Source organism: Papaver somniferum, chromosome 5, assembly GCF_003573695.1.
Source record: "Papaver somniferum cultivar HN1 chromosome 5, ASM357369v1, whole genome shotgun sequence".
Taxonomy (NCBI): domain Eukaryota; kingdom Viridiplantae; phylum Streptophyta; class Magnoliopsida; order Ranunculales; family Papaveraceae; genus Papaver; species Papaver somniferum.
The window spans coordinates 35,390,876-35,462,964 of record NC_039362.1 but is presented as its reverse complement, the minus strand read 5'-3'; the positions used below and the strand labels follow the sequence as shown (position 1 = coordinate 35,462,964).

The 72,089-nt window shown below is 37.6% G+C and overlaps 2 protein-coding genes across 4 annotated transcripts; one reads left to right on the top strand and one right to left on the bottom strand.

The window, feature by feature from the left end:
* Positions 1-23,193: 23,193 nt before the first annotated feature.
* Positions 23,194-28,686, top strand: LOC113281373. The gene is made up of 4 exons (XM_026530086.1): positions 23,194-24,491; positions 24,628-24,678; positions 24,785-24,857; positions 28,225-28,686. The coding sequence occupies exons 1-4, from the start codon at positions 23,542-23,544 to the stop codon at positions 28,444-28,446; spliced, it is 1,296 nt and encodes a 431-aa protein (XP_026385871.1). The 5' UTR covers positions 23,194-23,541; the 3' UTR covers positions 28,447-28,686.
* On the bottom strand, positions 28,030-32,692 carry LOC113281374 (protein bicaudal C homolog 1-A-like). Of its 3 annotated transcripts, none has more exons than XM_026530089.1 (2): positions 31,620-32,692; positions 28,030-28,048 (listed from the first exon to the last, which is right to left on the bottom strand). In XM_026530089.1, the coding sequence occupies exon 1, from the start codon at positions 32,482-32,484 to the stop codon at positions 31,621-31,623; it is 864 nt and encodes a 287-aa protein (XP_026385874.1). In that variant the 5' UTR covers positions 32,485-32,692; the 3' UTR covers positions 28,030-28,048; position 31,620. The 3 variants fall into 3 exon arrangements, with proteins under 3 accessions (XP_026385874.1, XP_026385873.1, XP_026385872.1); XM_026530088.1 differs by lacking the exon at positions 28,030-28,048 and adding an exon at positions 29,429-29,633; XM_026530087.1 differs by lacking the exon at positions 28,030-28,048 and adding an exon at positions 30,549-30,596.
* Positions 32,693-72,089: the final 39,397 nt, after the last annotated feature.

Here is a 72,089-nt window from a genome sequence, read left to right as displayed (position 1 = left end):
GTTATTTTCGAACTTTATTGCAGTACTTGTAATTATGAAGAAAAATCTCTTTTTCATATTCTTCTTTCGTGCAACCATATCAAGGAAGTTTGGAGACTACTTAATATCAACATTGATCAAGTCATCAACAATTGTCAGTGTGTTAAAGAATGAATAATCTCCTGGTTTTTCAATGTCAGAAATACATGTCTTGAAGAAATTGATACATGGAGAATACACTCATGGTGGGGTGCTGGATTATTTGGAAAGAAAGATGTGAATGCATTTTCCAGGACAAATCTCTTAACCCTACTAATACCATGCCTAGAATTAAATATCAACTTTTGAGCTTTAAAAAACCTATGCATGACATTAATAATATAGTATGTGACAATAGTATAAATAGTAGGAACACTACTACCAGTATGCAGATGATAACAGTGTTTCAAGAGTTTATTTTGATGCCTCTTTTGATTATCTAACCAATGATTGTGGCACTGACATGGTGCTTCATTATATTGCAGGTGAACTTACAGGAGTGAAGGGAACTTATGCAGCTGGAATAAAGGATCCAGAAACAGGAGAATGCATTGTTGTATTGGAGGCATTTAGTTGGATCAAAGCTTTAAACATCAAGAGGATTCAGGCCATTGCAGATGCAGAAAATGTTATCAATTCCTTATCATCAGAAACTTCTTTTGTTAGTTGGGAGAATATAAAACTTATTAGAGATATTAAAGTTGTTTTAGCTTCATTTGAATTTTGGTGAATTACTCACATCGGCAGAGATGACAAAAATACTGCAGATGCTATCTCTAAGAAAGTGAGAAGAGATCAAATTTCAGTTGAGGAAGTCAATAATGTCCAAAGCCGTATTGAAACTCTTTTAGGAAGAAATATTGAGGGTTCCACTTATTAATAAAATTTCTCATGTTATCTAAAAAAAAGAACGTTATTTTGGGCCTTTGTTTCACCCAAGAGGATATGTAATGTACAACCCGACGAGAGTGGCAAAACAATACAGATACGTACAAAAAATACCCGTGGAGCACAAGAAGTTTAATATCGATGAGAAAAAAAGCGAGTCATTGGATAATGATATTGAGATTGTTCACCACCTTTTACCATCATGTGAATACTGGGAAGAGAGAATGTACAAAAAACATGATATGGATGGTCATTTGAATACAGATGATGAGGAAACTACAGGTTACACATCATGGTACCTCAATGTTTCGCATAATCGAGTGATACGAGTTGATGAGAGGACCCAAATAGAGGACAAAGATACATCTCTCAAATACCTGGTGCGTATTGTTACTCAATTACAGTTTTGTTAATGGTTTTAACATGATTTGTTGAATGTTTGTTGTTAAAATTGAAACAGAGAAGACGAGTCGGGCACTTGATAACCCAAGCAAGGCTAGATATCAGGGAAGGGAAAAATGTTAAGGCCAATGAAAAGATGATTGATGAATTGAACAGTCTCGAAGATGTAGAAGCGGATGCAAAGTTAGGGGAAGCGGTGGTGGAGAAGACAAAGAAAAAGAGGACGAAAACCACCACAAAAAGGAAGTATCAAGGTTAATCGCCCAACCTGCTAAACGAGGACGAGGTGGTCGTGGACTTGGACGTGATCGTGGTGGGGATGTTGATGAATGAACGACTTCTTTGTTTTCCAAACATATGTCTTTAACTATGAATAATTATGGATTCAAAACTTATGTCTTAAACTTATTGTCGATTGGTTATGTTCCCTAGTTAATGAATGACTGAATCTGGTTTGTTTTGAAAATTGCTTGTATTTTCTTAGGACACGACAAAAGAACCAACTACAATTGGTGTGCCAAAATTATGGGAGTCTGGCAGTTTTTCTGTCACAATCGGTTTATGTGTACCAATATAAAATCCGATTCTGACAGTTCTCCAGGGGTCAAATTTCAGAATCGGGTTTTGAGGGTGCACCACATAAACCGATTTTGAAAACTTCAATCACCTGGTTTTTGAGTAACCGGAATCAGTTTATACAGATACTTTTAAAGTCCATTTTCTGAAAGAAAAAAAAATCCATAATTTTGACTACCTTCAGAATCGGCCCATGTGGTCATTCCATGTAATCCGATTCTAGTAAGGAAAATTGGCACTTTTTCTGTAACTTTTTTTTTGCCAAGAATCGGATTACATGTGAAGTTTTAAAACCCGATTGTGGTGAGGAAGATTTTATATGATTTTTTAATGCTAGAATCGGTCTATGTGGACATTTGTAAAATCCGATCGTTTTGAATTGATTTCGAAAAAAAAACCGTTGAGTCTTTATCTATATAACACAACCTTTTTGAGCCACTCCCACATCACACCCTGAGCCTAGAAAATGGAATGGGATCCAAAAGAAGATATGCAGCTTTGAAATCGTTCATCCCCGTCTTCCACGAACGTCCTAACAAACTGTATTCAATATTTTGGAAGAGAGTCAAAGAGTTCTATTTTGAGAGCACCACAAATCCGAAAACCGTAAATGGAGAGACTAGCTTTTCGATTCCAATACATAAAAAACTCAATGCGAGAGTATGTTAAAGTTAGCAAAATGGTGAACGACCATCATCCACAAGCTCCTCGTCTTGAAAAAGTGAGTAATTAGATATTTTTATACATATGTGATCGTTTAAGGTTTGCATACTAACATGTAATAATTCATTCAATTGCAGCTGGAACGATTCAACGGCCTATGGAGAATTTGTAACGGGATAAAGAAGTTCATTCATCACAAGGAATTCGTGGTGTTGTGCGTCGTGATCGGAGGTTCATTGACGATGTATTGATGTGCCACATTCAAGAATTCGCATACTGAATTGTCTTGTATATGTAATGTGCTAATTTCCAAAACTATGTAATGAATATTTTGTTTCTGAAAGTATGGCGTAATCAGATTATGTGGGTATCCCTAAAAACCGATTGTTGTAATCGGTTTATGTGAGCATTAACAAAAACCAATTTTGGGTTTTCTGCGTCAGTTGAAAAAACTTGACCCAGAATCGGTCTACTACTGCACTAACATAAACCGATCATGGGTCGAGATTCTTAAAAAAAATCAATTTTTTTCAAGTTTTGACGATGGATTAATGGCAGATGATTTCAGGGTTAACTTGATTAAACATCACTTAATCACCCAAATTGATATTAATTAACCAGGGATATTGCCATTAAGTAAAATAGTTGGATAAGGGGTTATCCATTTTACTTGGACTTTTTAAAATAAAATAAAATAAAACTCATTTCAAAATTTTATTTTATTTTTGTCTCGTAGTCGTAGGCCGCAAATAATCGCACTAGACCCCAAACTAACCGGGTTAATTAATCGAAAGTATTCTAGTCATTAACATAATTAGTATGATAATGAATATGATGACCCGATTTTATCATCTTGTGAGTCATCAAAACCAAAACCTTGCACCATTTTATATTGTTGCACCACGGTGACACAACACGGACATACACCCGAAGCAACATATATGCGCCATGCCACATCAGCTCCTCGTAGCTGTGGCGCGTAAGTACGTTAGAGCAACTATAATTAATCATACGAGGCAGACAAACCTGGCCATAAAATTCCACGCTTGCATGGGACGTGCGTGGGTCTTTTTGTGGTCCCCATCTCCCTGACTGCGCATGCGAAAAATACAAAAGCCCTTTTCTCTCTCATTTGCCTGCTTATTCCCATGAACTTCTCTTTCTCTCGACTGAGACTCTGATCCGGATAGAGAGAGATGGGAACTAATAGTAATACTTGCAGTGGTGGAAGGTGGTGGTGGATTTTGTGTGGACCCAAAACCCTAACAACAGCGTACTATATAATCTGCTGGTATACACTACGGTACTACTTTTCTATAGGAAACATCATTATGCCATCTTCCTACTCATTTCTCCGTTTTGTTTATGTTTTCTTTTGTAAAGAGGTAAAGTCCATTGACAATGCTATCAATCAAGAGTCATAGGCCTTGTTTCGAGACACACATCCTAGGGTAAAAGAATGTTGTCAAAGTTTAATCCAAGAAAAATTCTGAAAGAACTAAGCATACTGAAAAAATCATATAAGGCTCGTGACATGATTTCGCAGAATTATCTTTGTTTGGGTCAATTAAGGGGTTATATTTTTGTTTTGGGTCTTTAGGGGGAGACCAGGGCCGGTCCTGACATACATGTGGCCCCATGCAAAATAAAATATTGTGGCCCAAATAAAAGAGTCAAAATATTTTTAGAAAGGTCGAGCGCAGTCTTTTTCAACTAAGAAAAAATAGAATTAAAGAAAAATAATAATTACACAACTGGCTAAGAAGCAAGGCTTAAAAAATGATTGCAGATTCCTATCGAAATAAAAAATAATATGCTTAATTCTGCCCCGATAGTATATTACTAATTTATTATTAATTTTTCAAACCAAATGTGATTACCAAAATAGAATATTTACTTATATTAGTTTGTCGAAACAATATATTTATACATATATTTATTTATTTTCGATAATTATTAAGATATTCGTTTAAAAAACTGTTGGAAAAAAATTGGGTTTCACAAAGGATGAATGACACAGAGAAGAAAGTGTTGCACTCCAAAACTTTCAAGGCTTGTATAAATTTCTTTTAGACAAATATTTCTACCCTCCCAATGACAATTGGCGATTACAACAGGTATGCGAAATATTGCCTTCAGGATACAATGAAAGCCCTGCAACGAAAACTGAATTCAAGGTTTGTACCCCTTGATTCAATCAAGAACACACAAAGAGATTTCTGATTTCTGATGATCCTTTTTGAAATAAAGAAAACAGATTGATTTTTCTTATATGTTAAACGAAACTGGGAGAAGCTATTTATAAAGGGTTTTGCACCTATTGGGAATAGGTTTTTTATTCGCCAACAGGTTTCTTTTCACGAAACGTCAGGTTCCTTCATCAACAGACATCAATGGTGTCTTTTGGATTCGAAATTTTCGAACAGGCTTTTATCGGCCAAATAAAACCTTCAGTTCAAAAAATTCTTCCGGGGGCGTTGCCCCCTTGAAACCCCCACCAGGGGCGGTCTCCCATGGACCCCCCACGACCTGACCTGTCAGGTCGACCACAGCCTGGGGGGCGATGCCCCCCAGGACCCCCCTTTGGTTAGCGGAGTTGAAAATATTCCAACATTCTCCCTATGCTTAACTCTAAGCATATTCTGCCCCGATAGTACATTACTAGTTTATTATTAATTTTGCAAACCAAATGTGATTACCAAAATAGAACATTTACTTATATTAGTTTGTCGAAACAATATATTTGTACAATTAATGGATAAATTGTTCATTATCCATGATCTCCAAGTATTTTTAGTTGGCTAATCTGTTTTTGGATTCTCATTTAAATGTATAATCACATGAAAATATGCTTATCATTCATTTTGGTTCACATGATACTAATGTAAGGAAAAAAAATTTGTGGCCCTTTTGTTTTTGTGGCCCCAAGCAACATGAGCGACCTTACTCTAATTACAAGAAAAGGATTTTCTTGAACATTAACAAATTTACTCTCCACTTTTCACCAGTTACGAACAAAGAAGTTAAAAATAGTGATATTAATGTTAGAGGCACTAAGATACTAGATTTTCGCGAGAAAAATATCATAGACAAAAATTATTCTCTAGGCCAGTTACGAACAAAGATGTTGGTGCAGGTTGAAGCTCTAACTCTTCTCCAATATAAGTTTACATTATCTCTCATACCTTTTTAAATTATTTTTTTACAATTTTACATGTCAATGATTGGTTCTTATCTTGTTCATGGATGTACAAGATAACAAAACCCTTTAAATAATTATGTAAACCCCTTATCCACCAATTTTTGTTAATAGCTAAATTTCTCCCCATTAATTAGTAACAAAAAACCGGGTCAGATATGAAATTAACTAGTGCTAATTAATTAACAAAACATGAATTTTTTTGAAATTTTAAATTTTCTTTTTAAAGAATATCGAACTAGTATCAGTGGATATGATGTCACGCATATGCTGATTCTAGGTCAATATTCTTCGTTAATCATGAACACGAATGAATTTGTGGATGTGGGTGTCCTTATATAAAAATAATATTTCACGAAAAAGAATATCCAACTAAATTTTATAAAAATAAAAACAAACGGGTATAAAGGTCCCATCATATCATTAAAAAAGTAGCCAAACATGGTCTTATATTTTTGGGCATAATTGGACCATATCATCAACAAAATATTATATTCTTAATTAAATCCTAAAATCGGATAGATCCATATCCGCCGATTGAAGCAATTAACACTCTATAATCGGTGGATATACATCGTAATATCAACTAATTGTGGATGCAAAAACTAACAAAAAATTTGTACATTTTATCTAAGCTACAATCAGCCAATAGAAACACTTTGACAAATCGAAGAATTTACTCTCAGTCAATAAGGAATTTCATATAAGCGGATTATAGCTTAGAAGTTAACAGAAAAAATGGCATTTTCTTTAACCAGAATCGGTCGGTATGAATATCCATATCGACCGATATTGGGTTAGTGTTTTTCAACCAAAATTAACATCAAGAGCAACCGATCGTCGTATACGTGGATATCATCTTATTGTTCAAAATCGGTTGATGTAAACATTCATATCGACTGATTTTGGTTAAATCCAGGAAACCTAAACTTACGAAAAATTTCAATCATTTTTCCAAAAATAGCGGATCTATTATGTCGTTTTGAATACGAATGAATCAAAAACCTTATTAAGAGGAATGATTATATATAAAAAAAAATGTTCAAGATAAGAGGAAAATTGAAAAAAAAAATTATGTTTCAATAATGAGGATAATCTAGTAGTTTCACTATATATAACCACCTGTTATCACCTCATTTCCATGGGAATGAAATTTAGTAGGCATCAAATAAAATGAGTAGGCCTAATTAGCCTTCCTATTTGGGGTCTACGCTATTTATTTGGGGCATGTTACTAAAAAAACAAAAAGGGTCAATAAGAAGTAATTTCTCAAAACCCCCTAACCAATTATTCTCTTACTACCTATTTTATCCCTGATTAATTAGTGTTAATTAGTCATTTTAGGCGTTAATCGTGTTAGATGCGAGATCAACTAATGTTAATCGATCTTCAAAACATCAAACAACTGAAATTCTTTGATTTTTTTTCTCGAAAACACCAAGCAAAATCAGTTTACATTCATGCACTAGTATACCGATTCTGGGTTGGTGTTTCAAAATTTACAGAGGACATAGAGAATCAGTTAACGTATGCATATATAAAATCCGATTACTATAATTAGATTATTTTACGTCCAATATAAAGCGATTGTTACTTTTTTATAAGAATTTTTATTTTCATTCATTTCATATCTACTCCTTTTCGAAGGAATCACGGATGCACTTAGCACGTGCGTCAAGCCTTTGAACCTCTAGATGACCCTAGTGGACGAGTTATAGTCTTGTGAATCTTTGCAAGAGGTGTACGCCCACAAAAACTCCTAAAACTATCAATCTTCTTCGGATGAATCCGAGTCTGATTCACCCACCATAAAGTCCGGGACGTACTCCGTAATTTTGGATATCATGAAGTGATATCATTCATCAAATGTGAATGCTTCCCCATTTTCCTCCAAATAGTGCGCTTTCACAGCTTCATGCTACAAAAACACAAACACAAGCTTACTTCGTTAGTTACAAATTTATAAAAGTAGATTATGTAGAATAAACCATAAAAATACTTGCAAATTGTTGAAGGGACATGCTAAAGTGGCTAGCATTCAAAATCCGTTGTTGGATAGCTATAAAGGCAACTATCGCATCTAGGATGACTTGATGGCTATCATGGATTTGTTCAAGACTTCTTCTATTCGGGTTCCCATAATCTTTCCTAAATTTGTTATATATCTTCGCCCAAAATCTCTTGGACGAGGAGTGATATTGAACTCGACTTTCGGCGTAACATGCTTTGGTGATTGTTAAATCTTCCGAGGAGTCTAGCGATGCCATTTCTTGTATGCGGAGGTATGAAATGAGTAGTTGTGGAGTACATAGAGTGAGAGGGAATAAAATGAGAAATTTTAGGGCAAATTGCGTCCAAGTATGAGGTCTCTATATATAGAGAAAGACCTCAACAACTAGTGTTTTTGTAAAATGTGAAATAATGTGGAACAATCGAACTTCTCGAATGTCCATAAGAACTAATTGTGTTTTCATGCCAAACAAAATCGGTCTTTATATTTGTCAGCATAAACCAATTGCGCTCATGCAAAAAATTTAATTTTTCACCGATATTAAACGGTTTATGTATATGCATATATAATACGATTCTCACTAAAAAAAACATATAGAAAAACAACATTTCTAAGGCATGACGAATCAGATTATACTGAACCCCACATAAACCGATTTCATGATGGAACCTCGATAATCGGTTCATATGAGCAGTTGTATAGCCTGATTGTTTGTATGTATTTTCAAAACAGAGTTTTGAGCATGCATAATCCTGTTTTAAGATAAACCCATTATACACATAATTATAATTAAAAAACTTTTTAAGTGCATTTAAATTTAAACCATGATCATCCAAGAAATAAACCATAACCATCCAAAAAAAATTGTTAAAAACTTAAAACCTAAACCACCAAAGTTCTTAAAAACTTAAAACTTAAACATATAATATCTAAAGGAGAGCATCAACATCATGGAGCACCAACACCAGCATTAGGAGCAGGAGAAGCAACAACTTCTGCTTCAGCAAAGGATTGAGCTGCATCCAATTCTTCAAACAAACCTTCTAAATGTATGTTGTGATCCCTCCCAGTTGCAATCACATACCTCCTCCTCCTCCTCGCATACCTGATGATCTCAATGAGCCCTTCCAGTGCAAGCTTGTCTGCCAGTGCGAGGGCCTGCTTCAAATGGGTCTCACGGCCATACCCAAATTTGTAGGGGCTTTTAGGTACCGTTGCTTGTGGTTCCCTATGAACGTCCTCCTGGTTGATCACTCGAGAATAGAATGGTAGGTGGCCGAAGTCCATATCTACAAAAAAGTAAAACTCTAGTTCAACGATCGATACATTGGAAAACATATGTAATCCGATTTTAACCATAAAAACACACAGAAAAAATGAAACCTTAAGAATCAGTTTATATGACGCATATATAAAAACTGATTGTGAAACGAAATCTGAAGAGACAACTTTACAATCGGTACGTTGTCACGTAAATAAAACCCGATTATAGGATGGCATAGTTAAAAAAAAGTACCCAGAATCGATTCTGGTGATGTATTTTCACATTCTGATTCCAACCCAGAATCGGTCGATGATAATCATCCTACAAACCGATTCCTCTGCATGCTCTTCATGAACGAAGAACAAAATCCAGAATAGGTTTATACGATATATCAACATAAACCGATTCTGGGTAAATCAGAGATTTTGATTTTTCAAAATTGAAGTTTTAAACGTATTAATCAATGAATAAATTCGAATCATAGAACCGTTGATGGAGATTTATATTTTCTTGGTTGGATCGAAGATCGTTGGAGAAGAAGATCATTTTTTTATTCTTTGATTAGGATTTATGGAATTTTGGAAGGATTAGATGAGAATTTAAAGTTTTCTTGATTTAGGTTTTTATGTTTTTGAAATTTTATCGAAAAGGATAATGAATCATTATTTATATGGGTTAGTTTTAAAAATTAATTTGGAATTAAATTAGTCTTTTTATCAAATTTGACACAGCGTAACCATTTGTGAAAGATGGGAGAGCAATTTGATAGGCACCAAATTAAGAAGGCTAATTAGCAAGGTTAAATAATTTTTTGTTCTTCTCTCGTAAATATTCCTTTTTCTGGTGCTCAAAAAGCAATTGTAGCGCATGCATGGGTGTTGGTGTATAATGTTGCCTGCACGAGAATGCATTGTCCTTGTTATTCGTAAGATTCTTTTTTAGAATTTGGTACTACGTAATCATTTCACATTGAAAACGGTTTGATCTGTTTTTTTTGCTGTTCTTTTTGTCATTTTTGTTTGTTAGCCCTTGAAACAAGTATTCAATAGTAAATTAGATAATTAGGGCTCGGAAATCAAATAATATCAAATTATTAAAAGAGAATGTGCATCTTAATTTATCTTGCTAAATCATGGTCGTATTATTATTAAACCTTTTACATCGTGGTTGGTTTTCTAAGTTTTCCAAGTTTTTCCTTTTGGTTCTAATCTTATTATCATGTGCTGAGCACTTCAAATTCTCAACTATTAGATCCTAGGATTCCAAATATTCCGATAAATTATGATTGTAATATGGGACCGCATGTTTTTAGGTTTTTGCTTCCAATATACTTAAATGAACCGGTCTCTCCAATATAAATTTGTGGATACGGCTGGTGTCCAATCTATTTTGGTGCATTGCAGTTGGCACGTTCTATAGCCAGCTTAATTGGATCGGTATATCTGTCAGTATTCTCTATGTCTATGATAGAGAAGTAATTACTCTAAGTAGCAACAAAATGAAACCAAATAAGGATGTAAACGAAATGTAAGTATATTAATGGGAAATGTAAGTATATTAACGGTTTTAAACATAATGCACAAATCAAAGTTAAAAATTACACGTTCGAAACTTCTAAGATGAAAATAAACATACTCCATAAATATCATTGTTAAAGTCTGCGGGCATCCAACTCAAAACCAATGAGTGGAGCGGCCCTTTTATATTATATTTTAAGTTCATTATGCGGAAATTAGGGATGTGGGACTATTTGTCCATTCACACCCTTCTTCACGTGTAAGGCCAGTCACTCGGCCTAACACGTGGACCTACGCACGTGTGGGTCTTGGATGTGCAGGTGACATCGGTCACGGTCCACCCCACGTACAGGTCATACGAGTGACCAGTCATTCGGTCACGGGTGTACATGTGCCCATTCGGGTCACGACGGCTACTAATTTGGCCTACATCCCGCGTATTCTAATATGTTATCACAGCCAAGTCATGTATGAGACGTGAGACCCAGTAAGACCCAAGAAGGCAGGGCAACCATACAGCGGTCCATATAAGGTGTGGAGCTACTCCACTTATTGTCAATTGGTTTTGAATTGGATGCCCGCAAACTTTAACATGGTATCAGAGCTAAGCCCCAGGCCCAGACCTGCGTACGCCGGGTGTAGGCCGAGTTACTGACCGAAGTGTTTAATCGATTTTGTCACTTGTACATCCGGGATGTAGGCCAGTGCTGATACTAGTCGAGGTGTTACCTCCTGATTTAGTCACTCACCTGTGTGTACCTGTTACCGATGGACTGGTAATTCGTACGTAGGTCCACGTGTGAGGCCCAGTGACTGGCCTTACACGTGAGGGGGCGTGTGAAAGGACAAATAATCCCACGTCGGTATAATCCGCTTAATTAACTTAAATATAATATGGAAGAGCCGCTCCACTCATTTCCAATTGATTTTGAATTGGATGCCCGTAAACTTTAACAATCATGATGAATGAATTGGATTAATATCAAATCTGTTGACTTAATGAAATATACTAATGAGAGGGAGAGGACCCCATTGGAAATAGTGGATCTGCAAACCCATCAATGTATTCATGGAGTACTCTTTTTCTCATTGTGTGAATTTCTTTGTTGAAATCACAATTTCGCACATTATAAGAAGACAAATAAATATAAAGAAAAGGTGAGTAAAAAGAGACAATTACAAATGATGATATTTAACAAGTCAATTCAAGTGTAATTGCAATGTACTCTCTAAAGGGCAATGATGCTAAATTATTACATAAAAGAAGACACCGAAATGATCAATAATTTTACTTATATATAAAAGAAAAGTCGTTAGAGTCCATGTAAGATTAATATATACCAAAAGAAGTGTTGTGAAGTCTATTGATATAGCTCTATGAAAACCATTTGTAAAATTGTAAGGGACAGAATGCCAAATGCTCTTGTCCACAGCAGAAGCCCCAGTTATCAATATACAACGTGACACCGTCTATAATACAAAACAACCGTTATCCAGCACCCTGGACTTGTCGACAGAGAGATTCAGGGATTACTTAGGTAGATGTTAATGTAATGCAGTAGTCAGTAGTGAATAGTGATATCAATGCATGTTTTTTTTCTTTATATAAGAAAAAGAGTCTAGGCAACTATAAAGTTTGCCCACTCACGGTTACATCTAGGATGATGCCTGTGCTGACTCGAGCGCCAGGTTCATCCCTCAAAAGGACATTAATGTTATTACAGTGATCCAAATCATAGGAGTTTGTAGGAATCTATAAAGCATGCAAGATAGTAATTAAATTTGTTGCTTTCCAGGTAGAATCAGAGAAGAGGAGGGACTGTCTGGCCAATCTGGCCAGATTAGTGGCTGCTCTGTTCTGTTGAACTGTCACTTTGGATAGCTTCCCGAGCACAAAATTAACTTGATGATTGTTGTGATAACTGTCTTGTTGTTTTGGACTTCCTCTTGTGAAACGTTGTTGTACTTCCTCCTGGTAATACTCTTGTATGCCTTGAATTGTTACTTCAGATTCAACAGCAAAGTTGATGTTGGCTTGCTGCATGGTTTTTCCCCAGGTCAGTGCTAGTTGAGCTCCTCTGCTGGCTCGCTCGGTTCTGCTGATTCCATTGGAATAGTCTTTGAAGTTTCTGATGCCCACACATTTACCTGTGAAAGACATGGCAATAAGAGAGTAGTTAGTATAAGATTGGGCATCACTAATAGCTTGGTAAAGATCTGCAGAATCAATGTGTAGGCTAATAGTGATTCCAAATTTATCAGAAGTGTGATTCTGAGGACTGTAGTTTCCAGAAGGAGAATTTGAATTGTTTTTCTGATAATATAGATTATTCAGGATGTGCCCTGACTTATGGTGGATTCTGGTATGGCTACAGAGGTGTTGAGTAATATCCATAGCAGAAGCACACACACTGTTGGAGTGAGTTTTCTAAAAACCCAATCGCATCTGGCTTTTAATATGAACCAACATGAGTGCACCATATCAATGCACGTGGAATTGAAAATGATATGGAGGGGAATATTTAGGAGGTGGTGCTGACATGCAAAAGGAGAGAGAGCGTATGTCGTACTGGTAGATGCTGCATGCTTTTCTTCGTGTTTATGCATTTGCTCTGAATAGAAGCCGGGCGTGCCTGTACTCTTCTACTTATTATTAGTAAAATATACAAGCATTCAACAAACAGATGGAGAACAAAAATGACATATAATAATGTAATCTGCAGTGGGTCTCCAAATTTAGGGTTACTTTATGCACATGGAATACAGGTCGACTTAAAATGGTAAAAGATGTATAGAAAAGAACGAAAAAGAGAATGTTGTTTCATGGGCATCACAAATCTTAAACGTATATAGTATGTAAAACACTTTATCTGAAAATACATATAAAATTGAAGAATCTTTTTCTAGCTAGTAGAAGAAAATTTGCCTTAAGAGAGTTGTATGGTACAATTACATGTAAAACATACAAAACTACTCCATACATGTAAAGATATAATGGGAGATTGGCGTATGTTTAGGCCTATTCTTATACGCATGCCAAAAAAAAAAGTTGTTTGGCGTATCAGGTGGCATGGCAAACCATTTGTGCTACTATGAGAAAACCAAGGAGCGACTGAGCTTTTAACGAGCATTGTTGACTCCAGCGCTGGCGTTATAATCAATATCGTCAACGTCGACTTTCTAACGACTATAAATACCGCACCTTGTTCTCTTCTGTTTTCAACTCTTCTCAAATCTTCTACTCAAATCTTTTGTTCTTAGAGTTAAACAATTGTCTTTCGTTTTACTTCTTAAGCAAATATGGAGAGAAGAAAAAGAAATAGAAAAGTCAAAGAATGTATTAGTACCCCAGTCAGTGGAATAAGTTTTATTGTGGATACAAATTATGAGTTTAATAATGTCAGACAAGTAGCCGGTGATTGGTATGTTCTCTAATCACCTATCTGACCATGAGGAGCGAGTTAATTCGGTAAATCTAAGAGGTGGATGGACTGAGTTACATACGATTTTTCAATTACTTCCTCTTGTTGTTCAAGAGAGAGTTAGAAGATATCCTTGGCGACATCTGTATCATATACAATCTAGAAACCACAGGACTCAAGGAGTTCAAGTTATATTAGAACGATGGTGGAAGACTACAAACACGTTCTTTTTCAAGGACTTTGAATGCGGTAAGTCAGTTTTTCTAGTAATTTAATTTTTAGATTATGTGTTTTGTTTTATAAAAATTAACAAATTCTAATTATGAATAATTATTGTTAATAGGATTTACACCGATAGATTTGTACATGTTAACAGGAATTCCATGTGTTGGAAACTTACTTCCATTTAACAAACTAAATTGGTTATCAGAAGATAAATGGACACAAAGACTCCCCTTATACTCAAATGATGTAGAAGGAAATGATTCATATAGACATTCAGAAGCGCATGGATTAAAAGTGGCTGGGTTGAAAGCATTTGTTATACGTTATGCTAGGAAAATGAATGAAAACAGGGTAGCTAGTAATGAATATTTGTTCCCCGACCATTATGAGGAACTCGAACGTCTGTTTGTATTGTGGACACTAGGCCAATGTCTATTTTCAAATGGTAGCTCAGTGGTGTTAATTGGGTTTCTCGAAACAATAGAAGATTTAGAGCAAGCACCAACATATGATTGGGGGTCTCCGATTTTATCAGAGATTTACATAGCCCTCGGTGATTGCTCGACGTGTGTCAAAGATAGTTTTAATGCATTTTGGGGAGTTCTGGAGGTAAGAACCAATATTTTTCACAATATTTGTTTGTTATTTTCACTTGGAAAATCTTAATAACCAATAATGTTATTATTTTTAGTACTGGTGGTATACATGGTTTCATGTTTCGGAACCTTCTCTTAAGAATCATACCAATGTACTTCCGATCATACGAAAGTACGATTCAGAGAATTGGCAACCTATACAGATTGAAGATGGTTAACATACTGCTATTGTTCATAAGATTCAACAGTTGTGTAGAACAAGCCTTAACCTTATCTCCCAGCCGTATGAAGCAATACCTGAGTTCGAAGAAGAACAAGCTCAGAAAATAGTACAGCTAAGCCTTACAAGGCTGGTGTTATACAACCCTATTTCTGAAAAGGGTGTTAGGTATTATGGTGAAAGACAACTTCTTTTGTTGCAAAGAAGAGCAGTGATAGCCGTCAACCCTTATCCAAGTTCAGAGGTTTTAGAAGATGATTACTTCAAATTGATAAGGGAAGGTCATCATTGGCAACAAGCTGATCAATTGATCCAGGAGCCAATGGACAGAAATAAATACCTAGTTTGGTTTAACACTATTTTCAAGCCCAATATTGCTATGCAACCGCAAAGTTTGGGCCGGATGGATTTCCCATCTTTAGGTAGGATGCCACTTGCCGATGAATTTCTTCCTTCCCAACCTCCACCAGAGACGGGTGATGCATTTGCATATCCTTCTCAAAGTTCATCTCCAACCATGCCACCATTTTCTTGGGAAGTACAGACTATATCCAGCACATCTGGAGAGATTGTTAATTATCCAATTGCTTCTAGTGCACTTGATCGGACTTATCCATACTTGGGGATCAATGCTACAGAGTTGCAGTATCAGAACCAGTTGAACGATTATCATGCTCTAGTTCAAGGATTTTAGAGATTGCACTTCAATGAGTTGCAAAAACTGAGGGAAAGCATGATGTTTGACATGAGTCAAGGATTTCAGGGTAATGATAGTTCAGGTAGTAGTAGGGGAATGAGTCCCAGTGTTAGAGGAATGAGTCCCAGTGGTACAGGAATGAGTCCCATTGGTAGAGATGATATAGGAATGACTCATTTGAGTCTCAGTGGTGAGGGAATGACTCATTTGAGCCCCAGTGGTGGAGGAATGAGTTCAATTAGAAGTCAGCAAAGTCGTGGAAGTGAAAGAAGATTGAGACGTCGTTCTATGCATGAGTTACCAAAAAGTTCTACTCCAAACCTAGTGTTAGACAATCAAGTAGTACGTGGTGGTGAAGAAAACATTAGCGTGGATACAACTCCTGCACGTACGTTTAATCATTTGCCAACTGACATAATGACTCCAGGTGGTGGTGTGAACATGGAAGTAATTAGGCAATCGACTCTGTATGCCCCAATTGCCTCAAGCTCATCAGCATTTCGACCATTCAAGCAGCCATTGCAGCAAACTCCTCAAAAATATCAACAACACGTATTTCAAGATTTGTATAGTGTTCCCATGCACCCTGAACCCATTTCTTATCAAGGTTATGTTGATTCTGATGAGACTCAAGCACCAAGTGAGTCTCAAACCGGCTCGCTAACTGATATGTTGAACAACACTCTTCTAGAAAACGCGGGCAATTGGATCTTTGGCCAGGGAGAAAATGGACAAGGTAATGATTATTTAAATATAAGCAATTTAATTATGTAAGCAATTTAGTTGAAATGTATTTTTTTTTAAATTAATGGAATTTTTTTTAGATTAATGCAATGTTCATGTGATGGACACTCTATCGCTCGCTGGAAACTCTGTCGTATATGCCTATATGTTATTTCTGACATATAGGCATATGAATTTGGCAGTTTGGCATACCCATAATGTATGCATATATGCCAAATATCAGTGTTTGGCATGTGCATAGGAATAGGCCTTACAACTATAAAAACTGAAATTCAGATAATAAAATGTAGCTAGAGGTGTAAGGGGATTATTTGATGGTTGATGCAGTAGGCACAATAGATGAATCGTGTGTTTTGCGCCATGTCAAGCTAAGTAATATATTTGGCACATTTAGGCCTGAGCACAACGCGCATTGACATTGTGTAGTACAATTCCATAAGATAAAGAGCACGATCAGTGGCGGAGTTAAGAAACTCGTTAAGGGTAGGCAAAAAAATACTCTTAAGTGTTTAGGGTAGGGAAAAAAAAACTAGATGAGCTTGGTGTCTATAACGCAAAATAGAAAAGGCCTAGGATCCAGCCTAGCAGGATAGACAACTGCATATCCTTCCTGTGGTTGCCTCCGCCACTAAGCACGATACAAAATTTGTCGAAAGCATGTCCTATTCCATGTGTATTTTTCAAGAAATATTTTATCATAGACATTCAGTGACCATGCATTGTTTCCCTATCTAAATTCATCAAGTAAAACACAAAGTTATCTAAAAGAAAATGAATGACCGATGATGTAGCATAAGTGCTGTTTTTTATTAGATTTGTTTACTTAATCTGTTGTAATTATCTTAAAGACTTTATAAATTGCCCAGTAGATACGACTTTATAAATTACCCAGGATTTTTTACCTTTTCTCGTTTTCTCTAGTAGTTTAGGTTAGATTTATTTTAGTTTTTACTTCAATCTCTATTGTTTTTAGGAAATTTTATGGTGTTTTTGTGTGTTTTTTGCCCTTTTTGTTTATGTCTTCTCCTTGGAGATTCTCAATGTGCTCTCATGGCGTTTCTTGTGATATTAGTGAAGATTTTGGGCGAAAGTTCAAGTGTGGTGATCAATATTCAAGACTTTGGGCATATTACTCTCATATTTTGATGAGTAGATTTCTTTTTCAAGAAGAAAAAACCTTATCAAAATTGTTGGATTATAATCCCAAAGCCATTCTTTCAATCTTCGGATTGCTTGGTACTCTTGTTGGTAGTTCATTACTTCTCTTCATTGATTACTCTTTGTAAGTACTTTTAGTTGTATTTCGATCTTTGATCTTAATGTTCTTGAAGTCCATGTAATCTCTATTTTATCATGAATGAAATTTATGAGATTTTTTTGGTGTTGGAGTGCCTGCTGGAGGGGTATGTTACATGATGTAAATTGCTTACTGTAGATGAAAGGACAGTCAGATAAAATGTCAATGTTGTTCATTAACTTTTCTAATGCGTTTAATATGCTGAGCAGATCTCAACTCGTCAAGGAAGTTCGTCTACATTGTCCAGGTATTTCCCGCTGGGGAGAATTTTGTTACTTACGACCTGCTAAGCTCTATTATGACCAATATATTTTGTCGTCTGCACTTGGAGTTCAACAAGGTGACCCCCTCGGTCCCTTGCTATTTGCATTGACACTTCGTCCTCTAGTGAAGTCTATTGCTTCTCGGTGCAAGCTTTATTTACACGCTTGGTACCTTGATGATGGTACTATTATTGGTGATACTTTGGAGGTGGCCAAGGCCTTGAGCATAATAGAAACTGAAGGACCAAGTAGGGGATTGCATCTTAATGTAAAGAAAACCGAAGTCTTTTGGCCTTCTATTGATCCAAGAAGCACGGCTGAGGGTGTCTTTCCCCCTGATATTGGTAGACCTTCTAATGGTGTTAAACTTTTAGGTGAACCGATGAGTTCGGATTTGAACTTTATTAGTGACATGATGTTGAACAGGGTGAATAAGACTGTTCAATTAATGAATGCAATCAAAAAAATCAAGGACCCTCAAAGCCTATTACTTCGCAATTGCACTGGTGTATCTAGGTTATATTTTGCAATGAGTACTACCAATCCAGCAGCCTTGCAGCCAGCGACTGATCTTTATGATGACCATCTACTTAAGTATTTGAGATTACTAATCACTGGCGACGGTGCGGGTTTTGGCCCTTTACAACAGAGATTGGATACCTTGCCTATCAAAGATGGTGGTTTGGGCATTTATACCACGGATGACACTCGTACCTACTGTTACCTTGCTTCCCAGGGTCACACAGCTTCAGTGCAGAAGATTATTCTTGGTAATTTATCCCCAACAAACAAAGGCTCTGCTTATCAAATAGCTCTTCGGAACTTTATCCAGGTATGTGGATTAACTCCTTCTTATTGTGTCGATGATACTTCCCTCCCTTCCATGCACGCCCTGACAATCACTTATTTTGATGCAGTTAAGAAGCAAATCCCAAGCCAATTTTATATGTCTGCAAGAGATTCCATTTTGTGGCAGTGTAATCGTGTCAAGCATGCTCAAGATTATTTATTAGCGGTACCTATTAGCGGGCTTAATCAGTGCATCGGGCCTAAACAGTTCCGAGCTGTGCTCTGCTATCGCCTTGGTGTCCCTTTGTTTGTTGAGAATGGTTTATGCTCAAGTTATAACAAATCTATGGACATCTTTGGGGATCATGCGCTTCATTGTGCTAAAGATGTAGGGAGTAAGTTTCGACATGATCTTGCTCGTGATGTTGTAGCCGATATTTGTTACAAAGCTGGTGTGCCTGCGCGTAAGGAAATCCTTCTTGGTATGTTTTCAGATGATGGTAAAGATTTGAGGCCTGCTGATATTCTTGTTCTTAACTGGGAAAATGGACAAGATGTTTGTATGGATGTCACTGGTGTCTCGCCCTTCACTGGTGAGGGTATTCGTTTCTTTGTCCCAGGAAAGGCTATTTCTAATGCGGTTTCAAGAACGCACTAAATATTTAGACAAGTGTACTTCTTTGGGATATGGTCTGGGTGTCTTAGCTTTCTCCACTCTAGGGGAGCTTGGTGAAGACACTTTATGTTTTTTCAAGTGTTTGAAGAATTGCTTAGTTAGTAATGACTCGAGTATTGGTTTTGATAGTTTTATTTTCCATATACTAGGCATTGCTATTCAGAGAGGAGTTGGAGCCGAGCTTGTTGCTAGGCTACCGACAACAAGCTTTTTTTGATTTGGTTAATTTTATTTTGCAAAAAGATATTGAAAAGATATTAAATTAGAATTATTTTTCAAAAACTAAAAGAAAAATAAAAAAATAATGAATCTTTTGAAAAACATAACATAAACATATAAGTATTTATACGTTGTGCCGCTTGTGGTGTCGTATCAAGATTTTGGAAAAAGATACAATACACAATACGATACACGGTTTACTTGGCCCACTCCAAAATGTGCAGTACCGTGCCACTTTACAGCACCATATATAAGCCGTAGACATGGAAGTGGATTGTGAGAAAGTTGGCCACCTTTTTATGCAAAACCTTGGAATGATATCACTTGCATTGATCATTTACCACTGCATCCACTAGGTAGCTAGCCAATATCTATTAGATATGCTACCTTACTTTCTAGTACTACTACTAGTAAGTAGTAACAGATGTATAGATAGAGAGTCCCATGCAAACAGTTACTACAAAAAGACATTTACATTTCCTTCAACATCAAACTTTCACTCACTATAAATGTACTCATCTTTTAGAATAAAGTGTGCATAAAGAACTAGCTAGCTATAGGCCCCCCACCCACTTACCCATTTTCATGTCTGGTTTCAATCCTAACTTTGCATTCGCAGAATCTGTCTGGGCTATAAATATATATGAATATATATGGTGCGTTGATTTGGGAATCTGAATGAGCCAGATTAGATTAACCATGAACATGCATGAAGTGGTGAATTTTAGAGATAATTCCTTTGTTTATACGTCGACATTGTATTTTTTACCAGGTTAACTTGGGAAAACTGTAGATCGTTTTGATAACTTCATGTCCAAAAGGCCATTAAAGTATCATGTACCCAAATCAGTCAAAAATCAATCCATTCAGTAAACAATTTTTTCTCATGTTTACGATAGTTAGGCCCACTTGAACAGTTCATTTTTAGTAGTAATTGAGGACAGGGTAGTAGCGAGGATGATGATGATGCTTTGATGATGATACCATGACGGTTGAAGATATATATACACGCAATGCCATCTCTCTCATGCACTCTTCAGATTTGTTTTATTATGCTTTCAAGAAGAAGAATATGGTGGTGGTGGGGAAAGAAACCCACTTGGTTGTATTTGTGCGGAAAAGAAAGAATATCTTGGAGCGGGCCTCTCTCTCTCGAACATTAATTGGGACACGAACTAATATAAGGTGCAACAAACCCTAAATACATCCTAAAAGATTAACTGAGATACCCGATAATCACATAGATAGATTTACCCTCTTAAATTCTCAAACCCTCATGCATCCAATCGTGTATCCTCTCTCTAGTCTAGACAAGCAACACACGTATAAACACACGTATAATAATAATAATACTAGGGCCCCTGCCATGCAATACATGCTCCCAAAGAAAACCCTAGCCCGTTCTTCTCTTCCATCTCTCTCTTTAATTGCTTTTTCTAATGGTGTAGTATTTTCACATGGCGACCAGTTGGGTTTATTATGCTGAAGTAGCAAACATTAAGAAAATGTTTAGTCTTGTCACTAAATCAGGGCTATTGCTTATGACCATCCGTACATAATGCATATGTAATATGTTTGTGGGTCGGGATATGCAGCAAGTAGATATATGTTAGCTAGAGACAGGGAGAGAATGACCTACCAAGCAAGGTATAGCACAAGGAGTAAGAACCTAATGATGATTAAGAAGTAGACATGAGGGAGTCTAGAAGGTGACAATTTGGTAGTAGAAAGATATCACTATCTTTTTTCTTTCTTTTTTTTTCTTCTAAACCCACCAAATGAATATTCACTTTTGCTTATAGATAGTTTTTCATGCTTTGATTCTAAGCTTCATAACAATAAGTCGATTAATGCCTTATCCCTATACCCATGCCCATGCAAAACCTATGTGCCAATCAACGCCATACATGATAACATAAACATTACCGCACCACCAAACCCAACTCGCCATCATCAACGTTAATTCATTTTTTTCTTAAGGTTTTATTGATGTAACCAAGAAAGAAAAAAGATCCATGTTTAATGTAATGTAATAGAAAAGTACGCCTAAAGTTTCAATTAACACATATATGTCCACTTTCCCATACACTACATAGATCCCCTAAAAACGAACCATTTAGTATGAGTGAGAGAGAATACTTGAGTTTTTATCAGCTTTTGAGCAGAGAAGAAAGGGGCAGAGGAATGAGAGAAATGCAGAACTTTTTCCCATTTTGGACTGCATGTTTACTGTTATTACTTGATCCCCTCAAAAGACAACCCTTCTTGTTATTCTAATCTAACTATATATATCTATACTTAGTTACAGATAGGTCAGTGACTCAGTGGCAAGTTGGAGTGGGAGAGAGACAGAGAGAGAAGGCTTAGAGTGAGAGGGGGTTCTATAATTTGTAGTTTTTGACAGTTATTATTAATAGGAGGAAGAGGAGACAATAAACAGTTACAAAGGTGGGAGGTAACATGATGTTTTTCTAGTTGCAGAGACACCACAACTCTCTACATCTCGAACAGAAACACCTCAGTTGTTTTACTAAGCTAGTATATTGTTTACTAATACTTTCTTAATTAATGTATTGATCAAAACCAACATCATTATTTGATATCCAATCAATGCATAGTTATATCAAATTTTAGAAAATGTGTGACTCAAATGCACAACAGAAACTTTATTCCTTCCTGAAAAACAGGGATATATACCTGGCAACTTTGATTTCCATCGATGTTTATTAGCATTAGTTTGTTAGTTAACAAACATACTGAGGCATCCGGCACCTGCACTGTTTCTGTGGAAACCGAGCTCGGAGGCTAGCTACCATTAGACATTATCGTGTTGTTTATTCGATCATATGTGACGGCCTACAAAAACCAGGAAATACCATGTCAAAGTCTGTGGGTACTGAGATTACAAGGACGTACGGCTTTTATTTTTGACACACTAGTCACTTAATTATTGAATCCTAAAATAAGCATATTATGGAAGTGTTATATTTTGTGAAAGTAACATGTGTTCTTACTTCTTAGGATCCAAACTTATGGTACGACATCGTCTATAACCTTCCATTCACTAGAGAAGCATACCATTATTCCTTTCATGAGATTAACTCCCGTCAGTAGAATCACTCTTCAAACTTATACTTCCGACTCCGAGCAAGAACTAATAAGGACTGTACAAGCTAGTTTGTTGACACATCCCTTGAGCAACACAAAGGGCCTTTTTCTTTGATGTAATTTTGTCTTTCCAATGAAATCACAACCTAATTAATACTATATATTAAGTGATTACAAAATTATTAATTGGATCATAATTTTTTTTAAGGTCTTTATTATTTAATAATAAGTCAAAATATTACTATTCAATTTCATCCATTTATTTTTCTATTAAAAGTTCAAAACTAAACTAACATCCTAGAATATATTATACTATTATTATGTATTAAAGTATTAAGGGTTTTTCCTATCTCTCTATAGACTGTCTATAGCTTTCTCTTTCTCCCCAACAACTATTTCATATACCTCTCCACAAACTTCCAAATAAAGAGAATTAATGGAAAGGGATATTTCAAAGGTTTTCCTTCTTCTCAAATTCTTGTCTTCACCGTATATATGAAACAACAACAACATTGAAACACTTGCTGTTACATTGTTTCATTCATGGCTGCACATAAAAGCTAGTACCTCATGCTCTGATGAATATCTTTCACGGGAACAAACCAGCATGTCTTTTGACCTTCAATTCATGATCATATACAAGTCTTTAGTATAATCCATGGCTCATATTGATGACACCAAATATTTTAGCAGTCAAGTACAGATCAATAGCAAACAAAGAACAAGACGGTTATTGGGTGATCCAATATGATAATGTTTCCAACACAAAACCCCCATAAACAACAACAACAGCAACGATACGACGGTTACGGTTATGGTGGTTGTAGAGAATATAGTTATTGTCCTAGATACGGAGGAGGGAGTTTTGATCATATGAGGGATGATCAATATTTTTACAACGAAGCCATTTATTTAGAATCTGATATAATAGAGTTGGTTGGGAATCGGTGTCAACGGCTACAACAACATCATATGGCTGAAGATGAGTCGAGAACTAGTAGTGTAAATGAAGCAGGATCAAGCTCAAGAGATCCTTCTCAGCAAGATCAGAAGCAGGGAGACGAGAAATGGCTGCAATTAGGACTAGGCAATTCTGTTGCCGAGGATTCTGAGCTCAACAAGCTCACAAACAAAGAAGTTTTGGATGAGGAACAACCGACTCCACGAAGAGATGACAAATTGGTGGAACTCGATCTCTTGTCTGGGACTGGGACACAAGATGTGAAGTCATTAACACCTATTTTCCACATGACATCAAACGACTTCCGACCAAATTTTCCTCCTTTTCGATCCGGTATTCATATCAACAATAATAGCACTACTGGTACTCGCATCAGCATGCCTTATTTTATTCATCATCATCAACAGTCGAGATCAACGAGTTTGAATCTTTCTACACATAATCATCATCTTCAGCCTGAGCATCATTTCGCATGGGCGGCAGCTGGTAATAATTCGTATAACAGGTCTAATGTATGGAATCCAACAGTAGGAACATCAGCATCCCCTTTGCCATTGATGAGTAATTCTTCATATAACTATTTACGATCACCATCATCTTTTCAGCAACACCCTAACGTAGATATTGCCGGTCCTAGTAGTAGTACTACTTCCGATAATATGATGATGAAAGTTATCGACACGCCGCCTAGACCACACTCCGGCATTTGGTTCGTCCTACAAGCATCTCCAAACCAGTAAGTACACATTTAATGACCAAGAACTACTTCAGCATGTACATATTTTGAAGCAATTACTTAAACTTGTATATTTCGTGAGTCTTATGTTATTTTTTTAACCTGATCAATGCATCTCATTTTATGTATATTGTAGGTCAAAAGAACCATTTTTGCCTCAGATTCCCAAGAGCTACCTAAGAATCAAGTAAATCTTTGAACTATAATATATTTCATTCTAGTTTATGTATTCTTGATCCCTACTTGATATTACAGATTTTTTTTCCATTTTATTTGTTTTTCGATTCGTAAAGAGACGGAAGGATGCCAGTTAGATTGTTGATGAAGTATTTGGCTAACAAACTAAGACTGAATAGCGAATCAGAGGTACTATATACGAACTTAAACTTAACCGCTAGTACCATATTAATTTCTTAATTAACGTTAATACGTTTTAAGTGATATATTAATATGCTAATCAATGCAAGTGTTTACCGTATAGCTAGGTTGGTAGTAGATAGATTTCTCTCTTAGGTTTGCTTATTGGCATATAGTTTATAACATTTCTGCGATAAGCAAACTTATAAACATCGATCGATGCAAAACGTAAAGTAAAGACATGATAATTTTGTATGGGGAATTCGAAAAGGAAATACTAACCCTTGCATATAGTTTAATTTGATGATAGTTACATGAAAGAAACTGCAGAACTTATACCCAAAAGTATCTATCTTTAAAAATCATTTGAAGTATAGATTAAGATCAATCAATATAACTTGGATGGTGAAGTTGTACATTTTTAGCTATGTGATCCTAATGTTTAATTAGTGTAGACTAGATATATGTTTTATATGGTGGGAAGTCTTAATTAGTGTAAGTAAGTGCTTGTCTGCTCTTATATGATTAGGTTAAACGCATTACTATCAAATTTAAGATTGAACGCCTCAATAATCCATAATATGAATTTATCTTAATACTAATTCAAAAACTAAGCACGTGAAACTAATGTTGTTCTTGCTAGCTATAAGTCGATCTAGGCATGCAAAGCGCAACGAATTGTGTGTCCGCACGCAGCTAGCTACTGATCATAAATATTTAGGCGAGTGAACGAGTAAAAGAGGATAAATCATAACTCCGCTTGTTAATCTAACCTCAAGCTAGACCAAAATTAACCTTATAAAACTTAAGAATTAAAGATTTATTTAACCAACTTATACTAAAGAACTCTAATCAATAAGGAACGTATCACAATCAAATCTTAATTCTTAATCACATATATCTTATACTTCAAATAATTTCTTCTGTGTGCTGTATATAATTAAGATGGACGTGAACGAGTTTAGTTAACAATTAATACACTTAACACGACAAGTGATTGCTGCCATGTCTTGTATGTTGAAACTACTAATTAATTAAACTCATCACGCGCTTAATATAATTTCTCACATGTCATGCATGCAACTAATCAAGTACTTGTCAAATTAACGAATTATTCGTTTAATTCCCAAATAGGTTATTGTATTTATACATATACTCTTAATTATATTTACCGCTAGATAAGCTTAGAACTCTATTAATTAATGGATAAAATGATATAAATAATTAAGTTGTTGAGATTTTTCATCAGATGCTAGCAATGATTTTGGATGATGATTTGATGAGTGCTAATGCATGTTCATCATCATTTCATCACTATTATGGCAAATTTTCTTATAATCATCATTAATCAAAGAAAATTGTTTGTTGAGAGTTGAGTTATATATAGTAGCATTTTTTTCATATTTGTTTTCTACGTGGTTTTCTGTCTTCAAGCTGTCTTCATAATATACTAATACTATTAATTGTGTTCTTATTTGAGATTTTAATCTTAATTATGGAATGTCTTTGATTGACTTTGTCTAAGCTAAAAGAAGGTGAATTTTGATTCGTCATTTTTTTGCTAAGTATGGCCTAGTTTTGCTTACACCAATTATATATCATTATGTATAAAATATGATGAAGCATCCAAAGAAAAAATCATTACCAGAGGAAGAACCTTTCGTCACGTTGTCATTATTTCATGCTTTGGTTTACCGGATCATACTTTTATAAAAATGATATCCATGATGGTAATTAGCAAGCTAATTTGCCGAACGAAAGAAAAGTAAAAACATAAAAACTCGAGTTAGTCTTCTCCATGTATAATGAGAACCCTAATAATAAGTAATAAGTGGCGCATTGTTGGAATAATAATACTAATTGAGAATATCCCACCAATCATATATGTATCCACAACATCACTAAGTAATAATTTTAGAATGAAAACGCGTAGCTTTGATGTAGATATCTAGCTTGGCTAGAAAAAGTATACATGAAGTAATAAGTAAAGTAATGCATGTGGAATAAGTAAGATGAACAAGAGATGGGTATCAGAGAAAATCTCATGTTTGAATATATGTAGGCCTATCTGCATGCTATATCAGAGAAAGATGAAGAAAGTATTTGTAATTAACGTTGTAACTTGTTGATAGAATGTTTTAACTTTAACAAATCTGTAAAGGAGTTATAAAGCAAGGCTACTATAGGAACTACCAAATACGTATGACAAGGGTTACTAAATTTCTGTATATTGAAAGCTGGTTTTTGCTTAGTGCTAGTTACCGATTAATCCCATATAATTTAATTGGAAAGTTTTTCTTTTTTTTTACGAAAAGAAAAGGTTATATGAAAGAATTTGGCAGGAAATTGATTTTTATTCATCATTATGTACGTGAGGATTTTATTTTATTTGTTTTAATTTTCTTTTGAAGTATATATTAGGATCTGTTTGATATAAAATGCTTCAAAAAAAAAAAAACATTTATTATTCTACTAGGACAATATCAATTTCACTTTACAAAGCAAGCCTTGAAGTAGACGTCCATCAAATTGACATATATGGAAATTAACTTAAAAGTACAAAAATATAGGGACAAATCGTTAGGTACTCAAGTTTTTTCCCTTGATTAACTGTAGGAAACAGGAAACTAATGAAAGCAGCTAGCTAGAGCTTATGATATTAGGAGAAAGTCTTAATGGTTGCATATTTGCATGATTTTGGCTTACTACCAAAGTCTGTCTTAGCTAGGGTGGGGTTTGATATAATGATGAATTTCTAAGTGACATACTGAGACATATGTTGGTGGAGCGAGCAGCGTCATATAGTCGGTTACCACTATAAATCGGTTACTTGGAGTAAATTAAAATTTGGCTCTTGATGAACAACATCTAGGACAATATGCAATGGTAATAATAGAGTACATATTTGAGAATAAAATCCATCTACATCAGCTTTACAGCAAACGAAAAACATATGCGCGACCAAAACGAATAGTTTTAAAAAAATAACAAAAAAAGAATTTAGACGTAAGCTTGTGATAGAGCATGACATCAATATTAAACGAATTTATATCCTTGTTTTGGTTGTCCCATGAAGCTTGAAAACCAGCGATAACTTGAATAATAATCACCATGTTGGTGTCACTGTACAGTGTCCACCCACCACCTTTTGACACCTTAAGCAGCTAAGATGAACTTTTAGGTTTCTATCACTTGACTACCTGAAATTTTCAACTCCGGTAAATGGATATCATATCATCCGGTTAATTTAATTGTCATTTAATCTAGTACTAGTATAATATATGCAAAATGAAGAGCTGGGCTTCATGTGTTAATGAGATTAGCTAATGATTACAACAAAAATTTGATTTTTTATGTGGGGTTTTGTTTCATGCAGATAGAGATAAGATGTAGAGGGCAACAGCTTGACCCATTTTTGACGTTGCAACATGTAAGAGATCATATTTGGAATCCAAAAGATGATCGTGATCAATTGCTGATGATGACTTTGCTTCAGGATGCTTCGGCCACTACTAGTACTGATAATCATGTCATGATTCTACATTATGGTACTAACTCTAATACAAGCAGTACTGTTAATAGGACTACTACTCCCTGATCTTGATCCCTCATCCACTTATTTGAAAATTTACAACCCAAAAAAAAAAAAAAAAAAACATAATTTTTTTCTTACTATTATTTATGATCCAATCTTCAACCGTGGTATGTTGTATAATTATTTTATTTATTATTTACTTTTCAATTGAAAGTTTTTGAGTTTTCTTTGTTTCCTCTACCGAGTACTTTTACATTAGTATTTGAGAGTTTCTCGCTAATGCCAGGTTTGGTATTACTTCTATTTTGCTTGTAATCTCGACTACGATATTTCACTTATTCCTTCTCGTTCTAAATTCCACCATATGTATTAGCTTCATCATATGTAGGGATTAACTTTCTGTAACGGTGATGGACTAAATCGCAAAAACATGAGTAATCTAGTCTCACATTGCCCATAACTCTAGCATTCGTAGGGCTACTCCACTACCAATTGGTTCCGAGTTAGAAGCCCAAACATCTAGTAACGAAGTAACAAACAAGTCAGGGAAAAATTCTGATGATAATGGAATTTTAACATAGCCATAGTTACATGCCTGCATATTTCCTGAATCCAAACTCCTCAGCTGTTGCTGTCAGTTTTCTCCAATCCAAAGAAACCTAGAGAACTTGGCAAGGACACACAGTTGGACTGGTAATTACTCCCTCCGTCCCACTGTTAAGTGACCTAGTTCAAGTTTGCACAATTTTTAAGGCAAGCAAGGAAAGGAGTAATTTTTAAGCATTTTTTACAATTATACCCTTATGGATAATAACAAGTGAAAAGCATTTTAAAACAACTACGTAACGAATATAAACATGTCTATCAAATTATGCACATTTCTTATATTTTTTATAATTAAGTAAAAGGATAATTTTAGAAATATCTCATCGTATAGTGATATAGGTCACTTATTGGTGGGACAAAATCTAAAATCAAATAGGTCACTTAATGGTGGGACGGAGGGAGTACTATAATGAGGATGTCAGTATTGAGGACCATGGACATCCTATACGTTCAGGAATGGCAACACACCGGACTTTAATACAGGGATATTGACTATCAGGTAACCAGGCTCACCACGACATCATATTACCCCGACGCGTGAATGAACCTCCTGCTGTATCATTTATTTTTACAAGTACCAACCAAATCCACAAGCAAATTGAATGTAGATCAATGGAGTAAAGAACTATGATATACTAGTGCACCTGCCATTTTAAGGGATGTATCATTCAACTGAATTTCAAAACCCATCGTAAAAGCATGTATTGGCTGGTAACTGGACATAGGTTACCTGCTCAAGATACATCATACAAACTGGACATGGAAAAGAAGGAAAGCAACAAAGGATAGAACTATCATACAAAACAAAGATCAGCAAATACGTAAGTAGAATGTCTGCCAGAAATTGTGAATATAATTGTACTAATCTTTACCGTAGAAGAACTGCAAACTTATGTGAAGTTACACACAGGATACAGCTAACGACAAATGCTTCCATCTCTGCTTAGTGCGCTAATACAAAAGTAAACTAGTAAAGAGTTAATTCAAGCTGAGTTCAAAAGAAGATCAAGATTCTGGGATTTATATCTACAAGATGACTCTCATATTAGAGGGCACTACAGGAGGATAGACACTTACCAATTTCATTTGCCTATTCTCAGTTTTGGTTCCGACATAACAAGACTTAAGAGGATGGCCAAATTAAGAAATGGAGCCTAGTTCAGATGATGAGGCAGACACTACTTTTTTTGCTGCTTTGTAAATAGTTATTAACTTGGTTAATTTGTACTCTCGTCTAGACTTATCCTATAACATGCAGAGTAGTATGGCTTAATTATCCATTATACTTTCCATGCAAATGTCCAAGTGTATCCTTCCCCCAAATTATAATAGGATCAGCTGAAGGTATTAAAAAGCATGAAAGAAGACCAAGGTCTATGTTCAGTTTTGTAATCTACTGTTTTATGTATTGTAGAGAACCCACACAATCAAGACTGATTCTTGTCTAAAATTAGCAATTGATATGAATGTAATACATCTCACAAAAAGATAAAACCAAAGATAAACTACATAAATCTCATAAAGTTTCTATTTCTAATGCTCGCGATCTTGTTCATTCTTCCATGTAAACTGCATATTAAATGAGAACTACCACAAATACACCACAGCTGGCAAAACATAAGCACTATGTCTGTCAGAATTGGTTAATGTATTTACACTTCACTACCAAATAACTACTAAAACTTAATGTAGTGTTACATACAGCTAACTAATCGCAAACAGAAATGCCTAAGGCAGGGAGTATAAGGTTGGTAAGAGAATGGGAATCCTACTTGGAATGGAATTAATTCGTAAAAGTTCTGAAAGAAAATCAAGATTCAGGGAGACCCGTGTACTACAGAGTAGAGAGTAATACTGAAGGGTCGGCAGTAATTTGCTTTTTATTTAATTTCAGGTCCTGATTCTGACAAGGATACGACTTAGGAGGATGGCCGAAATATAATTGGCTAGATTAAGTTCACAAATACAATTACAAAGTAAGATTTATACAACTGCAAAATGGAGCCTAGTTCAGATATTGACACATATACCACTAGGTTTTTAGCCGCTTTGTCAATTGTGACAGACTACTTTGGTTAATTAGTACTTCCAGCCCATGGAATCATTTTGAAGATACAGGGTAAAAGTGGCTTAATTTCTATTCACACTTTTGATCTGAGTGACAAAGTGCATCATTAACTCAATTCTTATAGAGACCAAATGAAGGTGTTAAGTAGCACAAAACAAGCCATGTTCTATGTTATGTCTATACAAATGGGGAAAACTAACTATCAAAAGGCTGAACCATCCATAACTAGCAATAAATTTTCACTAGGACGTTAAAAAAAAGATAATCACAACTTTTCTATAAAGTTTCTATTCTAATGCAAAATTTAAGTCAGAACTACCACAAATACATTACAGTTGACAAAAAATATTTCTTTTTTTAGCCTTAAATTCCATAACATCACAAATAATGTGAAGTCAAAAGCAGAATTCTATATCATCAACATTCATTGTTCTAGTACAACTAATTCACAAGAAATCGCGCTAGACCTAATACTACTGGTGCTGCTGCGACAAGTATACACAAGAACAAAAATAGATAACCATTCTAATTTGAAAACTACAAGGAACTAAGATTAGAGTACCTCAAGAAAAACCTTTTCCAAGCTTTTCAATCGCGCAATACATTTTCCTCCTTGAACCAACAGCATTAATACCCATATCTTTAAGATCATCCAATGTTAACAATGGCAACACTTCTTCATCCACTTCATGTATTTCAAAAACAGGCCCATACCTTCCTAATCCCAATCCATTAAGCCAATTCTGAACACCATCTTCTATGATAAACCGCGGCGCCTCATCATTATCGTCATCATCACCACCATCGGATTCCCCAATCCTAGAACCCCTAATTTGTTTCCTAGGGTTTTCTTCAATTGATTGAATTGGGCTAGTAACACCTAATTCCTTCAAAGGGGTATCAGAATTGTCATCCAAGTCTCTAATTCCATCATTAGATACCCAATTGGATCGAACCCTTTTAACCCCACTTCTTCTAGGTTTATTCAACTTTCCATCACCACCATCAAAGGTTTCTTCTGTATTGGTTAAATTGGTTAAAGGTCTAGTCTTTGATGATTTAGGATCTTTAAGAAAATGAGAGGGATGTCGATATGAGAAATTGTTATGAGTACTATTATTATGATCTTTCCATTGTTGTTTTGTTGTTCTCCTTAGATAAGATTCGTAAGAATGTGTTGTTGCTGCTGTTTGATTATGATCTCCAATATCACCTAATCTTACACTTGGTCTTCGTTGTCGCTTTGTACCTAAAGATTGTTGCTGCTGCAGTTGTCTGTCTGAAGATAGAGGAATTCCAACTGTTGCTGCTGCTGTTGTTGTTATGGCAGTGGTGGTAATTCCTTCTCTTGATCCTAGTACTAGTCCATTTATGGATCCTAGTGGTGGAGGCGGTGGTGGAGGTGGTGGTGGCTGTAACTCTGACATGTTCTGTTAGGGTTTTAATTTGGGGAAGATTTTTGGTCGTTGTGTTAAGAGAGTTATGGAAGGTTTTGAAAGTGTGGGTTACTGTTTGTTGTCTGCTCAAGTCTTCTGTACTTCTAAAATCTAAGGAAAAACAAAACATTCAAGCCGTCGATAATAGTTTAGTTTATATCAGAGTACAACTCCACGACCTGCTTAGAGCAAGAGCTATGGGTAGTGCCACTCTTTGAAATGAAGGAGGGCACTACCAATTTGATCAAAATAGATGATGTTACGGGTAGCCGGGTAGGTTTCTACCCACTTTCCCCCAAATTCAGTGGAACACTTGGTTGGGAGTGTAAAATTAGACGGGGGACTATCCCGTCAGGAAAAAGAACAACAAACGGGGAACTGTCTACTGTGTACAAAAAGATATATGTTTTGACGGGGGACAGTCTCCCGTTTTCTTCTTTTTGAGGCAGACAGAGGACTGTGCCCCGTTTGATAGTTTTTTAAGATACAAACGGGAGACAGTCTCTCATTTGATGTTTGAAAAAAAAATCCTTCAACGGCTACATTTCAGCCTATAAACCAACAACTCTATAACCCTTTTCTCTTCATTCTACTATCACTCCAACTCCAACTTCATTCTACCCCATTTCAGTTTTGAAGTTTTTTTCTTCCTTTCGATTCAATACTCTCCATCCATGTCTTCTTCACCAACACCGACTACTTCAACCCAAAAAGCTCGTAGGAAGCAACAAATTAAATTTATTATGGAGGAAGATGTAGCTCTTTGCGAAGCACATATAGCAATAACGGGTGATGGTAGTGTTGGTGTGCATCAAGGAAAAACCAAATATTAGGATCGCATGATTCCATTATTTATCGAGAAAATGAAAGGTAACCCAAATAATAGAGCAAAACTAGTTTAGAAAACCGAATATGTGTTATAAAGAAAGACGTTAGGCTATTTGTCGCCGTTCTTCGAAAACTATTTCGAGGAGGACGAATAAGTGGTTACGTTGGCGAGCACACGGTAAGTATTTTTATTTCGTACATATTGTTCATTATGTTTGTAAATGAAATGCACTAATACGATAAGTCTAAATTGTAGATGATACGTGGTCGGATTAACTTCCAAAAGATACATGGGAAACCCTTCACCCTTGATGAGTGCTACGAGTTATACAAGCATGAACCCGGTTATGATTACACCAAGAATGTCGAAGTACCCCCGCTACCCCCACCACCCGTAGTCCAAGTTGTTGATGATGATGTGTCGAGGGTATCGAAGATGTCGAGGGTGTCAATGAGGAAGAGACGAGAGACAATTGTAATATAAAACAAACCAGTGGCGCTCAATTAAAAAAAAAAGGACCTGGGTAAGAAAGCTCTTCAAGCTCTTAAACAAGCAAAATATCAATGTGGTAGTTCAAGTGATTCCATTGAATCCAACTTTAGTGAAACCAATGAGAGAATGTTAAGTTATTTGAAAGAGCAAGAACAAAAACTAAAAGAGGAGAATATGAGTCGAATGAAAGAAAAGAAAAAGGAACGTGTAGAAAAAATCATGATGGCGGATTTGTCTAAGCTATCTAATGTAGGCCGCAAACGGCTTGAGCGTAAACAAAACAAGATACTAGAGAAAAGGAACTTGATGGAGCAAGAAAGTAGTGAGGATGAGTAATGGGTAATATTTGGTGTTGTTTACGATTGTTTTCCTGGTTGTAATTTACTTTCAATTAAAAGATTGTTCTCATGAACAATATGCAATGTAGTGAGTCAGTAGGACTCAATATCAATGGAATAAATTTAAGATAACAACTAATTCTCCAAACAATAAAAGTATCGAAGTTTCAATGTCATTTAGTCATCTAAATTAACAAAAATAAACACATTGTCCAAACAAAAAGAAACTAACTTCAATTACCTTGTTCTTTACGGTTCATCCATTTATTGTGCTTCCTTCGCTTGTTTCGGTGCCATGTTGTTACCAAACATCTCCCAAACATAATTTTTCAATCTTAGTCGAAGACTATTATACATGGGTTCATGTTTAGACTCATGATAGTTAACGGCTTGGCGAGGTACAATATCACGGTAAACCCTATAGTCTTCATCCCCAAAGCTTCTTCATGCCCCATCTCGCCTCTCATGTTGAATTATCATGTTATGCAATATCACACAAGCCAACATTATAAATTTTAAGTCTTCTTCATCCCAATATTTGACCGGAACTCTCACTATATGCCATTTTGCTTGTAGAACACCAAATGCACGCTCAACATCTTGTCGAGCCCCTTCTTGCATCTTGGTAAAACATATTTGTGTATTGTTTGTTGGTTGTTTATAAGCTTGCATAATAGTAGATAACATAGGATAGATCCCATCGGCCAAGTAATAACCCATATCAAATCTTCCACCACCTACCTGAAAATCAACTTTTAGAGCTAATGCATCAAAGATACCATCGAACAATGGATATGTATTAAGTACATTAAGATCATTTTTTGAGTCGGGACTCCAAAAATATGCATGCCAAAACCACAAATCATAAGTAGCAACCCCCTCCAACACTATCGTCGGTTCACCTTTATAAGATGCCTAATATCCCGCCCAAGACGAAGGACAATTATTCCAAGGCCAATGTATGCAATCCAAACTCCCAAGTTGTGATGGACCAGAAAATTACGCCCGGCGCGCCTGGGCCCGCATGGCATAACTCCTCCGATGCGCCATGATTAAGCTACAGTCCGGGCCTTAGAGCTTGGCAAATGCACGTCTATTTTTCCTTGCAAGCATGCTCTGTAAGCGTGATGCAGCTAACTTAGCTTCCACATCGTTCAAAACTTACCCTTGTCCACTAAGGGGTATAAGGCCATTAGGCCAAGGCCAATGCATCTTGCATGCATCACTGGCTTTGCCTTAATGTAGGAAATTCATCACTGAATTTACTATCTAGCTGAGCGTTCATCATACTACCGAATCTTGTCCATGCATAAGGCATAAGCCTTGGACCTAGGAATAGGCCGCTCCAATCCTATTGCCATTTCCCTACTGTGCTTACCAACTCTGTATAACTTGATAGGAAGTATGAGCATCCCTTTGCTGGCATGCTACTAAGCCTCATCAAGCTTGGTTGCAATCATCTCTTGCATATAGCTACCGATCGAGCTTAGATGATATGAAGGGACAACGTGCTGGACCGGCAATGCTGCAACTCATTGCGGATGCCTACGTACCCTTCCATACTCTAAAGGGATCAAGAACAAATCGTATTTCATCTAAGAAGGGACATAAATTTAAACCAACTCGTTTGTGAGGTCGTGGCCAAGAAATAACGGTAATGGCCTAGTCCGTATAGGTCGTTCCGTCAAAATGCAGAAGGAATATGCATCATCGAGTATGTGGAAAAGCATAGTAATACCCATGCTTAACATGCTTGATTGGAAAGTGTACGTAACTATAAATGAGTCTTTAAGCATCATTTATACCGTTCCGGCTATGAAGCTTACTTGATGCATGGTCCACATATGCACCTTCAACCAAGTACCCCTCCCTATATATGTTAACTTGACATTTTTACAACTTTGTGTTAGAGCATTGATTGGTTGAACCCACTAGCATTGGTATGTCAAGCTAGTTGTCAAATTTAGTTGCCAAAACGCATTCTTGATTTAGTATACTAAAGATAGTTTTGGACAAGATTAGGTCTAAGAAGAGCTATTCTTGAAGGATGAAGACTGAAGATTGCAAGAAGACATCAACAAGGACTTCATCAACAAAGGTATGTGGTAATTGATTTAATTTGGATTCTTGTTCAATTCTACCTTTCTAGTCTATCAAAACAAATGCTCACTCTATGGAACAATTCCTATGACGGTTAATGTACATTTTTGTATATATACTTGAGGTTATTTGATCCACGACTTTTGTGACAATAACCTTTATCCGTGCAAAGGTTCTCATTTTATAGTGAATGAGCTTACGAATTCAACGAGCCAAGAATCACACGATTCCGAGTTATAACGATGAAGTTATGAGTGATTTATTAAAGTAACAGTTATAAGTGTTGATGTAACTGTTACAATTCGTTATTAGGAAACAATCCATGGACTGCTTGTAACGGTTCACGGACTTGGGCCCAATTACGTGACTAAAAGGCATTTTTGGTCAAGTTGGTGATGTTTCCTTATCTAGGCAAGATGGCTATTAATTCAAACATATTTGATTACCATATTAAAGTGTTTGTGATAACTTTAAATTCTTGCCTAAGTTAAAATGTGATTTATTTACATAAATATAATATTTGCTAATTAATTATTTATTTAATTATTTTGACAAGAGTTGTAACTTAGGAAAGACTCTGAAAATTAGGAGATTCTTGAAAAATAAAAATAGCTTTGCTTAGTTTTCAAGCAATGTTTCACTATAAATAAGGGTTCGTGAGTGCTACACGTTTTTCATCCCCTTTGGAAAATTGGTGTAAGCTCATAAGATTGTTTTCCATGTCTTCTGTTCTTCGTGAACAAGAGTGAGATAAAAGTCTTTGTACTGGGGATCACAAAGCCGAGTTGGATTAATCTTCCTGATTGATTATACAACTTGTAATCTAGGCTTTCACCTCTTGTCTATTCTAAGGTTTTCTCTTCTAATATAGAACCATTCAAGAGTTGTTGATCATAAACCCTATGTTTTGATAGATTTCAGTTTCCGATCGTATACCAACACTTGTTAGTCGAAATCAGAAGCTAGAAAGAAAACTTCGATTAAGGTATCTCGTAAAAATCCGTAAGAAGTTTTAAACAAGAAATCTCTAGATTTATTCTGGTAGTTCTTGTTGTAGAATTGTTAGGGTTTTCTTAACTTGGAAATTGATCTTTGGAATCACCCAAGTTTACTTACGAAAATCAGGTTCACGGACTCCTTGTGTGTACGTATACTGATTGTAAGTTAAAACCCTATTCTACAAGTTTGTTTTGATTTCACTAGTTTTTATTTGGTAGTTGTTCAAAAAAACACAAGATTTCCAAAACCTTGATTCACATCTAAAGGGAAATCAAACCAGTGTTTTGTGCAAACAAAATACCGAATCGTATCAATCGTGTTGTTGTATCTTCTAAAGAGAGCCTTGGGTTCTGATAGAAGATTTACGAGAAGAATTTCTAAAGACAATTGGTTTTGTGTCAGAAGTTCCATTTGTGCTGAACAAGTGATTACATCTAGTCTGAATATGTAGTAGGAAATTGGTGTAACAACTTATAATCAGTATGTGTTTATTCTGGACTAGGTCTCAGGGTTTTTCTGCACTTGCGGTTTCCTCGTTAACAAAATTTCTGGTGTCTGTGTTATTTCTTTTCCGCATTATATTGTTTATCTTTATAATTGAAATATCACAGGTTGTGCGTAAGTTCAATCAATTGGGAATCCGATCTTTGGTTGTTGATTAAATTGATTGACACTTGGATATTGGTTTTTGATACCGTCCAAGTTATTTCTTATATTCAATTGGGCTCGCAAATGTTTGATTGCGGATTGAATTGAGAAATAGAGATATAACTCCTTGTTATACTTTTCTCAAGATTGAGTCTGACTGTCTACTTTATTCTCTTTAAAGTATATTAGATTAAGTCCTATCAGATTGCCAAACGAATTGTTGGGTGTGGTTGTTAGACCCCCGCATTTTCACTTTGATTAGGGGAGGAAAAATCATTCACCAAGTCCCACTTTTACTGTTCAAGGTCGTTGCCATATATTTCTGAATAACCTGCCAAGATGGTTGTACATTCAGTTCTGGATCACAAGCCAGTTCCAATGTTCAGACATGACCCGATGTTCAGCAATGATGGTTGTCCGCTGCCAACCCGATGTCCAGCCATGATGGTTGTCCACTGCCAACACGATGGCCAAGGGCCAGTGTTCCTTTTCCTACGCAACAGAAGCTTTGGATGAAGCTTCATCTCGGGCCATGGCGCATATTTTATCATGTGCCATGCTAAAAACACTGGGTGTTACAATATTCACCCCTTTAAAGAATTTTTTGCCCAAAACTCAAAACAAAACTATTGTGGACTAACTCCTCGGTTTGGATTTTCTGAGCAAAAGTGTCATACCAGATTCTCAGAAATCACGAGTTTGTTCAAGTTTGTCATGGAACATCAATTAGAATATTCTGAGTAAATGTCCCATACCGCATACTTTTTTTTTAATAGGAAAGGAAATATTTCATTAATTCATCTTAAAAAGCGATATATAGTTTCTTATTTATGAGATTCTTTAGCCACACAGGTGACTCAGTCCCCTAGAAATTTTCACTAGTGATAACTCTACCCTCTTTAGCTAGGGTATCTGCCACATAATTTGTATCTCTAGGTACATGAGTATAAACCCAGCTTGTAAAACTTTTAAGCAAATCTAAACAATCTAAAATGATGGAATTATTAGTCCATCCAACAGTGCATGTTACACCTTTTATTGCTTTAACTATATTAAGAGAATCTCCCTCTAAGTGTAAGTATTGAACGTTGTTGTTTCTTTCCCATTTTATAGCTTCATAAGCAGCCAACGCTTCAGCTTTTTCCTCATCTTCATCTATTTTTGGCTTGATCCATGCTCCTTCAAAAGTACCTGCATCATCAACCATGATTATACCAATGTCCATTGATTTATTAGCTTTAAGGAAAGAAGCATCAAAAATTGACTTTATGAAATCCTATTGTTGGAGTTGTCCATCTAACTTCAGCTCTTTGAGCAGTCATCTAAATTATCTGAGAAGCCTCAGGAATCCAAAAAAGGGTCCACAACGTTATCAAGAATCTCAATTGGTTGATTGCCAAAAAGATATGTCAACAAGGTATCCTAAATGTGCATCCCATACTAACACTCAGGGGTCCCTAAAGTTCACAAAGTTGGTGCCAACAATATGTAGTATTATATGGAACATGATCCAGTTACCCACCGTCCCTGACGGTCATCTAGGTTGCCACTCTTAGTGGGATGCTAGCCGGGCCTGACAACGCACACCATTGGACAGTTGCCAACGTGTGGGGATGATCAGTCCCATTGTATACCTACCGTCCCAGACGGTCTTCTGGATATCCACTCGTAAGTGGGGTGCCACTTAGGTCAGGAAAATTCATAGTACTTAAACAAGCTCAACTCTATTCGAAAAGTAACTGACCTAGCAGTTACTAACTCTTTCCGCGCAAAAGTTGGCCTACTCTCCAACTTTAAGTTTTCATTAAGGAAAGTACTCACTTGACGAGTCCATTACTCACAATCCCTAGAGTTTTCACAGAACTTGCTCTGATACCAACTGTGACAGACCGGAAATTACAGTCTGGGCCTTAAAGCTTCGCAAATGCAGTCCATTTGTCCTTGCAAGCATGCTCTGTAAGCATAATGCAGCGAACTTAGCTTCCACACTGTTCCAAACTTACCCTTGTCCGCTAAAGGGTATAAGGCCATTAGGCCAAGGCCAATGCATCTTGCATGCATCACTGGATTTTCCTCAGCGTAGGAAATTCGTCATTGAATTTCCTATCTAGATGAACGTTCGTCATACTACCGAATCTAGTCCATGCATAAGGCATAAGCCTTTGACTTAGGCATAGGACGCTCCAATCTTAATGTCATTTCCCTATTGTGCTTACCAACTCTGTGTAGCTTGATAGGAAGTATGAGCATATATTTGCTGGCATGCAACTAAGCCTCATCAAGCTTGGACGCAATCATCTCTTGCATAGAGCTACCGATCTTAGATGATATGAGGGGCCAACATGCTGGACCGGCAATGCTGCAACTTATTAGGCTGCCTACGTACCCTTCCCTACTCTAAAGGGATCAAGCACAGACCGTAGTTTATTCACAAAGAGACAGAAACTTAAACCAACTCGTTTGCGAAGCCGTGGCCAAGCAATAATGGTATGGCCTAGTCCGTATAGGTCGTTCCGTCAAAATACATAAGGAATACGCATCATCGAGTATGTGGCACTGCATATTAATTCCCATGCTTAACATGATCGATTGCCAAGTCTACGTAACTATAAATGAGGCTTATGTATCATTTATACAGTTCCGGTTAAGCTATGAAGCTTACTTGGTGCATGGTATGCATATACCTTCAACCAAGTACCCCTCCCTATATATGTTAACTTGACATTTTTACAACTTTGATTAGAGGAGGAAAAATCATTCACCAAGTTTCACTTTTACTATTCATGGCCGTTGCCATATATTTCTGAATAACCGGTCAAGATGGTTGTACATTCAGTTCTGGCTCACAGACCAGTTCCAATATCCGCCCATGATGGTTGTCCGCTGCCAGCCCGATGTCCAGTCATGATGGTTGTCCGCTGCCAACCCGATGTCCATCCATGATGGTTGTTACTGCCAACCCGATGGCCAAGGGACAATGTTCCTTTTCCTACGCAACGGAAGCTTTGGATGAAGATTCATCTCGGGCCATGGTGCATCTTTTAGCATGCGCCATGCTAAAAACACGGGGTGTTACACAAGCATACCCGGAAAATCCCTTGCTTCATTTTCGGCTAAAATGCGACTAATATCATATTGGTTTGGGCTGCGCAAGCACTCCCCACCATAACGCCTAACTATGTTTCTAACAAATCTCTTCAAGTACTTATATAGGGTTGTTTTATCCATTCTCACATAATCATCTACGGAGTCGGCCGATTGCCCCGTAGCAGTAACCTAAGACAAGCTAGAGTTTTCATATGTGGAGAATGACCCGGGATTCCTAGTACATATATTCCTTGATGCCACTTTATACCCATTACACACGAATCATCTTTAAGAAGCAATGTACTTTTCATACGTAAACGGTCGTGAAAATTCTTTTCCGAATAAGTGAGTTTACCACCGGTAAAATAATCACGCATAATAATAGCATCATGAAGAACCTTATCCCTAATAGCATAACGTCTTATTCTTACCTCAACCTGAAAAAGCGGGGGTCTAACAACCACACCCAATATTTCGTTTAGGCGATTTGTATGGACTAACTCCAATATAATTCCAAGAGAATCAACTAAACGGTCAGACTCGATCAAGGAAAATATATCCAAGAGTTATATATCTTGTTTCTCAATGTACTCAGCAAATCAAACAGATAGAAATCCGCGATCCTGATTAATATGAGAAACAACTTGAACGGTACCAAAGACCAATGTTCAAGTGTCAATCAATTTCAATCAACAAACAAAGGTTGGATTTACCAATTGATTGAACTACGCACAACCTGTGATATTTCAATTATATATAAAATATAATGCGGAAAAGAAATAGCACAGACACTAGAAGTTTTGTTAACGAGGAAACCACAAATGCAGAAAAACCCCGGGACCTAGTCCAGATTTGAACATCACATTGTATTAAGCCGCTACAGACTCTAGCCTACTACAAGGTAACTTCATATTGGAATGTAGTTGAGCCTTAACCAATCTCACACTGATTAAGGTACAGTCGCATTCCTTACGCCTCTGAATCCCATCAGGACTCTACGCACTTGATTCCCTTAGCTAATCTCACCCACAACTAAGAGTTTCTACGACCCAAAGTCGAAGACTTGATAAACAAATCTGTCTCGCGCATAAAAGTCTATTTGAATAGATAAATTTGTCTCCCACAGAATACCTACGAAGTTTTGTTCCGTCTTTTAATAAATCAAGATGAATAGGAACCAATTGAAAATCCGGTCTTATATTCCCGAAGAACAGCCTATAACCTCACAATAACTTAACTATATGGTAGTAGAAAAATTTATTGTGGAATCACATAGAATGAGACGAAGAGCTTTGTGATTACTTTTTATATCTTACTGATCGTTGTCGTATGCGTCAAAAATAAATTACACTTTCTCACTACTCAAAATATATAATATAGCAAGGGTAAGAAAAGATCATTCCCACAGAGAGGTCTTGGGTTGTCAATATGTTTCGGTTTCCTATATAGAACAATGAGGGGTTTTCTGATTTTTAATAAAGCAAACTAAAATAAAAGCAAACAAAGAAAAATAAACAAATCAAAGATGTAAAGATATTGGTTAAGGATTCATTTTCATTCACAAGTATGTTCTTGTGTTAATAACTAGAATTGATATTTAATCTCTCATTATCAAAGGCCCTAGGATACCTTGATCGCAAGAATATCCCGCTAATTTCCTCTTGTCATCAAGAAACACACTAAAAGATGCGAATATGAATTCTATCTTTGAGAACAACTTAACGCGTAAAAGCACTAATCAAGTTTAATTCCCTAGATGCATTAAGTTCTATGAAATCGGGCCAATCAAAGCAATCGAACGTGTAAAAGCACTAATCCGATTTAACGAAGGTTATGATCCACTTGTGACTACTAGGATGTATCACTGCAAGCAATATCCACAATTATGCTATTTGCAATCAGAAACTTATCACTTTTGCGTATAATAAATTCTAACCTAGCAATAAAGATGAAAGCAAACTCAATCGATTCGCGACTCGATCAAACAAGCATTCAAATCATGTAACAATATTAATGGTGAATCATAAACGATAATACTGAGACAAAACTAATATATCAAACAAGGATTCATGTTATGTGAAATCAACTTTATCCATAACCAAAAATAAGATTAACTACTCATGTTAATGGGGTTCATAACAAGAAGAAAAATAAAAGTTTCCATGTCTAAAACCCTAGAACAAAAGTAGAAGTAAAAGATTTTTTTTAACTGTTGTGTGAATAAGCTTTTTATATACTGACTTGTTCAGAATCTCGACCAACTCTGCTTCCATACGGCCCATGAGTGAAGCCCAGTAAAAACAAGTCCAAATCCATCTGAGTCAAATCGGATCACCGAGTCAACTCGCCTTAGTAGAAAATCCGGCATAATCTCCTTTGTTTTCAGACAATGGTCAGACCAATTTCTGGTCAGTTTCTTCCTCCCTGCACAACCTAAACATTCATTTATTCATCTTAATCATCCATTCAGGCCTAGCCATTGCATTACTAAAAGTAACAACACCTCCTGTTCAGTACCATGTCTCAAGATATATTCACAGCAACAGCTTCACTTGGTCCAATTCCATGTTCTCGCTATCGGTAGTAGCTTATCTTTTTGTGCACCACCAGTGCCTTCAGCTCTGCTCTAAACCCATTGTACTCAACCATAGCTTCACTGCACCTGTATCTCTATCTGCAACTCTTGCTCAGCTCAAACTCTCACCAGAATAGCATTACCAGCTCTTAGTCGCAGCTGCACCATCGGTTCTGTCTCATGACCATTACCACCACTTGACACCATCAATTCCTTTCAGATTCACTACCACTGCACATACCCACAGCTGCAATATCAAATATCAACATTAACTTCTATTGCCGTAACTTCTAACTCCATTCTCTCCTTGTATTACAGCGCGATAGCCTCTTCAGCTCAACTTCAGTTCATCCATCACCTTGTTATTGTGCTCATAACAATTCCTTGAAGCGGCACCACTGCATATCAATTTATGCAGCTGCAACTCCTACTTCCACCAATTTGCAGCTTCATTACCAGCACCTCATCCTCTTTACTTCATTGCTTCATCATCTTTGCCACCAAAGCTGCACCATTAACCAATTCTGCAGCTGTAGTGCAGTTCATCAGCAATAATGATCACCAGCATAAGTGCACAACACCTTTTCACCTAGACATTGCCTTCTACCACCTATTCTGATCTAGCACCACTAATTCCCACAGCCATCTCTGGCACTTCCTCAACTCATTGCCACAATCAAACCCATCAGTGGCGGAACCATCCATTCATGTAGAGGGGGGCCAAAAAATATATCTATAAGTATAATGAAGTTTAGAATGTTTAGTGGGCTAAATACTAAATAATGGTGGGCTAAATCCTAAATATATGATAAAACTAAGGGTGAAAATATGATTATTTTGATTTTAGTGGGGGCTAGAGCCAGGGTTAGTCAACCCTTGGCTCTGCCCCTGAAACCCATTAACACAGCACCACTAGCCATTCTCCACAAGCACTATCCCTAACTGCATCTGCGCTGGCCTATAACTCCTTGTCACTTCAATAGCATCAACTTCACTTCATGCCTGCACAAACCCAGTCCACTATCTCTGCAGCTTCAACTGCATTCCTAGCTGCAACAGCATCAACATCCACTTCCATTAACAGCTAAGTAGTTGAGCCATTTCTTCTCAGCTGCACACCAACTCCATCACAATAGAACCACCACGAGCTAGAGCACCAGCTCAGCTCATCTTTGATCCTGGAAGCAGCCTCACAACAACCTCAATACCCGCAGCAACACAAAACTCAACTCTAATAGCTAATTCAATACCAAACTCATATCATCTCAGGTCCTGCAATCCATCACCAGCATCTTCTCCATCCATGAAATGAACATCAATCCTTGTAATCTTCATCTGCAAGAACACCAACACAAACCCATCTTTGTATATTCAACAATCGAAATCATTTCCTCTCCTTAGATTGACCACCAACAACAGAAAACCCTAACTCAATGTCATCTCAACTATTCTTCACTTACGATAAAATTATTCAGCAAAAACCACCTCGATAGCTCTCAATCGACCATCCAACCCTAATTGAACCTATGCCATATCCAGAAACTTCATGAATCGATCACAAAACCATCATCTTCATCAGCTGCAACTATCAGTTCAAAACCCCCTTCATTTAAACTCATTCGAACCCTAAATTTCTCCATCTGAATCTTCACGAATTCTTCCATTGAACCCTAATCGATCTCCACTCTCATCTCTGAATTTTCTAACTTTCAGACACAGCAGCCATTCACTCTATTTCTTCATCTCTTTCAGACACAAATGATTGAGAATTGATTTCTCTTGGTTTTAAGGTGTAGAAATGATTTGGCCGGATATTTGCCACCAGTGACTTCGATAAGGGCTACCCATTTCTTGTATGGCTTGTCAGTTTCAGATAACTGACTGCCTATTCTCTTCCTTGATCAACTGTCGGTTGTGGAGAACCGACAGTTCATTCTTCGCCTCCTTCTTGCGTAACCTAGCCGTCTCCAAGTATAACTTGCATGTGAATTGACTTTTTCGCCTTTTTCGCTCCAAATGGCTAATTTCTACTTCTTTTGCTTCAAACGACTCCATTGCACCTAATAAACTCAAAATCAAACATAAGAGACACAATTCATAAAGACAATAGCAAAGAAAGCATAAATACTAGATATAAAATTAGGTGTTTTAGACACCTATCACTTTCCTATCGAAGATAAATCTCGAGCAAATCTTAGAGAAGATAGTACTCAATACGATAGAACAAAGTAAGATCAGAACATGCAACTACAGAGAAAATGGTTGGGCCTGGCTTCAGAATCCCAATGAAGTCTTTAAGCCATTAAGATATAATGACTAGTTTTTCACCCGTGCGATGCACGGGTCTGAATCTTACTTGTGAAATATTAGATGCTTGTTATTAAATAACATTGTGAAAAACTGGTAAAAAATCAGTAGCAATAAGCATGATATTCTTCCTAATAAACTAATACTCCTAATAAAAACGGAGTATCCCAGTTGGTCTGCAAGAAAATAAAATGAACCAAAATAAACCAAAATAAATATAAACTCCAACTGAGACAATGAAATAAAAAGGGACTTCTTCTAAAATAGCATTCTTCAACATCCTCTTTTGTCCTACCCTTAAAAATGATATCTCTGTCTATGTAAGGAACGATCGCCATCTTGGATGTAAAACATTCTTTTGTTTCCTCTTTCTTTTGGTAAAGTAACTGAGTTCCTTCATTTCCTCTTTGTTTCGGTAAAGAGTATCATAATTATTGACTTGCAAGACCATGAACCTGTTTGTTCCAGTTTTCATGTTCAATCCCAAAAATAATATACCGAAAAAATAAATTTACCAGCAAAGCATCAAACAACTTCTTCGAGAATTTTCTTTGATATTACTCCATCAGTTTCACAAAGATAGGCTAAATAGTTTTTTTTTATAAACATATCACTATAATCAACGAAGGTAGTAGTTATTAGGATAAATGATTTTCAACCCTTCTTATGGAGCTCCTCCAAGCTAAAGACCATGGATTCTTCTATTGGCCTTCCCATAAGAACAAAGACTGCATCGGAAGTGTGATACATCACTAATACTTTAACTTATAAATTTCCAATCAACTAATCATAGACCATAATAAAAAACATAAAAATCTTTACTGCAGGTGTTTCTTTGTAGTTTTTAAGAAAATAAGATATGCACAGTACAAAGTACCTGATTAGGACACGCTGGACCCCTGCAAAAAACTGTAAAAATTGTTTAATACCTTTACAATAATGTTATCTTAAAAACTGTAAAGTATTGTTGAGTGCTCTCTTGCTCTTTTTCAACATCACGGTCAATTGGATCTTTCATGTGATGCACGATTCTATTTCTTGCTTACCTAATAATTGAGGGTGATTGTACTGAGGACTTTTGAGTTGGTTCAATCCATAAAGAACACAAATTATTTATATTATACGAAATACCACTTCATAATAATATATCAGTTTGAAAAAATCGGAACATCTTAGAATCCAAACATTTACTAAAAGGAAAACAAACATCTAAATTTTTTTTAATTAACTTGTAGTATCTAAAAATCTACCAAACAATTAATAGACATAAACTGTGAGGTGATTGATAATTCTATGATGTTCTTCGGGAATATAAGTCTGGGTTATCAATTGGTTCATGTTCACCTTGATTTATCAAAATACGGAACAAAAACTCTTAGTTACTTCTATGGGAGACAGATTTATTCAATCCTATAGACTTTTCTGTGTGAGACAGATTTGTCTATCAAGTCTTCGACTTTGTGTCGTAGCAACTCATAGTTGTGGGTGAGATCAGCTAAGGGAATCAAGTGCGTAGTATCCTGCTAGGATCAGAGACGTAAGGAGCACAATTGTACTTTGAATCAGTGTGAGATTGATTAGGGTTCAACTACAGTCCAGTCCGAAGTTAATTGGTAGTAGGCTAGTGTCTGTAGCGGATTAATACAGTGTGGTGTTCAATCTGGACTTGGTCCCGGGAGTTTTCTGCATTTGCGTTTTCCTCGTTAACAAAATTCTGGTGTTTGTGTTATTTCTTTTCCGCATTATATTTTGTTATATAATTGAAAGATCACATGTTGTTTGTTAAGATCAATCATTTAGAATATCCAACCTTGGGTTGTTGATTTACATTGATTGACACTTGAACATTGGTCTTTGGTACCGTTCAAGTTACTCCTCTTATTCAATCGGGCTCGCAGATTTATATTTGTTGATTGCGGATTGAATTAAGAGTTGGAGATATTAAACTCTTTGATATACTTTACTCTAGATTGAGTCTGACTGTCTAGTTGATTCTCTAGAAAGTATATTGGAGTAAGTCCTCTCATATTGCCAAACGAATTGTTGGCTGTGATTTTTAGACCCCCGCATTTTCAATTGGTATCAGAGCAGGCGAACACATTTAAGACCTCATAAGTCTGTGTTTGTAGCGATCTGATATGGACAAAGCTGCTATCTCTATAAACGTACCACTAGTCTTCGATGGCTCTAATTACTTGTGGTGGAAAATTGCTAAGCGTGCCTTTCTTCAAGCACGTGATTTTCAATCATGGGTTTATGTAGTTAATGGCTATGATGCTCCCGTTGTGGCAGTAGGGAATGCAACCGTTCCAAAGAACATTGGTGAATACAATGTTGCCGAGATACTTGCTGCAAAGCAAAACTCCGACGGTTTGAATGCCATCATACATGCCATTACCGCAGATCTTCAGCACCATATGACTATGTGCACTCGGTCTAAAGATGCGTGGGATATCTTAGGAACCGTATTCGAAGGAAATACCAATGAGAAGGAAGCTAGGCTTCAAAACCTTAATTCCGATTGGGAAAACCTTCGTATGGCATATGAAGATTCATTTGATGAGTTTAATCACAAAATGTCTAAAATTGTTAATGCATCTTTTGCATTGGGTAAGACTATTCCTAAAAAAGGATATTGTGATGAAAATTCTCAGATTGCTGCCATCTAGATACGATTCTAAGAAGCATGCCATCGTTGAAGGAAATAACCTTGATGCTCTTTCCGGAAACACGTTGGTTGGAAAGCTAAAGATCTTTGATCATGAGCATACATCCAAAATTGGAAAGGATGTTGCCTTCAAATCACAAAAGAACACTAAATTACTTGATAAAAGTAAACGTGTTTATGTCTCTGAGGATGATCTTTCTGAGGCTGATTCATCAGATGAAGATCTTGACAAATCAGTCTCTATGATCACAAGATAGTTTAGGGATCTTCTATTAAAGAGAAGTAAACGGTTTTCCCGAGACAAAACCTAGGTCGTCAGTTAAACCTCACAATCGCATTCCTCCTAAAACACAGGGATGCTGACGAGGCTGATAACGAGGATATACCACAATGCTTTAAGTATAAAGGTTTTTGTCATTTTGCAAATGAGTTTCCGAACCGTAGAAAATACAATGGAAACAAAGGTTTTGTTGTAACTCTTGATGAAATGTCTGATTACTATGATTCCAATGAAGACGAAAAATCAAATGTTGCACTTCTTTGTGAAGATATCGATTTTGATAACTATGGAAATACATACATCAATCTTGATATTCTTCCAGAAAAAAATTCAACCAATCTGGAAGAAAAAATTAACCTTTCTGTTAGAAACTCTCTGTCTGACTTTTCAGGTTCCACTCTGTACCTAGCAGCTTGCACATTCCGGGCGTCTGAATCAGCTTATCCATTGACATGCTCTTATTGTTCACTCAATGGTCATGAACTTTCAAAGTGTTTCAAGTATAAACACAAGATGAGACATGCAAGAGACTTTAACAAAGAGCAAATCGCCTAGCAAACAATCTCAAACTTGTTCAAAACACCGCTGTAAGTAAGATTTTATCCTCTTCAAAAAAGTTGGTTTCCAAAGATAGGTCAAGACCACTAGAAAAAAGAGTATGGTCTAGACATTTTGATAGACATGGATCTATGAATTCCCTTCAAAAGGGTCATGGTGGACAAATTGTTGTTCACCACAACACAACTTGATTGTGTTGTTTTGGTGCATCTTGTCTCATGTTCCTGATTAAAAGAGACAAGATTGTGCACACCTCAGGCTTAAAAATATAAGAAAAAAAAAACCCTTTTTGTTTTGGTTTTCTTAGATTTGATGTATGATTTGGAATTCGTTCATATCTAATTGATATTGGAAGGAACCTCCCTGTTCTTGACAATTCTACTCTCTTTAGGGTTGTGAATTGTGCGTGCGTGGACCTGTAATGTTTAAGGTTCCGTGAACCTACATTCCTTTTTCCTTCTCTGTAACTCTTTTCATCTTAAGACTGCCTGTTGAGTTGATACTATGATTTCCTCTCACAAACCCATACATGTATGGAGACTCCCAACATCATGTGTTCTAATGAAAAAGATGTTAATATGATTGTTAAGCCATCAATCATGTAGGAAAAATAAAAATCTCCATTGCCTCAAACTTTGAAAAGAAAAAGAAGGAATTTGAGGAAGCCAAGAGTCGTTCCTTCAAATTTTCAGAAGTTTTCTGATGTTCTTGAAGAATTAAAGGAAGCAAGGAAGGAGATTAAACAAATAAAGGCTTTTGTTATGAGAACTCTCGAAATTCAGAAGGCCCTGGTTCGACATCATCAACCTAGAAGGTTTGCTGGAATTGACTCCTTTCTCTATGAACCCTTTGTACCAATGGCTGTTGACGACAAGGAGTTCGGGGATGATAAAGAATTCTTCAGAGGTCTCAATGTCTAATAAACCTTCTTTTAGAGAATTTATTTCTTTTTTTTAGAAGAATAACTAGGATTTCGAATAACCATTATTGTGAGTACACATAGCTATGTCCAACGATTTTCATCTTCTATGTTTTTAGATTTATTTATTTAAATTCTAAGTTTTTGGAAGATGATTTTTGCAATTTTAATCTTTATGATTCTATATATTGGAAACTGTTATGGGATATGTTGTTTAGGTCCGTGAACCTGTGACTGTCCCATACTTGTTCAAAAGTTATCTCTATTATGTCGGTATGAATGTATTGATAGAAGATAGAATGAACTTTTGACATTACAAAAGTTAAAGCCTTTTATGTCATTGTTTTGATGGAAGAAAGGATAAAACTTTTGTGTACAAGGATTAAGCCTATTGAATGTCATTGTGCAAATAGTGATGGAAAATAGGATGAATCCTTGTCTATTCCGCAGTATTGGTCGATCTCCGATCCACATTTTTGTGCATATATTGTGTTGCTCCGTAAGATTCCTTATGTTTGAGCATGACCAACTAAATTGATCATTCTCTTATATATTTTTGTGCATTTTAGTTGTTGCTCTGTAAGTTCTGTTATGTCGAGCATGACCAATTGAATTGATCACTTTTGTAGTTAATTTGGTTGTGTATTCCAATTGAATTAATTATGAGTTTTCTTGTGGTTAATTTAATTGTGCATTTCAATTGGATTAATCATGAATTCTTTTATGAATAATTCAATTGAATACTTTGGATTCAGATTCATGTTTTCATTTGATTTGATTTGGTCCAAAGAAATCCTTCTTTTCTTGTGAAAGTAAGGTCGCATTTATTGTTCCTTCGGGGATGACATTTTATGGGGGAGAGTTCATATTGAACTTGTGCTTAATTTCCAAATCTTTGTGGGGAGTGAGGCTGTGGAATTTTAGGGGTTATCTTGTATCTTTATTAACTCCTTGATGAATGCATTTAGCTTTGGCTTTATGATTGCATCTAAATAAGTTGGTATGGTATTCTCTTTTAGTCATGAAGTATCTCCGTGAAAATTTCATGAGGATCCCACTAGTTTTCGTACCTTTTCCTATTTATATGGACAAAAAGGGGGAGAATTAATGTGTAGTGTGATACTACAAATACATATGGTTTACGGATCATTATGTAAGGGGGAGTGGTTTTCATGTTGAGATAAAGTCTTGACTAAGGGGGACTGATGAATATCACCATAGTATTGTTGTCAAAGTTGTGATACAATTGGACTTTGATATTGTGTAATAATACTATCACAATGTATAACAATGATTGAGAGCATTTTTTTTCTCATTGTTATAGCTACGGATATTCAACAACTATGATGCTGAACTTACAAAACCTTTAGGATCATAGAGTACTTGGAAGTGACGAAGATTTCGAGTCGCGTTGAAGATGCCAAGGAGATCAAGCATGTGGATGGGAAGCTACAATTTTTATCTATTTTGTAATCCATATGTATTGATAGTTTTGTCATTAAAATTGACAAAGGGGGAGATTGTTAGAGCATTGCTCAGTCGAACTCGCACGCGTTGCTATCTCAAGCATGTTTGTCAATGTTAGTGATCAAAACTGTAAGTCTTGATTTCTAGCCTATTTATAGATGTCTCGGACTAGGATATAGATCGTGTAGTTAAGCTTAGATGTCTCGGCGTTCATCTCTTGAAGACGAAGAAATACTAAGGGGAGCTTGTGGAACTTCTTCGACAAAAGGTATGTGGAGACTTGAACTCATCTATCACTTGAAAAGTCTATTTCTAATATCTCCTATATTGAGACATAAGTCGTGTTACGATATAGTTTTTCTCTATACACATTTGATATTTCGAGCTGAGTATATCTCACTTACATATTTCTCGAAATATGTGTTGGCAAGCTTTCGCTTCGACCAAGTTCATCTTATATCATGAGAAAATTGTCGAGTAACACCTTACATGGTTTGTGTAATACAATCATTTTATGTAGGCTTGGAATGTTTCGATAATGATTATTTCAATATCTTGAAAATTGCTTTGATGCTAATAGTGTGTGAAAACGGCTATTGTCATTATAGAAGAATGTTACAATGATTGAAATAAAGAGTTGATGATGTAACCATCTTTGGATATAAGCATATATAGTGTGTTAGCACATTAGTGTATAAATCCATAAAACGGGAACCAAGAGTATGCATATGTGTGTATACGAAATTGGTGAAGGAGACGAGATAAGTATGCGTACCCGTACGCATACTGGCGGAAGTTTTCGAACCGAAAATATCTGCTGAGTTTGGGAATTACAAAGTCCTAAACTAGTCACCTTAAGTATGCGCACCCTTATGCATACTGGCGGATGTTCTCGAACCGAAAATTTTCTGCTGAGTTTGGAAACTTAACAAACTCAAAATCCGCTCGCTTAAGTACGCATACCCGTATGCATACTTAAGCTGGTTACTTTGTCAAATCGGTCAGTTCATGGACTTAAAAATTTAAATAATAAGGAATGCAATCTTTGCAAACCGTGGCCATAATGTTCATGATTAATTCAAGTGAATCAAACCGATTTGGTTTCGATTGTGTTTTTTATATAATTGAACAACTCTTTAACTAGTTTCGTTTGAGTCATTTGAACTAGTTATGATTAAGATGAATAAGGTTGATATGAGAGTAATCATATGGCTAACCTCGGTTAACTATTTGTGAACCAACCTGGTGTACACGTTTAGGTACAGTTACATAAACCTAAATGAGGGTACATTTCATTTGTGTGTAATAACAAGCTAAGTTCGATCGGTTGACAAATATTAGCTTGGTTGAATCATGTTTTTCATCTAACGGTGAATATTGAATGCTTTGTTACCAAGGTAACTTGGATTGCAAACCCTGATTTGAAAACTATATAAAGGAGAATTCTAGCAACTAAAAAACCTAATCCCCACACCTCCTGTGTGTTACTAGTTTCATAACTAGAGTCGATTCTCCTTTAACCTTAGGTTTCTTCTCGAGACCCTGTAGGTTAACGACTTGAAGACTTCATTGGGATTGTGAAGCCAAACTCAACTATTATCTTTGTGGTAGCGTGATCTGATCTTGTTGTTTCTATCGTGTTGAGTTCAATTGAAATAATTGGCTCGAGATTTTATATCTCCAATAGGCAAGATACAAATGTAATCACAAACAAACTTCGTCTCATCGTTTGTGATTCCGCAATAACTTGTTTCGCTAGTCGATTAAGTTTATTGTGAGGTGATTGATAATTTTAGGTTGTTCTTCGAGAATATAAGTCCGGTTATCAATTGGTTCCTGTTCACCTTGATTTATCAAAAGACGGAACAAAAACTCTTGGGTATTTCTGCGGGAGACAGATTTACTCAATCCTATAGAATTTTCTGTGTGAGACAGATTTGTCTATCAAGTCTTCGACTTTGGGTCTTAGCAACTCTTAGTTGTGGGTGATCTCAGCTAAGGGAATCAAGTGCATAGTATCCTGCTGGGATCAGAGACGTAAGGAGCGAACTGTACCTTGAATCAGTGTGAGATTTACTAGGGTTCAACTACAGTCCAGACCGAAGTTAATTGGTAGTAGGCTAGTGTCTGTAGCGGCTTAATACAGTGTGGTGTTCAATCTGGACTAGGTCCCGGGGTTTTTCTGCATTTGCGTTTTCACTTTTGTCAGAGGTACGAAAACTAGTGGGATCCTCATGGAATTTTTATAGAGATACTTCATAATCAAAAGAGAATACCATATCAACTTATTTAGATGCCATCATAAGCCGAAGTTAAATGCATTCATCAAGGAGTTTATAAAGATACAAGATAACCCCTATAACATTCCACAACCGCACTCCCCACAAAGATTTGGCAATTAAGCACAAGTTCAAAAAGAACTCCCCCCCATAAAATTTCATTCCCGAAATAACAACAAAGGCGACCTTTCTTTCACAAGAAAAGAAGGATTTATTTGGACTTAACCAATCACATGAAAACATGAATTTGAGTCCAAAGTATTCAATTGAATTATTCACAGAAGAATTCATGATTAATCCAATCGAAATGCACAACTAAATTAACCACAAGAAAATCCATAATTAATTCAATTGGAATTTCACAATTAAATTAACCACAAGAAAGTGTTCAATTCAATTGGACATGCTCGTCATAAGAGAACTTACGGAGCAACAACTAAAATGACCACAAGAGAATGATCAATTCAATTGGTCATGCTCAAACATAAGAAAACTTATGGAGCAACACAGTATATGCACAAAAATGTTGATCGGAGATTGACCAATACTGCGGAATAGACAAGGATTCATTCTGTTTTCCATCACTATTTGCACAATGACATACAATAGACTTAATCCTTGTAAACAAAAGTTTTATCCTTTCTTCCATCAAAACAATGACATAAAAGGCTTTTAACTTTTGTAATGTCAATAGTTCTTTCTATCTTCTATTAATACTTTCATACCGACATAATAGAGATAACTTTTGAACAAGTATGGGACAGTCACAGGTTCATGGACGTAAACAACATATCCCATAACAATTTCCAATATATAAAATCACAAAGATTAAAATTGAAAAAATCATCTTCCAAATAACTTAGAATTTAAATAAATAAATCTAAAAACATTGAAGATGAAAAACGTTGGACATAGCTATGTGTACTCACAATAATGGCTATTCCAAACCCTAGTTATTCTTCTAAAAACATAAAAATAAAATTTACTAGATAATATAAACAAAAACAAACTCAGAAACAAAGGGTAATCACAAGCCATAATCAGAGTTCCTGTATGGAAGCTTTACTGGTACCAAGACCTTCAAACTTGTGACTAACGGTATTAACTGCATCTTCGGAGAAGATATTCTCATTGAGAAGATCCTTAAATTGTGACTTCATGAGAACAAGGTCAGAATCAAACTTTTTCAACTCAGTTCGTAACAAGTTAAGATCCTTTACAGAGTTCTCGAGCTTCAGTTGAGTCTTCCCAAGATCAGTGAGAAAACCATGAACTACTTCAGCAGAGACCATCTCAACATTTTCTCGATCTTGATGAGAAAATGTGTAATAGCATGAGGCACAAGATTCGAGTTCGTTAGACATAACAAGGGTTCTCTTCTTCTTCAAAACAAACTCCACATAAAACGAATCATTAATTGAATCGGCTGGTAAATCCCAAGAACTTGGAGTAGATCCCATCCTTAAAAGAGCACAACAAAAGTATGCGTTCTCTATAAAAGGTGTGAATACCAATATTCTGCAGGGCACGTGTCACGATCTTAGTGGACGCATTCAGAAGTTAAGTGTGTAGCCCTCGCTATATAGAGAAGCCTGAGTTACAAACTATACCTTCGTAGATCTACTTTATCTCGTCCCAAGGAAGGATGCCTCGACGGTTGAGATCAGAAGAGTAAAATCCTAGTCTACAAAGAGGCAGTTGGCGAAGGGACAAAGGTAGATGGGATATCTAATTAGCATTAAGAGATCAAATCCCTTATCTACATGCATAACCAAAGCACGTGGAGAGAGACTATGTGGCAGAACCCGATTGGTAGAAGCTGGCGGTGAACGAAGGTACAACCTATACTAAGGTTGGGGAGTTCCTGAAGGAACGTGGGTCAGCTGAGGTGGCAAGGTTCGACTGGATAAGGCGAGCGGTGAACGAAGGTACAATGTGTACGGAAGGTATATCAGTAAACGATGGAACCAAAGGCAGCAAAGATATACCTGGAGAAGAAGGAGCTATAAATACCAAGCCTCACCAACAAAATAGAGGCATTCAATATCTAGGAGAGAAGATCTAGTCTTAAGCTTATACCTCTTTAATGTTTAGAACATAAATATTTACTTCAACTTGAGTTCTCTCTATTACTTTGGGAAGCATTTAAGATATTTGTAACCACCATACTTAATACAAAACAATCACTCATTATCCCGTGGACGTAGACAAATGTCGAACCACGTAATCTCTTGTGTCTCATGATAACTTAGAAGATTTTGCATTATATTTGAGTTCTTTGTTATTATTGTGATCTTTAATATCTTTTACTACTTAGCATTATCAGTTCAACAGAGGTATCGATACTACTTAGCATCTGATTCTCTGAGCTGTATACATTACGTACACTACGGGAAAACGAGTAGTCACAGTTTGGCGCCCACCGGTTTTTGCTCACGAGCTTGAGTTTAGACATAGTTTTACCTTTAACTTATGTATCTTCTGAAACGAATGGATCTGTGTTCCAGAACGATGAATCTCACTCTCTAGTGATTTGTTCATCCGTTATTTGTGTATGTTTTTTTAGTTCATAGCTTCTAAATACGTACCTTGTTACAGATCTACAAAAAATATTACAAAAAACGTACTCACAAAACGTTAAAGTCTTTGTTTTATACTAAAACAACCTTTTTTAACAGAGCATATTTTAGATCTGAGAACCTTTGACTAACAGAGGAATCTCAGTGAGATTTTAAGGAAGAAAGATCTTCTAAAGCATTCAATAACCTTGTTTTTCGCGAGATCTGACACCTCCTTTTATTTGGTTTTCAACATTTAAGGTTGGTTTTTCCAAGGGTGTCATAAGTATTTAATACTTGTCTTTCAAAAAAAAGTATTTCAGTTATTTTCTGAAAAAGATACTCAGCCGTCTTCTGTGTCAGAGCATTAATTGCTACTTTTTGCGAAGGCACCCAAGTAGCAGATTCTGTCAACTTTCTGTAACCGCAGGATGACAAAAGCCGAAGGCATGCAGAAACCAAATGAGGTACCAACAAGCTCACGACCAGCACTTACCAAAAGAAGATCTCAAAAGTCGTCTCAAGCGAATCAAAGAACCGAAACAGAGGACGGACAAAACGAAATAGCAAGAAGAACAATTGCTAACAAATCACCTATTACTGCCGAAGGGATGGGGCAAACATCGGGAGTTCAACCACTTTACGACATGCTGTTATCGGAGCATCCCACCAATACGCAGCCACCTGCGGCCAACGCAGGGTTACCCAGAGCCTTAGTTCCTATGGGACGAGGGTTGGAAACCTAACTCCAATTCAGATAGATCCAGACGCACCAGTTATAAAAGAAGGAGCAGATAACTCCGAAGATCCGTCCGACAGCACTCCCCAGGGAGGTGGAGTCCAAGACGAAGACCAAATGGCAGCACAAATTTCAGCCTTGCTACTCCGTAATAGGAGAACGAGGATGCAATGCACGAGATGGCTCAAGAGAACCAGAATCTCAAAGGTATGCTGGACATACAGATCGAAGGCTCCCAAGCTCACCCTCCACCAAAAAGGCGTGAAAACGGAGCTATCTCAGGAAGACGAAGGGTGGATCTCAACCCACCAAAGACCAATCAACCTAAGGGATCCAGAAGAGCGCACCACGATCCAGAAGATACGGACTCGACATACAATCCCTTTCAATCCTACTACGACGAAGCATTTTCCAAAGATGCTCACAATGTGAACATGGTTATGGAGCAAATGGAGAAAATGCGGAAGGAGATACAAGGCCTAAAAACTGGCCACACAGGCGCAAGACTAGAAGAGTGATTCAAGAGGCAACCACATCCCCATTGTCTTTTCACATTTTGAGGGAGCCCATCCCTCCGAAATGCCTGGTACCTACGTTCCAAGCATACAATCGGTACCTCAGATCCCGCATCCCACCTACGGTATTACACTCGTGTCCTTGCCCATTGGGAAAGAGATGAGGTAGTACTTTGTACGTACTTCCCTGCAATATTGACGGGATCAACACTAGCCTGGTATGACAATTTACCAGCAAACTCAATTGACTCTTTTGAGCAATTGTCCACGGTGTTTTTGGAGACATACATGTACAAAAAATCAACAAAGGCAGGGTTAGATAGGCTATTTGCTTTAGCTATCGTACCCCAGGAAACATTGATGCAGTACACAGACAGGTGGCAAAATACGTGCCAAGCAATTGGAAAAGTCAATCCCGAAATTTGCGTTAACTGCTATAAGTATGGACTTGATAGAACCTCAGCCATCTTTGTGGAGCTTAACAACAGAGCTCTCGATTCCGAAGGAAAGCTAAGGGTTGTCCAAGAACGCTACATCAGACTCGAAGAAATCCAGAAGGACAACCCCAGGGCACAAGCAAAGACGAAAACAGCGCCACAACGTACTAACTCTCTGGAACCAATTCCGGAGATACCTAAGCGACCAAACGAAGCAGGGGGCAGGACCAGATCTCGAGACAAACGATCCAAATACGGATATGGAAAAAGAGGCAAAGGAAGAGAATAATTTGTAGATAAAATCTACACGAAGCTGAATACAACGTTTTCTCACATTCTCAGCAAAGAGGGGGCAAATCCGGGCTTTCCTCACCCTAATACTAGGGGAAAGCATCCATACAAAACGAAGTAGGCTAAGGAGTATTGTGCATACCACCAATACTACGGGCATACAACTGACGCCTGCTACCATTTACGGAACGTGATCCAGAGATTCATAGACGAAGGCAAATTCATGGAGTACGTAGAGATACAACTAGCTGAAACCGAGGAAACCCCCAAGAAAAGGGTAGAATTACCCCAGGATGGCAAATATATCAACATGATCACATTTTCCAGCGGAGGTCAAGAAGAACTGCTCGAAGATATCCTCGAGTTAGCTCGAAACATAAACAAGCTAGAAGCCCACGAGGTGTTCAAGATAAGTGTACCACCTACTAGCACTTGGGAGGAATGGATGGCCACACCATTAACATGCTCAACAAAAGACGTCAACCAGGAGGTCGAAATGCACAACGATCCATTAGTGACCACTCTTCCAATACACGGATGGAACATTTCGAAGGGCCTTGTTGAAGGAGAAAGTTCGTTAAATGTACTATTTTACGAACCCTACCAACGCATGGGTTTGACAGCGGAACAAATGGATTCTTCCACTTTCACCATATACGGTTTCAACGGAGCAATCTCTAGGCAAAAAGGAGAAATTATCTTGCAGGTACGTGCAGGGCCCTTAATAACCAATACACGGTTCTGCGTGGTGGAAGCACCTTTGCCCTACAATGTAATTATGGGCAGATTATGGGTCCATAGATTATGAGGAACAACTTCGACATATCATCAATACCTACGATTCCCTACACCCATGGGTGAGATGGAAATCAAAGGTGACCAGCAAGACGCAAGGCTATGCAATATAGCAGAAGTCAGAATCAACGAAGAAAGAGCTGCTACCCAACAACACGAAAGAAAACGACGAAAATCAAACACCATGGAGGTGAAAGACGGAGCCTCCTCATTTCCCCGAAGCCATCTCAGTTCCAGAGACAAGCACCTCCGCCACTCCAAGGGCGGATGTTTCAGCCAAATGGCAATTACAGAAAAGCACTCCTCAACAGCCTCAGCAACAAAACTGCTCACCGGTGGAACCAACGAAGAAAATCAACATCGGAACGGAGACAGAACCGAAAATGCTCAACATTGGAACTTTACTTGAAGAGGAAGAGGAGATGCAACTACAAAGGTTACTCGGGGAATACACAGACGTCTTCGCATGGTCAATGGAAGACATGCCAGGAATTGACCCAAATTTGGTCTCACACCATCTTCGGCTCAAACCAGAAATGCCACCATTTAAACAACGCATCCGTAAGGTGGCGGATATCTATCATGAAGCGGTAGAAAAGGAGTTACAAAAGCTACTCGCAGCAGGATTCATACGAGAAGTCAAATATCCTACGTGGATATCTAACATGGTAATCATACCTAAGAAGAACGGAGGCATGCGCATTTGCATCGACTTTAACAATCTCAACAAAGCGTGCCCCAAAGATAGCTACCCACTGCCAAACATTGACCAACTGGTCAACGCAACCGAAGGGCACCAGAGACTATCCTTCATGGATGGATACTCAGGATACAACCAAATAGCCCTTGCAGAAGAAGATCAGGAGCATACTGGTTCTTTACCCCACGAGGCTTGTATTGTTATACAAGGATGCCTTTTGGACTAAAAAACGCGGGGGCAACATACCAGCGATTAGTGGACAAAATCTTTAAGCCATGGATAGGAAAGATACTAGAGGTCTACGTGGACGATATGCTCGTCAAGAGCAAAAAAGCAAAGAACCACATGTCAGACCTAAGGGAAATATTCGAAGCCATGAGAAATTTCCACATGAAGGTGAACCCGGAGAAATGCACGTTCGGAGTAACCTCAGGAAAATTCTTGGGATACATGGTAACTAAGCGAGGAATAGAAGTAGACCCCTAAAGGGTCAGAGCAATAATAGAGATGCCATCTCCACAAACTTTAAAAGGAGTGCAAAAGCATAATGGAATCTTGGATTCCATAGGAAGATTCATAACAAGGTCGTCGGATAAATGCAAAGCATTTTTCGATACGCTAAGGAAAGGAAACAGGTTTACATGGACCGGAGAATGTGAACAAGCCTTTCACAATATCAAATAGTACTTAGCATCAGTACCTATCCTGCAGAAACCGGAGCCAGGTGAGATACTCATCTTATACTTAGCAGCAACAAGCTACGATGTGAGCACAGTATTGGTACGAGACCATGGGAAAGGAGAAAAGCATGTATACTACATTAGAAAGACACTCAGTTCGGCGGAGCGTAACTATACCAAGGTGGAGCAGCTCATATATGCCTTAGTAGTGGCAACACAGAAACTAAGGATATATTTCGACGCACATACCATCCGAGTCTTCACAAAAGCTCAGATAAGTCAAATCCTGGACAACACGGAAAAGATCGGAAGGGTAGTGAAATGGAGTGCCATGATCAAATAGTTTCACATAATCTTTGAGACAAGAAAGCTGAGAAATCACAAAATCTTAGCGGACTTCCTAGCGGACCTACCTCTCAACGACGAAGCAGAAATAGACGACATGCCAGGAATGGAGGAGGATAAGCCGGAACCAGAAGACATCTTGGAACCACAAAATTTACGAAGGTGGGAGATATTCGTAGATGGTTCCTCCAACGGGGAAGGCGCAGACATAAGGATTGTGATAACAACCCCTACTGGAGATCGACTCATCTATGCATTCAGGTTAGAATTCGAACAATACACTAACAACATCACGGAGTACGAGGCGGTCATACACGGTCTACGCTTGGCACATGATCTATGCTTATCAGATGTTCGTCTGACTAGTGACTCACAGCTGGTCATTAGACAAATCGAGCTCAAATATCAAACTTTGGATCCGATATTGTCTTCATACCTAAAGTTAGCATAGGAGCATGCATCAAAGGTCGAAAAAGTCACATTCAGACACGTCTGTCGAAAAGACAACAGACACGCAGATGGCTTAGCATTTATATCATCAATGCTGAGGGACACGAATACCACCTCCGTGCAAATTGGGAGGATATACGAACCTTCGATAGAAGGTCCAACCTCAGGCGTTGGAGAATCCATGGTCGTCCAAACTCGGGCCATGAGGGAAGCAGAGAAGGAGAAAGAAGACGAAGGGATAGAAGATCCAGATAACGAAGCTAACGAGTCTGACAAAGACCTGTCCATGTCAGAGGAAAGCAACGAAGACGAAGCAGAAGATGATTGGAGAATCCCAATTCACCAGTATCTTGATAAAGGTACCTTACCAGCAAACATCAAAGAAGCTCGTAAACTCGAGTCCAAGGCAGCTATGTACAACATACGTGATGGGATATTGTACAGAAGGTCATTTCTCGAACCTCTGATGCGGTGCCTCTCACAAACCGAAGGCAGGAAAATACTGCATGATATACACAGCGGAAAAGACGGCAACCATAGCGGAAGAAGGTCCTTAGCAATCAAAGAAAAGATGCAAGGATACCATTGGCTGAGCGTGGACGAAGATTCAAAAAATGTGGCTAAGCGCTGCGAAAGATGACAACGCTTTTCCAGGAAAATTAGGTCACCAGCAACGGAGCTCAACTCAGTCATCAGCCCATGGTCATTCGTCAAATGGGGGGTTGATATTGTTGGATCTTTGATAGAAGGGACATCAAAAAGAAAATACCTTATCGTGGCTACAAATTATTTCACCAAGTGGGCGGAAGCAAGAGCTTTGGCGAGAATTAGAGACACAGACGTCTTTAAATTTTTGTTTGAACAAATCATCTGCAGGTTCGGGATACCAGCCGCCATAGTCTCTGACAATGGAAAGCAGTTGGAGGGAAAGAATATAGACATGTTTTTCAACAATTTCAACATTCAGAAAAACAAATCCACTCCAATATACCCTAAGAGCAATGGACAAGCGGAGGCGACTAACAAGACGATAGCGATGAACTTGAAAAAGAAGCTAGGAGCATACAAGAAAAGATGGTGTGAACATCTACACAATGTCCTATGGGACTACCGAACTACAAGAAGAGCAACTACGGGAGAAAATCCGTTCTTGCTAACCTACGGAGCCGAAGCAGTCATCCCAATAGAGATAATACTGCCAACAACAAAAACGAAGGCATGGAAAAAGAACCTGATGACGGACTTGATGCTCAGAAAGCTTTATGATCTCGAATAAAGACGAGAAGTGGCTTTGCAAAAGATGGTAAACTACCAGCGAAGGCTAGCACGTGAATACAACAAATGGGTTATCCCAAGAAACTTTGTGGTCGAAGAGTACGTGCTACGACTGATACCACCGTATCAAAGAAAGAAGGAGTGTGGCAAGCTAGCTCCGACATGGGACGGACCCTACATCATACACGACATTTCCGGGAAAGGATCATACTACCTAAGGAACCTAAAAGGTGAGTATTACAACACCCCTAGAACGCAATGTACCTAAAGAAGTACTACCCGTAAATGGTTATTACTTAGGAGAAGAAGGGAAGGGGCAACGACCCACCATGTTATATCCCTGATCAAAGGTATTATAAACCTTACTAATCAATGAAAGAAACTTTTTTTCTAAGAGAAAAGTATGTTTGATTAAACAAAAATTGGGTTAGAATAGACACCTTCCGTCAGAATTGACGATGAGACAAGGCAAGGCACAACTGCGCATGTGTCAATACGCGGATCCTCAGAGTGATAGATCCGTTCATGAGGCAATAAGAAAAAGTAAGACATCCCCTATAGAGATACCTTGTCGAAGTAAAGCAGCCATCGCGCTGAACGCGTAGGGTTACAGGAAAATTATTACCCACGTTGGAGCCCTCGTTACCACGGTACCTTCTGGCCAAAGGATACTTGGGTAGGATGATGAATGTTCCACCAAAGGTCAAAAAGACCTTAGCACCTTGTGATGACTCGAATGTGCGAATAACTAGACAAAACATGTTTACATATATATATTCATGCAATACTAAGGGTACCATAATAATATTACCAAAATACGACTAACATGTCTTAAAATTTGCAGATAACAAAGGTTCACATTGTAACAAAGCATTGTTTCAAGGAAAGGAGATAACAAAGGCCCCTCAGCTGGGGGCATAACACAACAAAGAGTTCAGTTAAAACGAAACAGGACACATCAAGGATAAGGACAGACGAGGAAAGACAACTCCTTCGGCTTGGAGCTCAGCCTCTGAAAAGGCATTGTTGATATAATCAATGGCCGAATGCTCGAACTGCACCTTCATCTGAGAAGCTTGAACCTCCATATCCGAAGCCGACTTTTGACGAAGCTCCATCATTTGAGCACTAAGTTGATCGTTAGGTTGCTGAAGCGCCTCGGCCTTAAACTTAGCAGCAACATCAAATTGGCTAGAAATCTCCAACGAGGATATCTGGCCTTCAAGACGGGTAATCTTGGCGTTTGCACCCATCAGTTGCTCCTGGAGACCTGCGGAAGCAAAGGGTATCAGCAATAATAAAAAAGCAGTTAAAGACACAAATGATGCTGCGGAAAAATAAGGGTCCTAAGCTACCTCCTGTATGGCTAAGGAATTCTTCTAAACTTTGTTGAGCCTCAACAAGATCCACCTCAGCGGCGTCGAGATCCTCCACAAGGGTATCTCGCTCCGTTAGGAGATCATCAACATCAATCCGGAGCGAAGCATTCTCAAAGGACAAAGCTTGGTAAACATTCTCTAACTCTTCCAACCTTTTTACTAGAGATGCATAAGACATGTAAGAAGGAATGGAGCCAGCCTCGACAAGTTTGTTCTTAAGAGAACAGACCTCAGAAGATAAGACATTTCGTTCTGCAGTAACCTCAGCTAAGGAAGCACATGCATCTTCAAAATATGCATGATACTTCTTACATATAACTTCTTGGGCTGAGAGACGTTTCTCGACTAAGGAAATATCCTCCTTTTGCTTTAAAATGAGACTCTCCTTCCAATTAAGGGCTTCGTCACACTCCTTACGAAGCAAAGCCATCTGCTTCACCAAATTCGCATTATGAGCAAACTCAAGGGAAAGTTCGGCTTCATTGTGAACGGTTACGTTCATCAGTCTATCAGATTTATTTTGATAATACCATACGTCGGAGATTAACTTGGTTACTTGATCCCAGAGGCATCTAAGTTCACTAGAACTACCAGTTGGCAGGCGAAGGATACGTTAGGACTATGAAGCCAAGTAAGAATGAAGAAAAATCTAAGGTAAAGAAGAAACGAACCTATGACTTTGGAAGATTCAGCAGCTAAGGCGGAGTCGGAAGCTTTACGACCATCCTCAATGACTTTGGCAGCATTATTGGCTCTTTCAAGATCCAACAAACAAGCCTCCAGGGATCTCTGAGTCTTTCTCAGATCGTCCTCCAACGAAGATATCTTAGCAGCAATAGCAGCATTACTAGACGAAGGTTGCTGTGAGACAACAAGGGCATGTTCTTGACGGGTACGTTCCAATAGAGCACTCAAATGAGTACACTTAGCTCTATAAACCTTAAATAAGATATAGCCACCATCGATCTGCTTACAAAGCTGCCGAAGAAAGAAGTATAAGAGCAGCTGAAGGACAAAAACGAGAAGCAAAACAATAAGGAAAGAATTACTTACTGAGAATGCTGAGAGGCGAGGGGGGAAATCGGCGTAGGTGTCCATGAAAGCCTCCATCTCCTGGATGGTACCCCTACGGATCTCACCAAAGCTCTGACTAGAGCGGAGGCAATCCGGGTCAAAGAACAACTCTTTAGCCGCACGATACTGAGCAGATAGCACATCCAGCTGAGAAGCCACCTCAAAATAACTACCAAGACGATGGTGATCAACCCAAACATAAAAAGGACCCTTAGAGTCCCGCAAGAGCGCTTCGAGAATGGCATCATCAGAACTACCAAGGCTCAAGTTCTCAGACAGCTTACCCTGTCTAGGCTCAATAACAACTCCCTTAAACGCTTGAGAACGAACAAGGGGGAAGACTGCTGAGCCCTCACCACGACGAAGAGACGGCATGATGGATGAGCTAGGAACCGAAGGAAAAGCATGAGCACCGCCTAAGTCCATATCCCCGGCAGAAGGAAGATTACCCAGTCTAGTCCAATCTTGTGACGAAGGTGGAAGTCCAACAACTTTTCTAACATGGGCAGTAGAAACATACTGAGCGCTCCCTAATGAAGATGGCATAGCATTGAAGGAGAAACTAGCTAGTGAAATCACAACCTTCTTCTTAGGCTGAGAATCTGAACTACTAACCCTCACCACGGGGGTAACAACCTTTGCAAATGAACCACTAGACTGAAACGAAGTAGCAGGAGATGAAGGAAGGCTCTTGGAATCTATGACAACAGCTTCAGCAGTAGCCGAGACAACAGGTAACGTTCCGCTAGGGGAAGAAAACGAAGACATCTTCAAACACGAAGCAGGAACAGGAGCTTGAACGCTAACATGGTTGATCAACTGAGCACCACTACCAGCAAGGAGATTCGCACCCTCCACTGAACCAGCATGAACAGGACTGAGGATATCCTTGGAAAAATCTTCCTCAATATCATCCAAATGAGGGTTGAGGCCAGTATCCTCAATATTAGAGCTGGCAAACCAAGCCAAAACTCGCGGGTTGGCCCGTCCCGTCCCGTGAAAACCCGCACCCGTCCCGGATGGTAACTAAACAAGACGGGCGCGGGTTGTACAATTAGTGGCTTGTAAAGAAACGGGTTAACCCGGCCCGTACCGTGAAACCCGCGATCTGGCCTGTAACCCGTAATTTCATACCCTGCTGAAACTGAAACACGTAGCTTGTTACGTGTCATCCAAATTTCCATCGTATAAAACGGAAAAACCCTAAGCTTTCCTATCTTTCTTCTTCGGTTCTTCCTCTTTTTTTCTTCTTCCCTGACTCAGAGAGAGTCTCCTGAGTCCTGACGGACAGAACAACAAATTGAAGAACTATTAGATCTAGATATCAAAGGCAGTTACTTTGATCTAAAGATTCAAGGCTATCAGGTAATCAGATTTTAATTTTTGTTTTCTTCTTTATTTTCTTCTTCTAGGAATCTAGGGTTTTACATAGGAATCCCAACAAATCTTTAATATTCTTAGTATTGTTGTGATTGTGATTCTGTGAAGATCGGTAATCTTTAATTTTCTTAATTTCATGATGTTTCAGTTCTTACCACAAAAAAAGGGTTTTTTCTTAATCTTTAATTTTTTATTACTCATTAGTTTTGCTTGGTTTAAAGGCTTTAGTTGATTTGGTGATTTGATTTCTGTGAGCCAATAAATGGGTATTCACAATTTCGTCTAATTTGTGGATAGTTAAGTTTTTAGTTGAAATCCTTAAGAATATTAACATGCATGTGGTTTGGTTTATTGGTTAAGTTTTTAGTTGATCAATTAGTTTTTACCATCTTATGTTACATTTAATCATGTATTGGGATCATTATCAAAACTAAAGTGTTATTTGGAATTGCAGACCAGATGTTGAATTGGAATTGCAGACCAGATGTTGTTTCATATAATGCAATTCTTGATTTAAGTCAGGGTCTTAGACTCTTAGTCTTACACTCTTACTGCTTATTGGTGTCTCCATCTTTTTTTTTATCACATGAATTCTTGTTGAAACATGGGATGACAGTTTTAACTGAATTAAATTTCTTACTGTTGTGGGTCTTGAGATTTTTTATGTTCTTTACAGAGATTTAGGGGATTTGTTTGATTTGTTTGTTTTGTTAGATGCTATTGTTTTGGGTGACTTGAAAATGCATGTACTATAATAGTTTTGTTGGATGTATAAGGATGGTACAACGAAGGGGGTGTGCAAGGCTTATAATGTAGGATATAAATATGAAAGCCAAAGAGGTGTAACCTCAGCCATGAAAAGGCATAAGTGCATTAAACGTCAGTCTATGGACGTAGGGAAGATGATATTAGCTTCACAAATGGTGGGAATTTTGCTGCCCAAGAAGGGAGTGATTTTTTTCAGGTAATTTCAACTTTTATGTTCAGTTTGATTCATTTGAGTTCTTCATGATTGGTATAAGTCTGCAAAACATGTTATTTTTTTTTAATACAAGATGATAACTTTGTAATTCCTACGATAGAAAGATGATAACTTTGTTAGTATCTCTTGATAATTCACAATTGGAATCTATGTTAAGTATTTATGTGGTTTGATCTTTCAATGATGCCTAATTCTGATGCTAATTGACTTAATCTGATTGAACCCAGATTTAATATGTCAATGTAAACTCTGAGCATGCCATATATCGTTTATTTTTCATTGTAATTACTTATGATAGAATGAGGAATGTACCCAAGAATTGGTTGTTGGATTGTTTGGGATTCTGTGTCTTGATATCTAGTGTGTATGAGTGTATGAATTCCTTTACCGGGCTTCGGTTAGAACTAGGTGGTGGAGTTTTTCTTTTTAAAGTTACTGACTTTAAGGGTATTGTCAACAGGAATATGTTGCAACACAGGAACGTGGTGGTAATGTATTAACTGACTTGTCAGAGTTAGATGAATATCTTGGCGAGACGTACAGAGGTTGTCTAAATTCACTCGACATCCTAAACTATTGGAAGAACCATGAACAACAATATCCGGTACTTTCAAGAATGACAGGGGATATTTTGTCAATTCCTATTTCAACCGTCGCATCGGAGTCTGCATTTAGCATTGGAGGAAGGGTGATTGATCGATTTCGCAGTTCCTTATTACCTGAAAATGCTGAGGCGTTAATAACAACTCGTGATTGGGAATATGGAATTGGTAAGTAAATCAATAATATTTTATTTAGTTGAGTGTCTAAATCTTATCTATAACATTGGTTGTTTTTATGATCCATATAGGAAAAGAAGATATGGATGAGGACAATGTGATCGTTGAAGAAGATATATTAGGATTTGAACCTGACGCAGTGGAGGATGGGGCAGTGGAGGATGTGGAGGAAGTAAGTTCTTATGCGTCTAGTTAGTATGCGTACTTCTTCAATATAAAGCGGGGTAATTATGCAAATTCCATGTTTTTGACTTGAATCTTTTTTTTGTTTGGTTTATTTTTTCTTGAAATTACAGATTCATATTGAATAGTTGGAGCAACTCAAAGATAAACATGGAATATGAGAATGTTTTTTGGACATACAGTTATTTATCACTTACCAGTATCTCCAAATATTGCATAGAAAAGAGATTGGAGATGTTTTTTTGATAGTTAACACTTTTTTTGATTAACCACACAATATATATTTTGTGCAGGAAGTGGTTATTAATATTGTCGCACTTGGTGATACAAATTAGAAACAATGGTATCTACAGTCTCGGTCTCGGAAGTTTATTTTCATTATTTATCAATTATCATCATGAACTGATGAAGTACTGTGTAACTGTAACTAAAGTACTTAAGTACTAAAGTAAACTACTAATGACTAGTATGATAGTATCTGTGTCTGTGTTTCTTTAAATGCAAAATTAGTTTAGTTTTGCAATTTTGAGTTTTTGAATTGATATACCAAATCAATTGGATGAATGTTAGATACTTAGGTTGTAGCTTGTAGGAAAGGAACTTTAGATGGCCTGAATGTGGAAGGAAATAGCCCAGAAATCGATTTCTGGCGAGTTGACTCAACAAAAACCAGGTAACCCGTGAGCACCCGTGAACCCGCGAGCTTTACCCGAGACGGGCACGGGTTGGATAAATGACCACCCGTGAAGAATTTCAACCCGCAAGCTTAGGCTTGTATTAACCCGTAACCCGCGGGTTGGTCACAAGCCAGCCCCGTCCCGCCCGTTTGCCAGCTCTACTCAATATCCCCCATGACTTCATCCTCCGGCACCTCCTCGACATCCTTGGGATCCTCATCCGAAGCTTCAAGATCAATCACAGCCTTCAACTTTCCCTTCCTCTTGGAAGACTATGGAAGAACACATGCGACAGCTAAGGATCAGGGGCAAGATACTAAGGAACTTAAAATCACAAAGGTATGATAGTAATCCTTACCTCCACAGGTGTTGGTGTAGACACGTCAACTGAAGCCTTCCTATTCCTGCTATCTACGGGTTACCAGCAGAGCCCGGACCAGTTCCAGCAGACGAAGCAGGGGCAGTAGGGGCAGACTACAAAAGAAATCCATCAGAAAATCAAGCAAAGTTATTAAAGAAAAAACCTTCAAAAGCAAAAATCTTCAAGAAGAAACGAAGGGTACCTCGTGAGAAGCAACAGGGTTGAAGACCCAAGGATGATATCCATCATACTTCTCGGGTATAGCGAAAGCTGTGCGGGGTACGTGAGGATCAGCAGTAGCAAAACCATAGGCCCAGGGACCCACCACACGAAGAGGGGTACGGGCCCAGTGATCATCATGGTCAAGACGAATGCGGTCAGACTTCGGCAGAGGTAGCTTGGCAGAGTAAGGGATGATAGTCAAACCAGTCTTATCAATCTCCTCTAATAGACGAAGGCTATTGCCTTCCCGAATTTTCCTGGCAGTAACATGAATACGACGAGGGCCAACACTCCAAGGAAGAAGATTACTCTTCTGGATAGCATCAACATACATAGCATTGAAGTTGGCGGGGGTATAATCCTCTCGCTTAGATCTCCCCTCAACAAAAGGATCATGGGACTCTAGGGTTGTTTTACCCTTGATACGGTACCAGCTTTCGCGAAGGGCACGCCAAAAATTTCCAGTATACTGCATAACTCCTCGGACCTGAGTCTTATTTACCGGGTCATCCCTGGAAGACAAGACGTCGTAGTAGAAGGGATCCTTTTTACTGAACAAAGGGAGGATCATACCAGCAGCCAACTGACCAACACTGATTAGGAGGTTATTTTCATCATAAGGAAAACTCCGGATCAAGGACTCGGTGAGAACATCAGGACCATCGATAAAGGAGATCTCGAACTTATGAAGACGAAAAGACTTGGTGATCTCGGCTATGGACAGATGAGCAAAAATATCCTTGTCACGCAAATCAAGCCTATGAAGCTCATGATGAGGAGGAGGAGGCGGAAGGTCCTCAACAACAACTTCTTCAACCCCAGGATCCTCAGCATCCTTAGGAATCAGAGCCACATCCGTACCAGAAGGTATCTCAATGTCCTCATGAGGCGGAGATGGCGTAGCATCAGGATGATCCATCCGCGGAGGCGGATCAGTTGACGAAGAGGTCCTCGGACCCTTGCGCGTAGGCTTCTTCGGAAATCTCATATGTCCTAACATCAACAGGAAAAACAGTTCATCATCAATGGCGGATGGAAAATCACAGTCGACTAAAAAGCAAATTGGGGGAAAAAACCAGCGTACTTTGGGCATGGGTTTTACTAAACCAACCAAGGGAAGCAAATTTAAACCCGTCATAGGGCAAAATCGGAGATCATTCACATAATCAAAGATGCAGACGAAGAACGATCATGGCAGAATTATCATCAAAACGCGAAACAGGATGAAACCCAAGTTCTCATACAACTTTAACAAAGGGAAAGGAACTACAATTCTTACATGAAAGCACCACAGCAACACCAAAAAATTAAAAGAGGAGAAACAAAATCATGCATGGAGAAATATGAAGTGAAAAACGGGGGTCTAACAACACCACCCAATATTTCGATTAGCAATCTGTATGGACTAACTCCGAGACACTTACTAGAGAATCAACTAGACAGTTAGACTCAATCTAGATAAAAGTATCTCAAGGAGTTAATATCTCTATCTTGTTTTGATTCACTCAAGCTAATAGAAATCAGCGAGTCTATAATCAAACACAAGGAATAACTTTGACGGTACCAAAGACCAATGTCCAAGGATCAATCAATATCAATTAACAACCAAAGGTCGGATTTCCAATCGATTGATTCAAACGCACAACCTATATTATTTCAATTATATAAACAAATATAATGCGAAAATAGAAATAACACAGACACCAGAATTTTGTTGACGAGGAAACCGCAAGTGCAGAAAAACCCTGGGACCTAGTCCAGATTGAATACACACTGTATTAAGACGCTACAGACACTAGCCTACTCCAAGCTAACTTCGGACTGGACTATAGTTGAACCCCAATCAGTCTCCCACTGATCCAAGGTACAGTTGTACTCCCTACGCCTCTGATCCCAGCAGGATACTGCGCACTTGATTCCCTTAGCTGATCTCACCCACAACTAAGAGTGCTACGACCCAAAATTGAAGGCTTTAACAATAAACAAATTTGTCTCACACAAACAAGTCTATCAAAGGATCAATCTGTCTCCCACAGAAAAACCCTAAAAGTTTTTGTTCCGTCTTTTGATAATAATCAAGGTGAACAGGAACCAGTTGATAATCCGGTCTTATATTCCCGAAGAACAACCTAGATTAATCAATCACCTCACAACAATCTTAATGTTATGGTAGCGAAACAAGATGTCGTGGAATCACAAACGATGAGACGAAGGTGTTTGTAATTACT

Coding starts and splice junctions, on each gene's coding strand:
- LOC113281374 (XM_026530089.1), bottom strand. CDS start 32,484: ATGTCAGAGTTACAGCCACCACCACCTCCACCACCGCCTCCACCACTA.
- LOC113281373 (XM_026530086.1), top strand. CDS start 23,542: ATGATAATGTTTCCAACACAAAACCCCCATAAACAACAACAACAGCAA. Junction 24,679..24,784: donor AAGAGCTACCTAAGAATCAA/GTAAATCTTTGA, acceptor CGATTCGTAAAG/AGACGGAAGGATGCCAGTTA. Junction 24,858..28,224: donor GACTGAATAGCGAATCAGAG/GTACTATATACG, acceptor TGTTTCATGCAG/ATAGAGATAAGATGTAGAGG.